This window comes from Nicotiana tabacum, chromosome 21 (assembly GCF_000715075.1).
Source record: "Nicotiana tabacum cultivar K326 chromosome 21, ASM71507v2, whole genome shotgun sequence".
NCBI lineage: Eukaryota > Viridiplantae > Streptophyta > Magnoliopsida > Solanales > Solanaceae > Nicotiana > Nicotiana tabacum.
This window is the reverse complement of record NC_134100.1, coordinates 6,634,553-6,706,641: the sequence shown is the minus strand read 5'-3', so window position 1 is coordinate 6,706,641 and position 72,089 is coordinate 6,634,553. Positions and strand designations below refer to the sequence as shown.

Below are 72,089 nucleotides of genomic sequence, written 5' to 3'. Positions count from 1 at the left end.
AAAGTGAAAAGTTAGTGGCTATTATTTAAAGTGATAATGGGAAACAAAGGGTAATGGGGCTGCTTAAAATCAGGTTAGGATCATATAAAGTATTCAAAAGTAGTTTTAATGGAACTTTTCTGATTTTTTTAAAAAAAGAGAAAGGGTCCAGGCAGCACTAAAAGAAAGGGGGCATACCTGTATAAATACAGGGACAGATTTAAAAGGAAGGGATCAGTTTCAGAAAAAGGGAGTTTGGAGAGATTTTGAAAGAAAAAATCTGAGTTTTCAGGAAGAGAGAAAACAGAATTTAAGAGAGTTTTTTTTTCAGAGAGGGAATTGGGACTGATTTAGGGCATTTTTCAGAAAAGAAAAAATCAGTTTTCAGAGAGAGAGAAATCAGTTTTCAGACAGAAATTTTAGAGTTCAGTTTTCAGAGAGATTAGAACAAGGAAAATTGAGATCTTGGGTAGATTTTAAGAGGAGAAACAATCTGATTTAGAAAGGCAGTTTTTGTTTTTCTTCAGGTTGTCTGTTTAAGAGAGGCTGATTTCTAAAACATTAGGAAATACATACACATTTGTGAAAAACAGAAAGAAAGAAATGTGAAATAGGAATCTGAAACAGGAAGAGGAAAGAAACTGAAATCTGAAATGTTATCTTTCTAGAATCTGTCCGTTGTTTGCTTGTGAATATTGTTCGGTTCAAATCTGAAATTTTTCTCAAGTCTCTGTCACTGTTCATCTGGGTTAACGGGTCTTGTTCAGACTTGCTGTGTTATTGGTATATTCTGCTGATTTTGTTACTGCTGCAACTGCTGAAATTTACTCCTTCTACCTTCATTTTCAGGTACATGTCTTTTAAATTTTAAGTTGGAAAGAGATTGAACATGACTCATCAATGAAGCTTGAATTGAAATTCTGTTTTCCATTTGTCCAAGTTCATCAGTTTAAATTTCATTTTTTGTTTCATGTTAGTTAATTAGTAGTGAATTCAATTTGATAGCTATGATCTAATTGTCTTACTTTGAAAGTTCGTATAAAGCTTTGTAATAATGTTAGCCCTTCATCTCATTAGTTTAATCATATTTGAACTGTCAAGGTAGGAAACATGACATAAAGATTGGCCATTTACTAGGCCTTGTGGCGTTGTTAGAATAGAGTGAAAATATCAAAACCATATTGCTAGTTTATTCTTATACTTGATTTAGTTATGGATGGAATGATATAAGTTGTACGTTCTTATGTGGTATGATAACAGGTATTTATAGAACCATTAGTGGATGGTGAGTTGAGTTGTTATGGCTCATTATGATGTTAAAGTGCTACGAATGTTTCAAGACATACAAATAGGTGGCATGTAAGGCAATGTTGTTAATTAATTTGTACAATAATTCCCTTTATTATCAATTTGATGCCTATTTACCATCCTAAATAAATAATTAGGCCTATTAGATTAAAAGCAAGTATATGAGAATAAGATGAGATATACAAATTGCAACACTTTTTATCAACGACAATTAGAAATAGGACTTGTACTAAATAGAAATAATAAAAGTTCTTGAAAAAAAAAATATTCTTCCCTTTATAAATCATTTTTAGTTTCATATACAATTCATTATTTGGCATGTAGATATATATGTTGTATTTGTGAAGAATAGTATTAATCATGTTCTTATTCTTTATTTTGAATTTGAATAGTCTTGGATGAACATGTTATATGCGGAAATTATAATCAACGGGCAACATTCAATAAATTGTGAATTCTTCTTCAAGAATTAAAGGGTATCTTAAATGAAGATTTCTCATAATATAATAAACAATTTGGGGAAAAATCCCTAATATCATTACAAATATTTTGCGCAATTAGGGATACGTTCGCGTACCCTGATTATATTTTTAAAAGCAAAAAATTCGGATTATGCGTACGCGCAATTTCGAGCGAATATTTAATAAAAGGATTTTTCCAAAGGCGTTAAATCAATTTCATAAAAACCCGAGATGTACGGTTCACTATTTAAGAAAAACAAATATTCTTGATTCGACACAATTTCGAAAAATGATTGTTTAATAAATATATTACCAAAAGTTATCGTGTACACGTACGCGTGACACAATTCCGCATTTTTAAATTTATAACACGAATATACGTACGCGTAATTCGATTCAAAGAAGGGTCCTCAATCACAATAAGTATAAGCGGTAGTAAAATCATGTAACATCAATATATTTAATAAAATCAAGATAATTAAGCCAATAATAAAAACAGTTAAGCGACCGTGCTAGAACCACGGAATTCGGAAATGCCTAACACCTTCTTCCGGATTAACAGAATTCCTTACTCAGGATTTCTGGTTCGCAGAATAATAAACAGAGTCATATTCTCCTCGATTCAGGGATTGAAATTGGTGACTTGGGACGCCTTAAAATTCCCAGGTGGCGACTCTTAAATAATTAAATAAATCCCGTTTCGACTGTCCTTTAATTGGAGAAAACTCCCCACGCGCCCCCGCGGGCGCGGTAAAAAGGAGGTGCGACAGCTCTGGCGACTCTGCTGGGGATAAAAGTGTTATTGTAACCCAGAACCATTGGTTCAGGGTTTAAAGAATTCGAGCTTAAAATATCTGTTTTTATTGGCTTTACTTACTATATAATTTTCAACTGTTTATATGCTAATATGCTAAATATTTTTTTTACCGCTTTAATATTATTTGAATTGTGAATATATACAACTGCTACGAAACCCCCTTCTTTCTGAGTCTTCTGAATTTATGGTGTACACGTGCGCGTGACCCACCTTTCTGTTAAAGTCATACCAAATAAGACGGAGTTGGGACAAGTGACTAGGCTGGGCAGACTTTCGTGCTCCTGGTACGTTGCCCCCGCTTCAGCTCAAACTATCCGTTTGGGTAAGCCAGGTTTAGAACAATCAACCTAAGGTTTTACACTTAGAATAACTCAGCCATGTACCGGATCCCTAGTAGGAACGAATATTTGCATCATATGCATTTGGCCTTGGAGACTCAACACAGGGGTTGGGTCTGTCTAGGACAGGTGAACCCGAAATAAAAAGACCATCATGATGCATCCTATTTGCTACTTGTGCATTCATTTACCTCGAACATGCTTGTTGACCAGCTTAAATAAAATCATGGTGAGAAGAAAGGAATAAAATGGGTTGTTTTAAAAATTTCGGAAAAAAAATAGTTTTAAATTTTGAAATAAAGGTATTTAATAAATAAATAAAAAATCGAAAATAATTTTTTTTTAGTATAAATTTTCAAAATGAATTTTGACTTTATCAAAATTAAATTTCAGATACAAAATGAGCACCACACAAAGCCCCTCGTCCACAAGTACAGAAGAATTTCTTTTTCAACTTCAAATGTGGTGGTATGATTTAGGCGAAGACGGTCAAAAATGGGTCGTCAAGCATTTGGGAAATCTCACGGACATTATGAAAGTTAAACCCCGTGATGATCTGATTGCGGTGTTAGTAACTTTCTGGGATCCTGTTCACAATGTTTTTCGTTTCTCTGACTTCGAGCTTACTCCTACATTAGAGGAGATAGCTGGATATGCTGGTTTTGACAGAAGTTTAAGAAATCAAAGCTTGATATTCACAAAGGCTCCTTCGGTACATCGATTCTTCGGTCTTCTGAACATCAGCAGTCAAATCAGGAAAAACAACGTCATCAATGGATGTTGTTCCTTCAACTTTTTGTATTCAAGGTTCGGAAAGTCAGATGGGTTCGAAATTCATGAGAAAGGCCTTACTAATAAGCAAAACAAAGTCACTTGGCAGATTCACCGTCGATTTGCTTTCATGGTGGCTTTTCTAGGAGTCATGGTCTTCCCAAATAAAGAGCGAACAATTGATATTCGCACCGCAAAAATTGTGCAAATCCTCACCACCAAAGAAAATCACACCTTTGTCCCCATCATTCTATCAGACATTTATCGGGCTTTGACTTTATGTAAATCAGGAGCAAAGGTCTTCGAAGGATGCAAAATTTTGTTGCAAATGTGGGTGATGGAGCATCTCCAACAACAGCCCAAGATCATACAGTATGGGTCAAACAATGCTAATTGCATCGAGAGCTATGAGGAAAGAACAAAAAATTATCAAGCTCCAGAAGGGATAGAAGTATGGGTATCTCATCTAAAGGCTTTAACGGCAAATCAAATTGAATGGACTCTGGGATGGCTCCCGATGAGGGAAGTAATACACATGTCAGCCTCAAATAGTTATCTACTACTATTGGGATTGAGAAGCATTCAGCCGTATGCACCACTGAGAGTCCTAAGGCAATTAGAGAGATATCAAATAGTTCCTGATGATGAAGATTTGAGTGTGCAAGTAATCGAATTACACCTAGAAGCCACTATTCCCGAGGCTCTACTTCAGCAGATGTGGAATGGGTGCCGATACTTGAAAAGTGATACTCAAGTCCCAGACGCTACAAAGGGTGAGATAAATCCTGGATATGCAAGGTGGTTTGAAAAACGGTCTCGCGTGGATGATGTACCAGAGCCTGAGCTAAGAAGGCCAACAAAAAGACCCCATGTTCAAAACTTCAATGATAAAATCCAAGAACGGTTGATCTGGGGAGAAAAGGAAAAAGGGTACAAAGCAACTATCCATGCCCTAAAAGAAAATCTAAGAAGCCTCAATTTGGAGAAAGATTTGCAAGAACAAGAAGCCGAAGGCGAGAAAAAGAGTCTAGCTTGTGAGAATGAAAATCTTCATGCTCGATTCCAAAAAATGAAAAGAGTTTCTGAAACGCCAAAGAGGAGCTGGAAGGATCAAAAAACCATCGCCAATCTCTTTGAAAGAATACAAGATTATGATTCCATTCTTGCGGAAAACGAAAGGGCATTGAGCAAAGCAAAAGAAAGGATCCAACAATTAAACGAAGAAGCCAGATCTAACAAGGAACGCCAAGATAGGCAATCCGAAAAAGACAAGGCATAATTCAAGAAGGAAAAAGACTATTGGATGCGATCAGAAGACCAGCTTCGTGTACAACTAGAAGAGGCAAGAAGATGCAACAGAGAACATCAACAAGCAGACCTCGACAGGGAAAGATCGCAAGCAAGATTAGAGCAGGCCAGACTCCGAGCTCTGTTAGAATCAGCTCTAGATCGTGAAAACAGTGTCAGAGATATAGCCACCACTCGTCAGCAGCAATTGCAAGACCAAGACCAACGTCTCCAAGGTTTCAGGGCACAAATCCACGACCTGGCAGTCTTCACATCTCAAAGTTATGTAAACTGCCAAGGAATGGATTATGAAAGATTTACTGAGCATGCGCCCACTTTTGCTCGTCATCTAGCAATGGAGTTGGAAAGGATGTATCGTACGCTGGGAGGCCATCCAGGTCAAGCCCCACATTGAGCAGATAATCTAATATTTGACAACAAAAGTGGAAAGTGGGGCACGTTGTGAGATGTTAAGAATTGTATCTTTTATTTTGATTTAAGTGTGTGTTTTCAAGCCATTTTCTTAAAGTTTTCAAATGTAATTCCATCTTTGTGTAATAAATAAAAGTGATTGCCTTTGGTCCGAACTACGCAAGGTCTGATTCATGTGAGGCATGATACGTAGGCAATCTCTAAGATTCGACCACCACGATAAAAGATATATAATAAATAAAAGTGTATAACAATAAAAATTTCAAGAAAGCTGGGACGACACAAGCAGACGAGCAAATGCATAATAGAAAGGGATTATTTGTCTAGGAGCATTGCATCTCAACGTGTGATTATATATGTGTTAAACTCTCAAAACTAACAAATTTGTCCATTTCCAGAATTCAAGCAGTTAGTTTCTCTAAAGAGTATACTGGCATATTATCACTATCACACAAGATCAAAAGGACCAATACCCGAAAGTATGTCTATCCCAGATGTTGACACAGGTATGGAAATAGAGGAGATGGATGTCGGGAAAATGAAAGAAGAGATGTTTAAGCTCAAGCAGCAAATGGCTGAGATGTACCAAGCCTGGTCTACAGGACAGTTACCCCCATCTTACCCAAATAACCCTGTTCCATCAATGACCCAAACTCAGGATAATATCACCACTGAATTATCCCCAAACTTCCCCATTTACCAGCACTACCGAGGCACCACCTCTCAGACACCACAGTCTCCACCTCCGAAACCCGTTCCATATTTTCCTCCACCTATGACTCCTATTTTCGTAGCACCTCCCCCTGCTACATTCCACAAATCTCCTAGTGAGCCTACATTCCAGGCCCAGGACAACCAATATTACCCCCCGGAGCCCACCCTCAAAGCCTCCGAAATTCATTCAACCACTCCTCGTTTTGATCTCCCAACCGAAATTGACAAGCCAGCCAAAAATGCTGAGCAAGAAGAGATGTTCAGGAAGGTCAAGAGTCTAGAACAATCGTTCAGAGACATGCGAGGATTAGGTGGGCAAGTCAGTGTAGCCTACAAAGATTTGTGCTTGTTCCCAAACGTACAATTACCAGTTGGCTTCAAGATGCCCAAATTTGACTTATACAACGGGCACGGTGACCCAGTAGCCCACTTAAGAAGTTTCTGTAGCAAGATGCAAGGAGCTGGGGGAAAAGATGAATTATTAATGGCTTACTTCAGTCAAAGTCTAAGCGGATCAGCTTTGGAGTGGTATACACGCCAGGACCATGGGAGATGGTACACCTGGGATGACCTGGCACAGGCATTCGCATACCATTTCCAATACAATCTGGAAATCATCCCAGATCGATTATCTTTGACAAAATTCGAGAAGAAACACAATGAAAATTTCAGAGAGTATGGCTTTCGGTGGAGAGAACAGGCAGCAAGAGTGGATCCTCCTATGAAGGAGAGCGAAATGGTAGACTACTTCCTCCAAGCCTTGGAACCAACTTACTATGCCCACTTGGTTTCAGCGGTTGGGAAATCATTCAACGAAGTAGTGAAGATGGGAGGTATGGTGGAAGAAGGCCTCAAGACAAATAAAATCATGAGCTATTCAGCAATTAAGGCAACTACTCAAGCTATTCAAGGCGGGGTAGGAGGAATCGGAAGAAAGAAGAGGGAGGAAGCAACAATAGTTGATTCAGGAATTTGGTCGGGACCCAGAGGTTCACCGCTTTACTATAATCAGCAACGACCTCGCCAATCAGCTTACCACCATGATTCATCCCAACACTACTATCACCCTTCAGAGACTCATTTTTCCATTAACCATGCTCAAGCATACAATCAGCCACCTGTTCACACCTATTGGCGTGCTCCTGTCACACCAAATACTTACCCACGAGCCTATCCCGGACCAGGTTTCAGGCCTAGGCCAGCATTCAGGGGAGAAAGGGAACAGAAAAAGAAAACTTACACTCCATTGGGAGAGTCTTACACTAGTCTGTTCCACAGGCTGAGATAGCTAGACATGCTGAGACCAATACAATCCAAGCTACCCAATCCTCCTCCAAAGAATTTGGATTACACCATTAGCTGTGAATATTGCTCCGGTGCACCAGGCCATGATACGGAGAAATGCTGGCATTTGAAAAATGCAATACAAGAGCTGATTGATACTAATAAAATCGAGGTTTAAACCCCCGAAGCCCCAAATATCAATAGAAATCCAATGCTAGCCCATCAAGAGGCTAATATGATAGAAATCATACAAACTGATGGGGAGACAAAGAAGCCGTCACAAACTGTCATGATGATCAAGTCTCATGAAACCAAGCCAGATAAGCAGTTAATGGAGGAGAAGTCGGTGTCTAAGCAGAACAAAAATGGTGATGAACCGTCTATGATAGTCGATGAGGGATCATCGAGCAAAGTTGCCGCAAACAAGAAAGGCCGAAAGTGATAGTACCAGGGGTTGCTAACAAACCCATTGTATTCGTGGAAGGAGCCCGTACAGATCGGGTTATTATTGCACCTGTAATCCAGCTGCCGGTCATCAACAACAAAGCCATCCCATGGAACTCCGAACGAGTGACTGTAATGTACAAGGGAAAAGAAATCAAGGAAGAAGTGTGTGAGGTGCAAGGCTTGACTCGTTCGGGAAGATGTTTTACTCCCGAAGAGCTGAGAAAAACTAAAAACAATCCAATGCCAACAAAGAGAGCTGTGACGGAAGAAGAGGCGGAGGAGTTTTTAAGAAAAATGAAACTCCATGATTATTCTGTTGTGGATCAATTAAAGAAGACCCCCGCTCAAATTTCATTGTTGTCATTACTGATCCATTTAGAGGAACACCATCTGGCGTTGATGAAAATCCTTAATGAAGCTCATGTTCCTGAAAAGATCTCTGTAAATCATTTGGGAAAAATAGCCAACAGAATCTTTGAGACAAACAGAATTACATTTGCTGATGATGAATTACCTGTGGAAGGTACCGAGCACAACAGAGCTCTTTACCTCACCGTGAAATGTGAAAACTCCGTAGTAACCCGGGTATTGGTTGACAATGGGTCAAGTGCAAACATATGCCCTCTCTCCACTTTAAACAAATTAAAAATTAAAGAGGAGAGGATCCAGAAAAATAGTATCTGCGTACGGGGGTTTGACGGTGGAAGCAGAGATTCATTTGGCGACATAGTGTTGGAGTTAACTATAGGGCCAGTTGAATTCACAATGGAATTCCAAGTGTTGGACATAACTGTTTCTTACAACTTGTTGTTGGGTCGACCATGGATCCATGCTGCTAAAGCAGTCTCGTCAACACTACATCAGGCTGTCAAGTTTGAATGGGATCATCAAGAAGTAGTCGTGTATGGAGAAGAAAGTTTAAATGCTCACAGCAGTACCATTGTACCGGTCGAGGGAACAGAAAATGACCAGGGACCATGGGTATACCAAGTGACCGACACAGTATCGATAGAGAAAATTCCAGAGGGGAAATATCTTCCAAATCCAAAGATATCCTCTGCATCAGTCATGGTAGCTTATGAAATGTTAAAAAATGGCTTTATACCCGACAAAGGTCTGGGTTTATCTTTGCAAGGAATTATACAACCAGTATCTCTCCCCGAAAACTGGGGAACATTCGGTTTGGGGTTCATACCCACTGCCAATGACGTAATAAGGGCTAGGAAGCTGAAACATCAAGCATGGGTTCTTCAAAAACCAGTCCCACATATATCAAAATCTTTTGTCAAGATCGGTGCTAAAAATCGCCCGATAACAACAATTCCTAAATCCCGGGTCAATCCTGAGAAGAAATTAATTGAAAGGTTCGAGAAATTGTTTAGTGATGTGAACATGTTGGAAAGCAGAGAAGGGTGTAGCAACGCAGAAGTTCAATTCGTTGGGCCAGAAACAAAGCTCAATAATTGGAAAGCCACTCCTCTCCCAATTCGAAAAGAGTCTTGGTAGTTTTATTTTGATTTTCTTTCAGTTTGTTTGGGTTACTTCGGGGTTGTAATCCCAAAGCTTATCTTACAGTTTGTTTGAAGTGTGCAAACCTTGTTATCTTTCATCATCCAATAAAAAGCAGTTTCCTTTTTATTATCATTCCTAATAGCTTTCTTTTCTTTTTCTTCTTTCCTGTACAGTTCCTTTTACGCTGGCTCTAGTAATATGGCATGCATGAGGAATCCTCAGCCCAGTCTTAAAAATCAATCTGGTTCCGAAATATTAATTCAAGAAATATATTGTGATTATGAATCAGAATATGATGAAGATGAGGTTTTTGAAGAGATTAGTAAAGAGTTAATTCACTTTGAGGAAAAAATCAAACCTAACTTGAGTGATACCGAGGACATCAATATAGGGGACACGAGTAATATCCGAGAAACTAAAATAAGTGTCCATCTGGAACCAAAGATCCGAGAGGAGTTAATTAAAGCACTCATAGAATTCAAAGATGTTTTTGCATGGTCGTATGACGACATGCCGGGCCTAAGCACTGATTTAGTGGTTCACAAATTGCCCACCGATCCAACGGTGCCTCCTGTCAAGCAGAGGCTGAGAAAATTCAAGCCTGACATGAGTGTGAGAATTAAGGAAGAAATCACCAAACAATTGGAAGCAAAGGTCATTCGAGTCACTCGATATCCTGTTTGGTAGGCTAATATCGTTCCTGTACCAAAGAAAGACGGCAAAATTAGAGTATGCGTCGACTATCGCAATCTCAACAAAGCAAGTCCAAAGGATAATTTCCCATTACCCAATATCCATATTTTGATCGACAATTGTGCCAAGCATGATATAGGGTCTTTCGTGGATTGTTATGCCGGGTATCATCAAATTCTAATAGATGAAGAAGATGAAGAAAAGACGACATTCATCACACCATGGGGAACTTATTGCTACCGGGTAATGCCATTCGGTTTAAAGAACGCCGGAGCAACCTATATGAGAGCAATGACCACAGTGTTTCATGATATGATACACAAGGAAATTGAGGTATACGTGGACGATGTGATCATAAAATCAAAGCATCAGGCCGACCACGTTGGGGATTTGAGGAAGTTCTTCTTAAGACTTCGCAGGTACAACCTCAAGCTTAACCCTGCCAAATGCGCATTTGGAGTTCCATCCGGAAAGTTGCTGGGATTCATAGTCAGTCGACGAGGCATCGAGCTAGACCCATCAAAAATTAAAGCCATCCAAGAATTGCCACCTCCCAGGAACAAAACTGAAGTAATGAGTTTGTTGGGAAGGTTAAATTACATCAGCAGGTTTATTGCTCAGCTCACAACAACCTGTGAGCCAATTTTCAAATTGTTAAAAAAGGATGCTGCGATCAAATGGACCGATGAGTGTCAAGAAGCGTTCGATAAAATAAAAGGGTACTTGTCAAACCCACCCGTGTTGGTCCCGCCAGAGCCAGGAAGACCTTTGATTCTTTACTTAACGGTTTTGGAAAATTCATTTGGTTGCGTATTGGGGCAACATGACCTCACTGGCAGAAAAGAACAGGCCATCTACTACCTTAGCAAGAAGTTCACAGCTTATGAGGTTAAGTATACTCATCTGGAAAAGACATGTTGCGCCCTAACATGGGTAGCTCAAAAATTGAAACACTATTTGTCATCCTACACTACTTACCTCATTTCTCGGTTGGATCCATTGAAATACATTTTTCAAAAGCCTATGCCAACGGGAAGACTTGCAAAGTGGCAGATATTGCTCACAGAATTCGACATCATCTATGTGACTCGAACTGCAATGAAGGCTCAAGCACTGGCCGATCATTTAGCCGAAAACCCGGTCGATGAGGAATATGAGCCGTTGAAAACTTATTTTCCTGATGAAGAAACAATGCATATCGACGAGGTGAAGCAAATTGAAAAGCCTGGCTGGAAACTTTTCTTTGATGGAGCCGCCAATATGAAAGGAGTCGGAATAGGAGCTGTAATCATTTCTGAAACAGGGCATCACTATCCTGTTACGGCTCAATTACGATTTTATTGCACCAATAATATGGCTGAATATGAAGCTTGCATTTTGGGGTTAAGGCTAGCCGCCGATATGGGTATCCGAGAAATCTTAGTCATGGGAGATTCAGATCTTTTGGTACATCAAATTCAAGGAGAATGGGAAACCCGCGACTTGAAGCTCATACCATACCGACAATGTCTACATGATCTTTGTCAGTGGTTTCAATCAGTGGAATTCCAACATATTCCAAGAATCCATAATGAGGTTGCTGATGCATTGGCTACCCTGGCATCAATGTTGCACCATCCGGACAAAGCTTATGTAGATCCAATACATATTCAAGTCCACAATCAGCACGTTTATTGCAATATGGTTGAAGAAGAATTTGATGGAGAACCATGGTTCCACAACATCAAGGAGTATATCAGGATGGGGATATATCCCGCACAAGCCACAGGAGATCAAAAGAGGACCATTAGGCGATTGGCAAATGGATTCTTCTTAAGCGGAGGAGTTTTGTATAAAAGAACACCAGATCTTGGATTATTAAGATGCATAGATGCCAGACAAGCTGCAGCTGTCATGTCTGAAGTACATTCAGGAGTTTGCGGACCTCACATGAGTGGATATGTATTGGCAAAGAAAATCCTCCGAGCCGGTTACTATTGGCTTACCATGGAGCGAGATTGTATCAGTTTTGTGCGCAAGTGTCATCAATGCCAAATACACAGAGATTTGATTCATTCTCCACCATCCGAGTTGCACACAATGTCGGCACCATGGCCCTTCGTTGCCTGGGGCATGGATGTGATTGGACCAATTGAGCCGGCAGCATCCAATGGGCACAGGTTCATTCTGGTAGCTATCGATTATTTTACCAAATGGGTTGAGGCCAAGACATTCAAATCAGTGACCAAGAAAGTTGTGGTCGATTTTATCCACTCAAATATCATATGTCGATTCGGAATCCCGAAGGTGATCATCACAGATAACGGTGCTAATCTTAACAGCAACTTAATGAAGGAAGTATGTCAACAGTTTAAGATTACACATCGTAACTCTACCCCATATCGGCCCAAGGCGAATGGAGCAGTAGAAGCAGCCAACAAAAACATAAAGAAAATACTTCGGAAAATGATAGAAGGTTCAAAACAATGGCATGAAAAATTACCATTTGCATTATTGGGATACCGCACTACTGTTCGCACTTCAGTAGGAGCAACTCCTTATTTGTTGGTATATGGCACTGAAGCAGTAATTCCTGCAGAAGTTGAGATTCCTTCCCTTCGGATCATCGCCGAAGCAAAGATTGATGATGATGAATGGGTCAAAAACCGTTTGGAACAGTTAAACTTGATTGATGAAAAACGATTGGCCGCGGTATGTCATGGTCAATTATATCAAAGAAGAATAGCAAGAGCATACAACAAAAAGGTGCGTCCCCAGAAGTTTGAAGTAGGTCAGCATGTGCTGAAACGTATTCTTCCACATCAGGTTGAAGCAAAAGGCAAATTTGCCCTGAATTGGCAAGGACCATTCATTGTGACCAGAGTATTATCGAATGGTGCACTATGTTTAACAGATATTGAAGGCAAATGCATAGATATGGCGATCAATTCTGACGCGGTAAAGAGATATTATGCATAACTTTTTGAATGTTTGTATTTAGCACTATTTTGAAGATTGGAATGACAAAGGCAATTTATTCTGCTATCCAAACACTATACCATTTGCTTTCCCTTTGAGCCATACTTGTTTCTTTCTTACCCCCCCTCTTGGAAGCAATGAAATTCAAAAAAAAACATCACTATTATTAGGTGAACTACGTTTGACCTGATTCCTCAAAGAAGGATACGTAGGCGCTTCACGGGTCGGTCATAGGGTGCACAATATACATAATGTGCACAAAAAGTTATGTCAAGCAACCCCAATCAAAAACTGGGGCAGAGAAACTGTATTGCAAATAAGAGAAAGATTCCAAGAGTTGTAATTTTTAACCCATACCAAAGCTATTTAACTTTTAATACTTTTTTCCATTTTTAACCCCATACCAAAAAGACCTTTCGATCAATCTTAGAAAAATGCTGAGTCAAGCAAATGAAGATGGCTCATAACACTCGGGTACAAACAAGAAAAGAAAGTAAAAATGAGAGAGTCTTATAGGTGAAAACCCACACGGGCACCATAAGGCGACGGAAGTTGAGAGAAAAGTAAAATGAGCTTATTGGTGAAAACCTTCGTGGGCACCATAAGGCGAAAAGGAAGTGAGAAGTGAACAAATGAGGAAAGTTTATCGGTGAAAACTCTTTAAGACGTTACAAGTCCAACAGGTCTGTGAAATGAAAAATGAAGTTGGGTTATGGAAATTTTGGCAAAAACAAAAATGAGACAATTGAAAGGAGATTGATTAAAAGACTGGGTTGATTAATCCGAAATGCATACCCTGATCATTGGTGCCAGTAACTCCAATCAGATAAGTTTTTATTCTTTCTCCAACAGTCATCCAAAATTGGATTTTTCTTTTCATTCTATAATTGTCGAAATCAACGTGTTTCGTCACTAATAATCTTACTTTTCTAAAAGCTTTGAGATAAGTTTTATTCCAAACAAATAAGAAGGAATGTCAAGGTATACTACCGAGATTCAAGGTTACAAAATACAGCCACGAAAGGTGGGAGATAAAAGATATGGGTATAAGAAAGGTGAAATTAAAAATGGATCAGCAAAGTCAGAAGGGACATATGAGTACAGTTAAAAGGGTTTGAAGGAAAACATACATAGGGGAATCCTATAGTCAAGGATCAATTACAAGGACAAAACAGTCTTTTCAACCATTCCAAGGCAACAAAGAGAAACGAAGAGAAGCCTCACCATCGGCAAGAATGCCCCAATTAACCACCCTGCTTTAAACTAACAAAGTTTTCTTTGATTTAAAATAGGGGCAAATACAATATCTGCGTCAGGAAATACCTGGTAAAGAAGAAGTCAGGCGTCCACCTAGAGAATGAGGACAAAGAAAAGAAGAAGTCAGGCGTCCACCTGGAGAATGAGGATGAGAATAAAAAAAGTCAGGCGTCCACCTGGAGAATGAGGATGAAGAATTGAAGAAGTCAGGCGTCCACCTGGAGAATGAGGATGAGAATTGAAGAAGTCAGGCGTCCACCTGGAGAATGAGGACAAAGAAAAGAAGAAGTCAGGCGTCCACCTGGAGAATGAGGATAAGAAAAAGAAGTCAGGCGTCCACCTGGAGAATGAGGATGAAGAATTAAAGAAGTCAGGCGTCCACCTGGATAATGAGGATGAGAAAAGAAGAAGTCAGGCGTCCACCTGGAGAATGAGGATGAGAAAAAGAAGAAGTCAGGCGTCCACCTGAATAATGAGGATGAGAATTGAAGAAGTCAGGCGTCCACCTGGAGAATGAGGATGAGAATTAAAGAAGTCAGGCGTCCACCTGGAGAATGAGGATGAAGAATTGAAGAAGTCAGGCGTCCACCTGGAGAATGAGGATGAGAATTAAAAGAAGTCAGGCGTCCACCTGGAGAATGAGGATGAGAAAAAGAAGTCAGGCGTCCACCTGGAGAATGAGGACGAAGAAAAGAAGAAATCAGGCGTCCACCTGGAGAATTAGGATGAAGAAAAGAAGAAGTCAGGCGTCCACCTGGAGAATGAGGATAAGAATTAAAGTAGTCAGGCGTCCACCTGGAGAATGAGGATGAGAATTAAAGAAGTCAGGCGTCCACCTGGAGAATGAGGATGAGAAAAGAAGAAGTCAGGCGTCCACCTGGAGAATGAGGATGAGAAAAAAGAAGTCAGGCGTCCACCTGGAGAATGAGGATGAAAAAAGAAGAGAAGTCAGGCGTCCACCTGGAGAATGAGGATGAAGAAGAGAAGAAATCAGGCGTCCACCTGGAGAATGAGGATGAAGAATTAAAGAAGTCAGGCGTCTACCTGGAGAATAAGGATGAAGAATTAAAGAAGTCAGGCGTCCACCTGGAGAATGAGGATGAGAAAAGAAGAAGTCAGGCGTCCACCTGGAGAATGAGGATGAGAATTGAAGAAGTCAGGCGTCCACCTGGAGAATGAGGATAAGAAAAGAAGAAGTCAGGCGTCCACCTGGAGAATGAGGATAAGAATCAAAGAAGTCAGGCGTCCACCTGGAGAATGAGGATGAGAATTAAAGAAGTCAGGCGTCCACCTGGAGAATGAGGATGAGAAAAGAAGAAGTCAGGCGTCCACCTGGAGAATGAGGATGAGAAAAAGAAGTCAGGCGTCCACCTGAAGAATGAGGATGAAGAAAAGAAGAAATCAGGCGTCCACCTGGAGAATGAGGATGAAGAACTAAAGAAGTCAGGCGTCCACCTGGAGAATGAGGATGAAGAAAAAGAAGTCGGGCGTCCAGCTGGAGAATGAGGATGAAGAAAAGAAGAAATCAGGCGTCCACCTGGAGAATGAGGATGAAGAATTAAAGAAGTCAGGCGTCCACCTGGAGAATGAGGATGAGAATTAAAGAAGAAGTCAGGCGTCCACCTGGAGAATGAGGATGAGAAAAGAAGAAGTCAGGCGTCCACCTGGAGAATGAGGATGAGAATTGAAGAAGTTAGGCGTCCACCTGGATAATGAGGATGAGAATTGAAGAAGTCAGGCGTCCACCTGGATAATGAGGATGAAGAAAAAAAAAGAAGTCAGGCGTCCACCTGGAGAATGAGGATGAAGAAAGAAAAGAAACAGTCAAGGCACCCACCTGAAGAACGAGGGAATGAAATTGAAGTGTTGAAATCAAAAGCCCGCTCATATGAAAAAGGAGCACACTTAGAATCAATAAAGCAGAGGAGTCCAACAGAATCCCTAGCAAGAAACAACAAGAGTTCCAAAAGGAATACGGAATAAGCCAAATGCCCAAGAGTCACCAAGATATCAAGACAACAAGAAACGCAAGGGCATGATCTAGATAAGATTTTTATAATTCATGTACCATAGTCTAGTTTAGCTTTTTGTATTTCCTTTAAAGTAAGGTGTAATAAGGAGGTCAGCAAGCAGTAAAAACAGCACGAAGCAGCAGTAACATCACAGTCCCACGGTAGTCCCAGCTACCCCAAAATTCCTGAACTACATTGACCTGATTCCTTTATAGCCAAGGATATGTATGAAACCTTTGAAGCAGAGGTTCGGTCAAATCTTTCTAAAAATGCTTCCCACGGAGTATTCGAACGGGAAAAAAATCGCTCGTATCCGCTCACTTTATCTTTGCACGAAAACTCTTCGAGTTTCCGCACAAAGAGGGGCAGCTGTGAGCACGTGATTTTTGTCTTACGAAAAACTACTCCAAAATAAATCCAAAGATAAAATAAATTTCTTTTACTGTGTAATTTTTTTGAATTTGCGTGGTGATTAAATACTTATGTTATGTTCGTAAGTGTTTACATTGTCAAAAAAAATAAAATAAAATACATATTGCATGCATATAGGATTTAATTATGCATTTAAAAGATAATTTAAATAAAATCACAAAAAATATGCAATCGTTCTATTTTAAATATTCCACTGTGTGATTGATGTTTTGTCTATGTGTTAAATAATTGTTATAGAGTAATTAATATATTTTTGTGAAGTTAAAATTATTTTATAGTTAATATTAAAAATTTAAATTAGAAAAAAATGAAATATATATATATATATATATATATATATATACAAAATCGGACCTGGATTAAAATCCAGGCCCAAAACATTTTAACCCCCACAGCCCAATCCTTTAGCCCAGGTCCGGTCCAAACCAGACGAACCAAAACGACAGCGTTTGGTCGTGGCTTCTCAGAAACCGTTGGATCAAATCCAACCAACGGTCAAGATCTCACCCCCTTTACCCGTAACCCGTAACCCGATCCAGTGACCCGACTCAGCCGACCCTGGCATTAAACCAAACGACATCGTTTGGTTTAATGAATTGATCCTGGCCCTTCATCTTACTTGATCGGACGGACAATATCAATCCACCCCACCCCTATATAAGTCCCAAGCCCTTACCCCGGCCCCTAAACTAAGCACCCCCCCCCTCCTACACTGTTCATCATCGTCCCCCAAACCCCCACTCCTAACCCTAGCCGCCCTAGGATCCCACCGCCTGAAACCCGGCGGCATCAACGTCGCCGGTCACCAAAATAACACCCTAGAACCCCCTGAACATCCTCTACATGAATCTGACCTTAGTTTCCTTCGAATCAGACCCCAATTCTTCGAATCTTAAATCGAAGGTTGGCCTGAAAACCTGATCTTCTTCGATGGCTTCCAAAATAACACCACAACTTCCCCTAGATACCCTCATCACGGATCTGTTAGTTGCATGGTTCGAATCATACTGGAACTACTCGAATCTTCATTTGAAGATTCGAGTACATTCTGACCTTATCCCAACCTACTTCAAACTTACATCAGTTACCCCCCTGACCTCCCTCGTGCCTAGAACATCTTTGGTTTCCCTCGAATCTAACCAGAAATGAGCAAATCCCAAATCGAACTTTCAAGAACCCTAAAAATACCAGACTTTTGGATTCTGTCCAGATTGAATAAAGATTGAGGTTTAATCGACCTTAGTCGAAGTATTTTCAGTGGAAAATACTTCGACTAAGGTCTGTTTGATTTCAAACAAATCCAAAGCCAAGTTGAGTTCGAGTCTGATTAAAATTCAGAGGTACTTTTCTGTTTTTGTTTGTGTATTCTGTATGTATTTTCGTTTGTTTAATAACTTGTTAATTTTTCATATTTTGTTTTGATTAATTCTGTCATTTCTGTCTCCTACCTATCTACTTGATCCGAATGTGAATTGTTTCTGTTGGTTGTGACTAATTACAATGTGTGTAATCGACTCGATTAAGTTCGTTGATTAGTTATATTACGAATTTTCATTTCTGAAAATGCTGACTGAAACAGTCTGCTCCTATTGTTTTAGACTGATTATGGACAAATGTTGTAAATAGTCAACTGATTAATACTCGTCAATTAAATCATGTTTGTTTGTGAATCAGTGAATTCAAATGTATGCTGTATATGTTGTTTTCTGAACATTAAGTTCAGGACATTGTCAATATATTGACAATGCTCCTGTTTGTTTGATCTTAGTTCAAAAGCTGAGTTCAGTTGAATTATTAGGCTGAATTCAGTATAATGTTGTTATGATGTTAGTTCTGAATTCAAGTTCACAAAGGTTGGATAAATACAATTGTATTAAGAGGTTAATCATTAGGAATTGGTTGATAGCTGCTAGACAAGTTTTAATTCAGATAACTTGTTAAAATCTAAGACAGTAATACCAGTAGAAAACAGTAGGTCAGGGACATTTCTGGGATAGAACAATGAGGATAACATGATAGCATAATGGGCTGAAAGTGAAAAGTTAGTGGCTATTATTTAAAGTGATAATGGGAAACAAAGGGTAATGGGGCTGCTTAAAATCAGGTTAGGATCATATAAAGTATTCAAAAGTAGTTTTAATGGAACTTTTCTGATTTTTAAAAAAAAAGAGAAAGGGTCCAGGCAGCACTAAAAGAAAGGGGGCATACCTGTATAAATACAGGGACAGATTTAAAAGGAAGGGATCAGTTTCAGAAAAAGGGAGTTTGGAGAGATTTTGAAAGAAAAAATCTGAGTTTTCAGGAAGAGAGAAAACGGAATTTAAGAGAGTTTTTTTTTCAGAGAGGGAATTGGGACTGATTTAAGGCATTTTTCAGAAAAGAAAAAATCAGTTTTCAGAGAGAGAGAAATCAGTTTTCAGACAGAAATTTTAGAGTTCAGTTTTCAGAGAGATTAGAACAAGGAAAATTGAGATCTTGGGTAGATTTTAAGAGGAGAAACAATCTGATTTAGAAAGGCAGTTTTTGTTTTTCTTCAGGTTGTCTGTTTAAGAGAGGCTGATTTCTAAAACATTAGGAAATACACACAGAAATACATACACATTTGTGAAAAACAGAAAGAAAGAAATGTGAAATAGGAATCTGAAACAGGAAGAGGAAAGAAACTGAAATCTGAAATGTTATCTTTCTAGAATCTGTCCGTTGTTTGCTTGTGAATATTGTTCGGTTCAAATCTGAAATTTTTCTCAAGTCTCTGTCACTGTTCATCTGGGTTAACGGGTCTTGTTCAGACTTGCTATGTTATTGGTATATTCTGCTGATTTTGTTACTGTTGCAACTGCTGAAATTTACTCCTTCTACCTTCATTTTCAGGTACATGTCTTTTAAATTTTAAGTTGGAAAGAGATTCAACATGACTCATCAATGAAGCTTGAATTGAAATTCTGCTTTCCATTTGTCCAAGTTCATCAGTTTAAATTTCATTTTTTGTTTCATGTTAGTTAATTAGTAGTGAATTCAATTTGATAGCTATGAGCTAATTGTCTTACTTTGAAAGTTCGTATAAAGCTTTGTAATAATGTTAGCCCTTCATCTCATTAGTTTAATCATATTTGAACTGTCAAGGTAGGAAACATGACATAAAGATTGGCCATTTACTAGGTCTTGTGGCGTTGTTAGAATAGAGTGAAAATATCAAAACCATATTGCTAGTTTATTCTTATACTTGATTTAGTTATGGATGGAATGATATAAGTTGTACGTTCTTATGTGGTATGATAACAGGTATTTATTGAACCATTAGTGGATGGTGAGTTGAGTTGTTATGGTTCATTATGATGTTAAAGTGCTACGAATGTTTCAAGACATACAAATAGGTGGCATGTAAGGCAATGTTGTTAATTAATTTGTACAATAATTCCCTTTATTATCAATTTGATGCCTATTTACCATCCTAAATAAATAATTAGGCCTATTAGATTAAAAGCAAGTATATGAGAATAAGATGAGTTATACAAATTGCAACACTTTTTATCAACGACAATTAAAAATAGGACTTGCACTAAATAGAAATAATAAAAGTTCTTGAAAAAAAAAATATTCTTCCCTTTATAAATCATTTTTAGTTTCATATACAATTCATTATTTGGCATGTAGATATATATATGTTGTATTTGTGAAGAATAGTATTAATCATGTTCTTATTCTTTATTTTGAATTTGAATAGTCTTGGATGAACATGTTATATGCGGAAATTATAATCAACGGGCAACATTCAATAAATTGTGAATTCTTTTTCAAGAATTAAAGGGTATCTTAAATGAAGATTTCTCATAATATAATAAACAATTTGGGGAAAAATCCCTAATATCATTACAAATATTTTGCGCAATTAGGGATACGTTCGCGTACCCTGATTATATTTTTAAAAGCAAAAAATTCGGATTATGCGTACGCGCAATTTCGAGCGAATATTTAATAAAAGGATTTTTCCAAAGGCGTTAAATCAATTTCATAAAAACCCGAAATGTACGGTTCACTATTTAAGAAAAACAAATATTCTTGATTCGACACAATTTCGAAAAATGATTGTTTAATAAATATATTACCAAAAGTTATCGTGTACACGTACGCGTGACACAATTCCGCATTTTTAAATTTATAACACGAATATACGTACGCGTAATTCGATTCAAAGAAGGGTCCTCAATCACAATAAGTATAAGCGGTAGTAAAATCATGTAACATCAATATATTTAATAAAATCAAGATAATTAAGCCAATAATAAAAACAGTTAAGCGACCGTGCTAGAACCACGGAATTCGGAAATGCCTAACACCTTCTTCCGGATTAACAGAATTCCTTACTCAGGATTTCTGGTTCGCAGAATAATAAACAGAGTCATATTCTCCTCGATTCAGGGATTGAAATTGGTGACTTGGGACGCCTTAAAATTCCCAGGTGGCGACTCTTAAATAATTAAATAAATCCCGTTTCGACTGTCCTTTAATTGGAGAAAACTCCCCACGCGCCCCCGCGGGCGCGGTAAAAAGGAGGTGCGACATTGACTTGAGTGGTTTCCTCGTGAGCAATTTGGAAAGCCTCCCAGATCTCCTTGGCAGATTGACAGGCTGAGATGCGGTTGTACTCGTCTGGTCCAATGCCACAAATGAGGATCTTCTTTGCCCTGAAATTTTTCTCAATGGCTTTACGATCAGCATCATTATGTTCCTTCCTTGTCTTTGGAACTGTAATTATTCCCTCGCCAATGGTCTTCATAGAACAAAGGGTCCATCACAGATAACATCCCAAAGCTCTGAATCTTCTGCCATGATAAAATAATGTATTCCTGTCTTCCACCATCCATAGTATTGTCCATTGAATCTTAGCGGTCTGTAGGTTGATTGTCCTTCTTCAAAATTCGGTGGAGCAGCCATGTAGATCCTTTCTAGGTGTTAGCCTTATAAAAATAACATGCTCTGATACCAATTGATGTAAACTAAGTGTCCACCAAACTGTATAGAGAACCTGGTTCTTCATCAGTTCCTATAGAATACAGCATTAAGTAAATAACACAACGAAATTTACATGGAAAACTCCCAGCTCACGAGATTAAAAACTACGACCTACATTCGTAGGATTTCAACTTCACTAACTGAGCAACTTTAGATTACAACCTATTGTAATCTATGAATTAAACTCTTACTTCGTCACCTGCTTACAATAACTATATTGCAAGCCTCTTTGTAATAACTCTATTACAAAGCTAACCACTTGATTAACTCTAGTCAAAACAACCACACAGTTTATGGTTTACAAAATGCCCTACGTTATGCTTCTAATTAAGCTAAGTATGAGTTACAAGTGAATAACATGGACAAAGATACAACAATACTAAAGGACACACGATGTAATCAATGTCGGTATCTGGTCCTTCATTATATTGTTGTTTTGTTCTTCAATGCCTTTGGGAAAATGAAGGCGGCTGCACACTTGAGAGTAAACGATATTTAGGTTTTGCAAGTGTGTGCAATCCCTTGTCTCATGTTTGTAATATATAAGTGAGGTCATCAAAGATGATGCAAGGGACTGCCCGGTACACAACATGCTTCAACAGTGTTGTTGTACTGTTGTGTGTGCAGTGCAGCTGCTTTAACAGCTATAAAAGTTTACTTGTACTGTGAATAGAAGAACTAATATTTATCTGTTTCCTCTTATGTTCCCTCATCTGATTTTATTGACACTTGTAGACATTTGACCTGTTGTTCTGAGCGCGGAGGAACTAATTGTATCATGTTCCCTATCTGATTCTCACATAAAGTCTATTAAATCATCAAAATAAAAGACACATAACTTATTAAATGTACACCAAGTTGCTGTCATCTTTAAACAAAGGTGATACGATACAGGTTTGCATTAAGCTTCCAAAAGGCTAGCCAACTGTTTATATTAGTTGGTTCCTCTTTTAATGTGTTAAAAGCTTTTTTTCTTTTAATGCATTCAAACTACTAATCTTGTTTTTGTATGTGTATGACGATATGCGAAACAAATGCTCTACTGGATTAGATAATGTGATTTGTGTATAACTCAATCTACCAAAGTAAATAATACTTTTATGCATGTCTATTTTTCTTTAAATTATGAGGAAAAAACACATAAGTCAACCCTTAAATTTTCCGAAAAAATTTATTTACACACTTTTAACTTTACGAACGATTTATTATCCTCCATCTTTATTTAAAGTCTAACTAATAACACTTCAAACCATATATAACCCATTTTCCACTTGTATTTTCAAGCTTTTTCCACCTTTGTCATCACCGCGTCCACCTTCCAACCTTCCCTCCTCCTCTTCAGGCAGTGACAGACCTGAACTTACCGAGAAGAGTTCCCTAAATACTTTAACTAAAACTTCAATTTATATGTAATAGTTCGAACTTCGAAAGTCAAACTTCTCATTTTTTATTGTGATTTGAAATGTACAATAAAACACAATAAGTAAAAGTCAAAATATTTAAAGGCATATAAAAAAATTATGGTTAAAAAAAAATTTGTTTGACTTTCAAAATCCAAACATCGCCATATAAATTAAAATGGAGAAAGTAATAATCTGAACGAGACGATGAAAAGTTGATCTTGACCCCCCAAATGAACTCCAGTTTACTATTCCCTCCGGTCCAAAATAAGTGATTTTTTAGTTGTTTTCACATATATTAAGAAATTCACCTTTTAACATTAATTATCAGTGAAATTGACCATATTAACCTTTATTGTCTCTTCACATAAACACTCCTCACACATACTCCAACATTAATTACTCCAAGGGCAATGTTGGAAAAAAATAATTAATTCATTCTTGAAATATGAAAAAATTATTTATTTTGGACCACAAGAAAAAAGTCAAAAACACTTATTTTGGATCGGAGGGAGTAGAAATTAAAGCTCTAGAGTACCAGTAGATAAAAATTTTCCCCAATAGGCCTCACTTACTATTACACCAAACTCTAGAAAAAATCAAACACCAAATACAATAAAGACATGTAGACCGGGGAAACTAACCATTTAGCAAATCAAATAATTAAGAGCTCCGGTAGATACAATATTATTCTCTCAATAGATAATTTAGGGTTTAGAGCAATAGTAAAGTTGTCTCTGTGTGACCTATAAATCACGAATTTCAGTCATGAAAGTAGTTACTAATGTTTGCATTAGGTAGGTTGTCAATATCATATATATTCCTAAGGATGCGGTCCTTTCTCTGACCCTGCGTTGATACAAGATATGTTTTGTGCACCAGACTGCTGTTTCTTTTTAGGTATTTTATAGTAATATTTCATGTGTATTTGTCTTTTCCTCTATTACATTATTACTATATTGTTTTTTTTTTCTTTCTATAGACCGTGCTTTGAACTTCGACGTTTGACATTTTGGTGGCATCACGTGCCCGTCTACCTCTTAACCTGATGATCTTAGTGATATAAAACGATGCATCCAAATATTTAGACAGCAGACTTTCATTAATCTGATACTAGAGTATTAACATTTGAGTGTTCTCAGTAATTTGTTTCTATAAGGTTTTAAAGTCTGACTTTAAAAACATTAAGAATCCATGGCAGCTTGTGTAATTGGTGGCACTGGTTTTATGGCATCTTTGCTTGTCAAGCTTTTGCTTGAGAAAGGGTACATTGTTAATACAACAGTCCGGGACTCCGGTTAGTTTTTAAATTTAACTTATAAACACTGATAGCGTAAAGAATATTTACTCTAACAATATATTTATCTTGTTCTAACATGTTGTCTGCTTTATTTTTTAGAAAACTAGTTCACCTTATGTTCAGAGTTACACATTATTTTTTCCAATGATCTAGTAGTCTAAAAATTCTTTAATATTGTTTAATTTCTTATAGGAAATCAAAAGAAGATCTCTCACCTCTTAGCATTACATAGTTTGGGAAAATTGAGAATTTTCCAAGCTGATTTAACTGATGAAACAAGCTTTGATGCACCTATTGCTGGCTGTGACATTGTCTTCCATGTTGCAACACCAATTAATTTTGCTTCTCAAGATCCAAAGGTATACAATTATACCAAGAACTCTTAGCCTTTCAATAACATCTAATCGGCATAGGTAGATTGAGGGCCGGGTTCTATGAGTTATATTGAACCAGTTGCTTTAGACTCGAACTATAAAAAAGGTAGCCTGGTGTACAAAGCATCTCATGTTCATGCAGGCCTCCGAGGAAGGGCCGCACCCTAAGGGGTATGATGTAGACTGTCTACCCTAATGGAATCATTAGTGGTTGCTTTCATAGCTCGAATCTGTGACCTATATACACAACAACATATACTCAATTTAATCTCACATAGTGGGGTCTGGAGAGGATAGTGTGTAACCAGACCTTACCCCGACCTTGGAGATAGAGAAGTTATTTCCAATAGACAACTACTGACCTATATATAGATATATTAAAAAAAAATTCAAAATGCATACATATAATAAGATCACCCTTATGGTGAACTCTATACTCTAAAATGTGGATTCAGACTATGCTAATCGTCGTTCCTTTTTGTTGACAGAATGATATGATCAAACCAGCAATACAAGGAGTTCTAAATGTTCTAAAAGCATGTGCTAAATCAAACACAATTAAGCGTGTCGTTTTGACCTCATCAGCTGCAGCTGTGACTATCAACCAGCTTAATGGCACAGGCCTCGTCGTGGATGAGTCTAATTGGACCGACGTCGAGTTTTTGACTTCCACAAAGCCACCAACTTGGGTAATTTCACAATATTATTATTAAAATCATATGTGATTAACTGATAAACTAACTTATATGAAAGTTATAACATGAATTGTGTAACCACTTCATTTAAGAGGTTAAATTTGTTACTTAAGTATGTCCTTAACATGTAACCTTACATGCGAGCCTGATTCTTTCTGTTACTGGTCAAACATGGAAATTGCTCTTTGAATCTAGAACCTCCATACACTCTGCGACCATATTGAATTATGTGGCGACCACATCCAAAAGTTAAACTGTCCGGGAAGAAGCACTAGTAAAGGTCATTACTCGTTGGATCAACTACTTCAATTGAAGCATTCTGGTAAGCTTGATCCTCGAATTAAGGTAGCTGCCAAGGAATGAATCAAAGACCTAAGGACGTTTCCAATACTGAGTGTAGACTTTTATGTACTTAATTATGTCCTTTAACATTATGGGTTACGGAAGATCTACATGAATTGGAAGATGATTAAAAGTTCTTTTTCTACTATGCAGGGATACCCTGTCTCTAAAACATTAGCTGAGAAAGAAGCTTGGAAATTTGCTGAGGAGAACAATATTAAACTAATCACAGTAATTCCATCTCTCATGGCTGGTCCTTATCTTACTCCAGAAACTCCAAGCAGTGTTAATCTTTCCATGTCCTTGATCACAGGTCTCAATAAAATATGAGCAATATATATAATTTAACTAATGTTCATTCTGAATTTAATTTTTCTTAGTAAAATTGCAAATGAATATAGCTCAGAGAATCTGACCTTAAATTTGCAATTTTTTGACAGGGAATGAATTCCTTATAAGTAACTTGAAGGGCATGCAGATGTTATCAGGTTCAATATCTATTACACATGCGGAGGATGTTTGTCGCGCCCATATTTTTGTTGCTGAGAAAGAATCAGCTTCCGGACGATACATTTGTTCTGCCATCAACACCAGTGTTCCGGAGCTAGCAAATTTCTTGAAGAAAAGATATCCAACTTCGGATGTTCCTACAGAGTAAGTAATGTTACCAATATTAAGCAACAATTGTTCACACTTGGGATGATATAAAAGTAGCTTTTCAAGAACAAATGCAAATGTTTCCTTGTAAAATTACGCTTCCTATTCACTTTTTGTTAGAATTGCCACTAACAGCGTATAGGTGCATCAAAGATCAGGGTCTAGAGACAACGACATGCAACTATTTAGCAAACCATAGGAGTAAAAGAGCAGGATTTAGGTATGGATAGGTCGAACTATTGGAAGAAAATAGAAAAGGAAGACTGAGTGGGAGCAAAGAAACTAGCGGACTGATCACTAAATAGATACAAATAAGTGCAAATTCTGACATCACCACAGAATACTTGGTTCTTTCGCTCCTTGGAGGCGACATTTTCCTTTTTTACTCTATTCCATTTTATATTCATAGACAGCATTATCTTTATGGCTTAAAAGTTTGGATACTGACATATATCTGATTGATCTATTGCAGTTTCGGGGATTTCCCCTCCAAGGCCAAGTTGATCATCTCGTCAGAAAAGCTCATCAAAGAGGGATTCAATTTTAAGTATGGGATTGAAGAGATTTATGATCAATGTCTTGCTTGTTTTAAAGATAAGGGGTTACTAAAGAACTGAATAGTTCAGTTAATATTGTGCATTTGTGCCAAAGAGCGGCAAGCCGGCACTCTTCTGTTAGCATTTGCTTTGAAGAAACAAGATTGCATGTAATACTTAAAGAAGAAATATTTTAAAAATAAAATAACTCTAGTTGCTGTTCTGTCATCTCAAACAATCATTCAAGAATTACTGTTTTAAGTGGAGAACCTTCTCTTCAACGAATTTTCAGGGACTACACATGATTTATTACATAACAGGAAACTAATTTTGAAATGTTCTCTTCTTTTGGTCGTGTCAAATGTACATTTAGTACTAATTCTTTCAAAAAAATATGAAAAGAAAAAAATAATTGAAATAACGTTCATTAAGATTAATCAAAAAATCTTCCTTGCTTAATGATTGATAAATGAATAAGAACCCTTTGTAACTTAACAGAGGAGGTGATCTTGTATAGCCACACATAATAATGAGTCACACTATAAATACGGCTATACTATAGAGTATAGATTATTGCATTTCGATGTCCACAAGTCTGCATTTGTCTGATAATTAGAGACTTAGTTGATATCTGAATTGACCCTAAATTGACTCATTAATCTGGTATAATCCTAAATGGCAATAAAATCACTTGTAAAATATGATATTGAAAGATTTAATTCAAACCTAATATAAAAAGACTTTGTTCCAATTCAAAATGTGCATACAGCTTTCAAGTTAAGGAAGAACTATTTAGCACCAATCACTTGATGTTTTCTACCCTTTTATATTTTTAAATTCCATTGGCAGTGTAAACCAGATCCAATTCATCAGAACTTCCCCAGGGAGCAATAGATTCAGTTGAAGAGCAAAACAACCTAATATTTTGATACTGGCACTTTTTTCAAAACCGAGTAATCCTCGAGGGTCAGTGTCGCACAGTTCGGAACCCGGTGAACAATGGGCGCACCTTCTCTACCCTTCTCCACTTAAACACTAGGCATTTGTCTGCGACAGGATTTGAACCCATGACGTGCACCTACCACATATCACATGTTGCGCTCTTACCACTATACTAAAGTCTGGGAACATTTTGATACTGACACAGTGACACTGATCAAATTAGGATTAACTAATCAGAAACAGAAGCAACATATTTCCTGCTAATGACTATCTGAGTGCACTCATACTCAGGTACAGTTATTCTTGCACTTTCTTGTTGGAAATCGACTTCCTTTGTTTGTTGTTTAGTATCATGTTATACTTAAAGAATAACACAGTGAGCAACGCTTCCTAGTGCATAGTTCCGGGAAGAGTTTAGATATTGACAACTTCTTCCCTGTATCCTTAGATAAGTTTTGAGGCCTTGACATGACTCTTGCACATAATATAGCAAACTTGCGCCTAAATTTCATGACACTTTTATTAGTTATTAATACTTATCCCAAAAACAAAACCATTATATCTTGTTAAGCAGTTGACAGTAAGTAGGCCACGAAATGTTCCACTAACTAAAGAGTATTCTTCTTCAAGTATTTGAAATGGCACAAGAGGCAAAGAGATTAGATCTTTGGTGAGGCTAAACTCGAAATAGCTGATAGCACGTTAAAGGAAATTGAAAGGAATTTCAATCACAAAGATGCAAACACCATTTTCTTTTGTCGTTGATACTTGTGTGCGAAAGTATATGACTATATTCTGTTAAGGGTCTTAATAGATCACCTATACCCTTAGTGACAGCTCTCTCTGACCATTTTCTTACATGTATTTTTTTTTTGTGAAGCAACATATTTTATATATAAGATACATTTTCTTGCATGTACATAAGAACTTTTATATATATGTTTATCATCCTTATGAGATTACACCAAAAGTAGCCTGTATAATTTACGTCTATATCTGAGAAATAGTTCTAGTTGCCAGATCGTTATAGGCATGGAATATCCTTGCTATAGAGTAAAATGTACCCATCTTAGGATATTAATGACAACAAATATATAATCAGTTTAAGCATCTTTGAATCATTAACCACACCAATATGTAACCATCTCCAAGCTGATTACGAAATCTATGGGTTAATATTTCCAGGGTTCCCACAGTACAGGAGAAATGCATCTATATTGTGTCATAGTCATTTATCTTGCTATTGGAGGAAGGTTATAGAAACTTATTGCTCTAAATGTTATCGCATCTGATCAGTGAGTCAATGCAACTCCGAAGAAGCTCAACTTGGAACAATGAGGTGCAATGCAATCCAAGTGATATCAGTTGCTTCTACAAATCTAACATTAAAAGATGACACGTTGACAAAAAGGAGGAGAAAAAATAGCCTTTTGTTGTCTGAGAACAGTTACTTTGCAACAACTTTTCTACTATTCATTTGATTTATATTTTCTTCTTTTTTCTATATCCATGATGACATTTTCTCCTTCTTGTGGGTCCTCTTTTCTGCTACTTATACGTCTCTTCTTCTCGGTTACAAATTCTTTTACTCATTTTCTAGTATGCTCTTCATTGTGTATTCTATTCCCTAAATTATGATTTATAGGCTGAATCCTTTGGAAAATGAAGAATGACTCTCGCAATAGCTGATTGTTGAGATATGACTCTTGGAGAAAGGCTTATAATTAGCACAATTGAAAAAGCTATAAAATATGATACTGGATGCTGTAACGCAGTTTTTTTTATTGTTGATTCAGTGTACTTGTTGAAATAAGTTTTAATGAGAATTAATTGAATATAATGCAAACTATGATATTAGCATGTAACAACACTATCAGAATTTCTCTAGCAATTACGAAAGGCGTGTCCAGAATGGAGTACAAAAAGCTACTAAAGAGTAAGCTACTAATTTCTTAACTGAGAAGTATATCTTCTCAGTTAAGAAATTAGTAGCTTACTCTTTAGTAGCTTTTTGTACTCCATTCTGGACACGCCTTTCGTAATTGCTAGAGAAATTCTGATAGTGTTGTTACATGCTAATATCATAGTTTGCATTATATTCAATTAATTCTCATTAAAACTTATTTCAACAAGTACACTGAATCAACAATAAAAAAAACTGCGTTACAGCATCCAGTATCATATTTTCTAGTATGCTCTTCATTGTGTATTCTATTCCCTAAATTATGATTTATAGGCTGAATCCTTTGGAAAATGAAGAATGACTCTCGCAATAGCTGATTGTTGAGATATGACTCTTGGAGAAAGGCTTATAATTAGCACAATTGAAAAAGCTATAAAATATGATACTGGATGCTGTAACGCAGTTTTTTTTATTGTTGATTCAGTGTACTTGTTGAAATAAGTTTTAATGAGAATTAATTGAATATAATGCAAACTATGATATTAGCATGTAACAACACTATCAGAATTTCTCTAGCAATTACGAAAGGCGTGTCCAGAATGGAGTACAAAAAGCTACTAAAGAGTAAGCTACTAATTTCTTAACTGAGAAGATATACAACCAAGATATCTATACAAAAGCCTAAAAGGTACTAGAGAGGGTCATTTTTAACTGGAAGCCTTCTACCATTAAACCACCATGAAGTGAAGCCGTTAAGACTGGAAAACTCGTGCATAAAAGGCCGAGCAAATTATAAATTCATTTGACATCCAAAATAACAATGTATCTCATAACTAACAGATATGAAACAACCATCAAATCAAGTTCTTACACGAGGTTAACGTACCAAAATCAGCATCCAAAATGCTAAGCAACCAGCTGCTGGTTCCTTAGTCATCTGAAGGCAGTTTGAGCTTATAAAGATGGTAGTCATTTGACTTTCCCAAACGCACAACCTCCTTAGCTTCCCAAATCCTTGACGATTTCACCATTCCATCGACCACTCCTTGCAACAACTCCGCATCAACATGACACTTCTTTTTAAAAACGTCTTTGCACAACTCAAAAGCCCAATCAAAATCACCCTTTTCACAAGCAGCCGTAATGACACTTCCAAATATCACCTTGTTTGGAGAAGATCCACTCTTCACCAATTCTAAGTACCACTTTTTAGCCTCCTCCAAATTACCCATATCACAATATCCTCTAATCAAAGTGCCATAAGTAAACACATCAGGCTTTAACTCAAAACTTCCCAGTTCACCAACAAGCTTGGCCGCCTCCGAGACTTTGCTATTATTAATCAATCCAACCAACTTAGCATTGTAACTTCTAATATCCGGAGTAACATTCTTGCTAACCATTAATTTCCACACTTTCTCACCGGCGTCAAACTTACCAGTTGAATAAAATGCACCAAGTATGGTATTAAATGTAACCAAATCAGGATTTAACCCGTTCTTTTCAATCTCATCAATCAAAGCAGCTGCTTTATCCAATGCCCCTTTATCACACAACCCCTTTATCATAATATTATACGTGACTACATCGGGCTTCACCTTAAGTTTTTCAGGCAATTCCTTGAACAAAGTCTCAAGTTTGTCATATTTCTTCGAATTGACAGAAGCCCCTAAAAGGGCATTAACGGATTTCAAAGTTTGCTTACAATTTCTGTCAGGCATTTCATCAAACACTTTCTGGGCATTCTCAAACAACCCACATTTTCCGTACAAACTAACAAGCCTTGCAGCGAAACTCTCTTTGGAAATGTCGGATTTGTATTGCTTTTGGTGTTCGAGGATTTCTTCGATCCATTTGAACTTTTTGGCTGAGGCTAATCGCTGAACTGTAGACTCGTAAATGCCGTTTTTGGTGCGGAAACGGTTGACATCTGAATACTGTTTGAATTTTTCGACGAGTCTTTTGAGGTTGCGCTCTTTGTATAAGTCATCGGAGATGGCTCTGATTGGAGATAATGAGGTTGTTGTAGCAGCAGTGGAGAAAGTACGGCGGATCGATCTGGTAAGAGTGGCCATTTGGGAAATGCAAAAGTAAGGTATTGAGAAAAGACTTTTGGACTGTAGGGTTTATGGTATAGCTATCAGGGTTTTTATGCAAATGGTTCTTTTTTCTTTTTTCCTTTGGTTCTTACTTCTTACTCACATAACTAGTCATATTTCCGGTTTACTTTTTTTTAATCGTTATACCGTTATAAATATAATTCTGTTTAACGTGAATGTCAATATTTTAGAAAGATCTTAGGGCTTGTTACTTGGTTGCTAAGTTAATTTTTCCCTATAAATAGAGGGGTTCTATTCCAGTGTAATTGATCCCAAAATTCAATAAGAATTCTCTATCCATATTTTTCTCTGTAATACTCTTCTTCTTTTATTGTTTATTACATGTTATCAGCACGAAACTCTAACCAATTGAGTAAAAGCTTTGGGATTGGGCATAATAATTGTCAATTGTTCCATGAACTTCCTTCGTGATTAAATTCTGGATTTAAGGTATGTATTTTACGCTATTTTTCTCTTTTATTCTATAATTTGATTTTAAATACAAACAAAGAAAATAAATTTTTATTATAACAATTATGTAGTTAGTAAGAAATTATAACCACTCGAAGTGGTAAAATTTCTATGTCTTGCCATGATTAAAGTCATGTATGATCGTGAGCACAAGAAGTGAAAACTCGTCCCATTGAATTTGCTTCATTCTCATTCCCTTAAGAGAAGGTGGTAGCAATATGTGATAAGTCTGAAAGAAGACAAAATTATTACTATGAAGGTATCAATGGATGTGGACGTGGTAATAGACGAAATTATAATCGTCATCATTGTGATAATGAGAATAATAAGGATTCTCAAAATAATCCTTCACTCTGTAAAAGTCATGTTTGTCATCGATTTGACATGAAATTTTGTAAAGCACATATAGATGATTATGGTCCATTCATGATGTGATTGTGACAACATGAGATTTATTAATACATATTTATTTTTGAAAGAATATGAACATGCTAGTGGTAGTGAATACACAGTGCAGAGTATAGTATCAGCACAACTGACCCTATGAGCTGGTAAGTGTCGAGCTTAACCTCGGCGAAATAGTGACGAGACTAGGACAAGACTACTAAATAAACCTGCACAGTTTAAAGCATAAATGACAAGTAATAATAACGGAAACTAGTAATTAAAGATGGGAGGAGGAAACATGTTGCGGGGAAATATCCAGTACTAACAGTAACTCAGGAAAAAACATAAAGAACATTTTAAAGTCAGCATCAGTAAGAATAAGAAAAAAGTAACAATCAATATCCACTTTCATTATTTATTGTTGCGGCGCGCAACCTGATCCAAATAATATAAATCTGTTGCGGCGCGCAATCCGATCCAAATCATATATCACTATTGCGGCGTGCAACCCGACCCCTCTTATCCTCCCTTATTACTCCATGTTGCGGCGTGCAACCCGATCCCATATAATATTGTTGCAGCGTGTAACCCGATCCCAATATACAATTCAACACCAATCACAAAAGAATTCCGGCAAGGGAACAATAAGGAAACAATACTATCCCGGCAAGGGAACCAACAATAAGAATAAACACATCTCGACAAGAGACCAACAGTATGAATTAAATACGTCCCGGCAAGGGAATCAGCTATAACCAAACTTGTACCAACATTTAACTTCACAAACGAAACCTCAACTAGAACCAATACTCAACAATAAGCAAATACCACGAGAACAAATCATGATTCTTGCCCAACACGGGGAATAAACAACTTAGGCATTTGTTGTACTTATTAAGATCACAACGATTACAATTTAGGACTCACGGACATGTTTGACAATGACGTATAGATACTCGTCACCACACCTATACATCGTACACTACATTAGCACATAGCAAATAAAGCACAATACTTATTTCCTCAAGCTAAGGTTAGACCAAACACTTACCTCAATGCCACGAACACAATTCAAGCCTCAACTACGGCTTTACCTCTTGATTCTACCACCAATTCGCTTGTATCTAGCCACAATTTACTTAATGATATCAATAAATGCTAAATGAATCAATTCTTATGCATGGAAATAGGTTTTCTAAAGATTTCCCCAAAAAGTCAAAAATCGACCCCTACCCATATGGTCAAAACCCGATTACCCATTCACCCACGAATTCAAATATATAATTTGTTTTGAAATCAGACCTCGATTCCCCAAAATTTGAAAATTCTAGGTTCTACCCAAAATACTCAATTTCCCCCATGAAAACCCTTGATTTTGAGTTGAAATCAAGTGGAAAGATGCTATATATTAAAGAAAATAAGTTAGAAATGACTTAAAATTGATTTGGAGAAGAACTTTTCTTTAGAAAATCACCCAAGAAAGCTTAGGGTTTGAGGGAGTTTGAAAAATAAAAAATTTTCGGCTAAGTTATGATTTACAGAGGTGTAGATATCGCATTTGCGGTGAAATGTTCGCAAATGCAAAATCGCAATTGTGGCCAAGGCTTCGCAATTACGAAGGAAGGCCTGCCCTGTTAACCTCGCAAATGCGAACACTATTGGAGTCGCTTTTGCGACTGGAGCTTCGCAAATGCAAAGGTCACCCCCTGCCCAGTCATTGCAAACGCGATGGTTAGTCGCAATTGCGAAGCTTGCAGACCCGCAACACACCAACAGTTTTCTTAAGTCCAATTTCACTTTGTGGCCTATCCAAAACTCACCCGAGCCCTCGGGAAACATGCACGTAAGTCTAAAAACATCATACGAACTTGCTCGTGCAATCAAATCATCAAAATAACATCAACAACTATGAATTAAACCTCAAATTCATGAAATCACTCAAGAACATCAAAATTACTATTTTCTCAACTATAGGTCCATTTTGTACCAAACTAATTCCAATCTTTACCAAATTTTACAGTTTTAACTTAATTATTATTTCAAACTTGTATCGAGCTCCGAACCAAGATACGGGGTCGATACCATCAAGAAAATGCATCAATTCACTTCTAAAAACCTTTATATTTTCCAGAAAATAATTTTTTAAAAAAAATTATTTCTCGGGCTTGGGACCTTGGAATTCGATTTCGGGCATACGCCCAAGTCCCATATTTTACTACGGACCCTATGAGACCGTCAGACCACAGGTCTGGGTCCGTTTACCAAGAATGTTGAACAAAGTCAACTTTATTCAATTTTAAAAGCCAATTTCCTTATTTTACATTGTTTTCACATAAAAGCTTTTCGGAAACGTGCCCGGACTATGCATGCATATCGAGGTGAGACAAAGAGAGGTTTTTAAGGCCTTGGAATATAGAATTTTATTTGCAACACAAGTGATGACCTTTTGGGTCATCATATTCACCTCTAAAACAATCGTTCGTGAACATAGAAAAGAAGTACCTGAGTCAGAGAAAAGATAGGGATATCGGCTATGCAAATCGGACTCGAACTCCCAGGTCGCTGCCTCAACAGGGTGACCTCTCCACTGAACACGTACAAAAGGGAAACTCTTCGATCTTAACTGACGAACCTGCCGGTCTAGAATAGCTACCGGCTCCTCCTCATAGGACAAGTCCTTGTCCAACTAGACAGTGATGAAGTCTAACACGTGGGATGGATCGTCGTGATACTTCCGAAGCATGGACACATGAAAAGCTGGATGCATGGCTGATAAACTCAGCGACAATGCAAGTTTGTAAACCACCTCTCCCACTCGATCAAGAATCTCAAACGGGACAATGAATCTAGGGCTAAGCTTTCCCCTCTTCCCGAATCTCATCACGCCCTTCATAGGCGATACCCAAAGCAACACTCACTTGCCGACCAAGAATGCTACATCACGAACCTTACGGTCGGCATAACTCTTTTGCCTGGACTGAGTTGTACGAAGCCTATCCTGAATAATCTTAACCTTGTCCAAGGCATCCTGTACTAGATCCGTACCCAACAATCGAGCCTCTCCCGGCTCAAACCATCCAACCGGCGACCGACACCGCCTACCATATAAAGCCTTATAAGGAGCCATCAGGATGCTCGACTGGTAGTTGTTGTTGTAGGCAAACTCAGCTAAAGGCAAGAACTAATCCCACGAGCCTTCAAAGTCAATAACACAAACTCGGAGCATATCCTCTAAAATATGAATAGTACGCTTGGATTGCCCGTCCATCTAAGGATTAAATGTTGTGCTCAACTCGACCCTGTATGCCCAACTCACGCTGAACTGCCCTCCAGAAATGTGAAGTAAACTGTGTACCTCGATCCGAAATGAAAGACACGGGCACACCCTGAAGACAAACAATCTCCCGGATATAGATCTCGACTAACCTCTCAGAAGAATAGGAAACTACCACAGGAATGAAATGTGCTGACTTGGTTAGCCTATCAACAATAACCCACACTGCATCGAACTTCCTCTGAGTCTGTGGGAGTCCAACAACAAATTCCATAATGATACGCTCCCACTTCCACTCAAGAATCTCAATCTTCTGGAATGAACCACCAGGTCTCTGATGCTCGTACTTTACCTGCTGACAATTCAAACACCGATCCACATATGCAACAATATCCTTCTTCATCCTCCTCCACCAAGAATGCTGCCGCAAATCCTGATACATCTTAGCGGCACCTAAATGAATAGAGTACCGGAAACTATGAGCCTTCTCTAAAATCAACTCTCGAAGTCCATCCACATTAAGCATACAAATATGACTCTGCATCCTCAAAACTCCATCATCTCTAATTGTAACCTGCTTGGCACTTTTGTGCTGCACTATGTCTCCAAGGACAAGCAAATGAGAATCATCATACTGCCAATCTCGGATACGCTCAAATAATGAAGAACGAGTGACTGTGCAAGCCAACACATGGCTGGGCTCAGAAACATCCAACCTCATAAACTGATTAGCCAAAGCTTGAACACCCAAAGCAAACGATCTCTCACCGACTGGAATATACGCAAGACTACCCATACTGGCTGACTTTCTACTCAAAGCATCGGCCACCACATTGGCCTTTCCCGAATGATATAAGATGGTGATATCATAGTCTATCAATAGCTCCAACCATCTTCTCTGCCTCAAATTTAGCTCCTTCTACTTGAACAAATACTGTAGACTCTTGTGATCCATGAACACCTCACATGATACGCCATACAGATAATGCCTCCAAATCTTCAACGCGTGAACAATGACTACTAACTCCAAATCATGAACTGGATAATTCTTCTCATGAATCTTCAACTGTCGTGAAGCATAAACAATGACCTTACCATCCTACATCAACATCGCACCAAGTCCAATACGAGATGCGTCACAATAAACTGTATATGGCCCTGAACCTGTGGGCAAAACCAACACTGGCGCCACAGTCAAAGCTGTCTTGAGCTTCTGAAAGCTCGCCTTACACTCGTCCGACCACCTGAACTGGGCACCCTTCTGGGTCAACATGGTCATCGGGGCTACAATAGATGAAAACCCCTCCACAAACCGATGGTAATAGCTTGCCAAACCCAAGAAACTCTAGATCTTTGTAGCTGATGCAGGTGTAGGCCAGTTCTTGACTGCCTCTATCTTCTTCGAATCTACCTGAATACCCTCTGCTGATACAACGTGACCCAAGAATGCAACCAAACTCAACCAGAACTCACACTTTGAAAACTTAGCATACAACTGACTATCTCTTAAAGTTTGAAGAACAACTCTCAGATGTTGCTCATGCTCCTCCCGACTGCGGGAATAGATCAAAATATCATCAATGAAGACTATCACGAACGAATCCAAGTAAGGCTTGAACACTCTGTTCATCAAATCCATAAAAGCTTCTGGGATTTGTCAACCCAAATGACATCACCAAGAACTCATAATGCCCGTACCGAGTGCAGAAAGCTATCTTAGGGACATCGGATGCCCCAATCCTTAACTGATGGTAGCCAGATCTCAAGTCAATCTTCGCAAATACCTTGGCACCCTGAAGCTGATCAAAAAAATCATCAATCCTCGGCAATGGATACTTATTCTTGATTGTAACCTTGTTCAACTGCCGATAATCTATACACATCCTCATCAATCCATCCTTCTTCTTAACAAACAACACGGGCGCACCCCAAGGCGAGACACTAGGTCTAATAAAGCCTTTATTAAGCAAGTCTTGCAACTGCTCCTTCAATTCTTTCAACTCAGATGGGGGCATACAATACGACAAAATAGAAATGGGCTGAGTGCCCAGAGCCAAATCAATGTAGAAGTCAATATCCCTATCGGGTGGCATACCCGGCAGGTCTGAAGGAAATACCTCAAGAAACTCACGAACAACAGGCACAAAATCCATAGAAGGAACCTCAACACTAAAATTACGAACATATGCCAAATAGGCCAAACACCCCTTCTCGACCGATACCGAGCCTTCATATATGAGATAACCCTACGGGTAGAATGGCCAGGAGTCCCTCTTCACTCTAAATGAGGTAAACCCGACAAGGCTAAGGTCACATTCCTGGCATGGTAGTCCAGGATAGCGTGGTAAGGTGATAGCCAGTCCATCCCCAATATGACATCAAAATCAACCATGTCCAAAAGTAACAAATCTACTCGAGTCTCAAGACCCGCAATCACGACTATGCATGAACGATGGACATGATCTACCATTATAGAATTACCCACCAGTGTAGACACATATATAGGAGCACTCAAGGAATCAATAGGCATGACCAGATACAGTGCAAAATAAGATGACACATAGAAGTATGTAGATCTTGGATCAAATAGAACTGAAGCATCTCTACTACAAACCAGAACAGTACCTGTGATAACCGCATCTGAAACCTCAACCTCAGGGCTGGCTGGAAGAGCATAACATTAGGGATGGGGCCCACCACTCTAAACTACATCTCTGGGATGGCCTCCTGCTGGCTGGCCTCCACCTCTAGTGACCTGACATTCACCTCTAATACCTCTACCTCCACCTCTAGCACCTCTACCCCCACCCCTAGCTGGCTGAGCGGATGATGGAACACCCGGTGCCTGAACCATAGCATGGGAACCCTGCTGCTGTGATCGAACACCCACTAATCTCGGATAAGCCCTCCGGATATGACCATACTCACCGCACTCAAAGCATCCACCTGAGTGCTGCGGCTGAGGGAACTGAGATGGGCCCTGGCGGACCAGCTGACCATGAGAATAACTCTGAATAGGAGGTGCTCTGATAGGAGCTGATGGTGCACGGTAGGACTGCTGATCAGAATACTTCATATGAGAACCACGGCCACCTAAAGCACCATGAGAGGTCTGAAGTGCTAAATGAAATAGCCTGGGAGGATGGCCCTTACCAAAAGAATCCCTGCCTCCAAATGAGGCACCACTGAACCTGCCTGAATGATGGGGCCTCTTGTTAGACCCCTGACCACTCCCCTGCGATAGAACCATCTCAACTCTCATGTCCACATTGTCCGCATCCTGGAAAGAAATCTCGCTCCCAGTCTCCTTAGCCATCTACAATCGAATCGGCTGAGCGAGTCCCTCAATGAATCTCCTCACCCCCTCTCTCTCGGTAGGAAGTATGATAAGAGCATGACAGTCCAAAGCAATGAATCTAGTCTCGTACTGAGTGATGATCATAGAACCATGCTGGAGACGCTCAAACTGCCTCCGATAGTCCTCCCTCTGAGTGATAGGAAGAAAATTCTCCATAAATAGTTGAGAGAACTGATCCCAAGTCAAGGTAGGCGACCCAGCTGGCCTAGACAAACAATAATCCCTCCACCAAGTCTTAGCGAAACCTGACAGACAAAAAGCAACAAAGTTGACCCTATTGGTCTCCACTATCCCCATGTTCTGAAGAACCTCATGGCAGTTGTCTAAGTAATCCTGGGGATCCTCTAAAGGTGTACCACCATAAGTAGTAGTGAACAACTTGGTGAACCTGTCTAACCTCTACAAAGCATCGGCAGACATAGCTGCTCCATCACCGGTCTGAGCTACCACACCCGGCTGAACTGCTCAAACTGGTTGAGTTGTTGGTGTCTGAAACTGGGGAGTCATCTGCTTCAGAGTGTGGGTAGCGGGAGTCTGTGCTCCTTCCCCAGCCTTAGAGATAAGTGGTGTTACAGGAAGTAAGCCTGCCCGGGTGAAACTCTCCATAAGGCCCACTAGATGAACCAGAGCATCCTGGAGTACTGAGGTAGCATTGAACCACTCTAGGACCTGAGCTGGGCCTACCGAAATTGTCTGGGCCGGAACCTCATCTTCAAACTCTACCTGAGGCTCCGCCACTAGTACTGTTGCTCTAGGCTGAGCATTGCCCCTGCCTCAGCCCCTAGCATAGCCTCGTCCTCGTCCTCTAACCCTTGTGGGAACTGCTGTTGGGGGCTCGAGATGCTGGTTAGTAGATGAAGAAGCGCGTGTTCTTGCCATCTGCGAAAAAACAGAGTAGAAAATCAATTAACATTGAGATACCAAACTGCACGATAGAGATGAATATAAGTGAAACTGTTCCTAACTTTGCAGCCTCTGGGGGGATAAGCACAGACGTCTCTGTACCGATCCCTCAGACTCTACCAAGCTTGTCCATGAATTGTGAGACCTAAGCAACCTAGAGCATTGATACCAATTTGTCACGACCCGGATTTCCCACCCTTGAGAGTCGTGATGGCGCCTACTCGTGAAAGCTAGGCAAGCTGAGTATTATAGATTCATTAGCCCCTTTTACTTAACCTTTTTAACAATTTTAAACAACATGAAATCAACAGTGGAATAATAATAATTAAAGACATACGGAAGAAGAAATCTGATAACTTAGCCAAATACAAATACGAAAAATACAAAGTACATCTCTACCAAGAACTGGTGTTACAATATCATGAACCATCTACGAATACTACAAATAGTTGTCTGGAAAGAAAGATACAATCTGTCTCTGATGTAAATGAAAACAGAATATAAAGATAGAAGGGGATTCTAGGGCCTGCAGACGTCTGCAGGACTACCTCGGGTCTCCTGATGGACTAAAGGCAGCAACCTCTCTCTACGGTCCAAATGCTCTAGCACCGGGATCTGCACACAATGCAGAGTGTAATATCAGCACAACCGACCCCATGTGCTGGTAAGTGTCGTGCCTAACCTTGGCGAAGTAGTGACAAGGCTAAGACAAGACTACCAAATAAACCTGCACAGTTTAAAGCATAAATGACAAGTAATAATAACAGAAACTAGCAATTAAAGATGGGAGGGAGAAACATGTTGCGGGGAAATATCCAGTACCAATAGTAACTTAGGAGAAAACATAAAGAACATCTTAAAGTCAGCATTAGTAAGAATAAGGAAATAGTAACAATTAATATCCACTTTCATTCTTTATTGTTGCGGCGCGCAGCCCGAACCAAATAATATAAATCTGTTGCGGCATGCAACCCGATCCAAATCATATATCACTGTTGCGACGTGCAACCCGACCCCTCCTATCCTCCCTTATTACTCCATGTTGAGGCGTGAAACCCGATCCCATATAATGTTGTTGCAGCGTGCAACCCGATCCCAATATAAAATTCAACACCAATTACAAAAGAATCCTGACAAGGGAACAATTAGCAAACAACACTATCCCGGCAAGGGAACCAACAATAAGAATAAACACATCCCGGCAAGGGAGCCAAAAGTAAGAATTAAATACGTCCCGACAAGAGAATCAGCTATAACCAAACTTGTACCAACATTTAACTTGACAAATGAAACCTCAACTAGAACCAATACTCAACAATAAGCAAATACCACGAGAACAGTCATGATTCTTGCCCAACACGGGGAGTTAACAACTTAGGCATTTGTTGTACTTATTAAGATCACAACGATTATAATTTAGGACTCACGGGCATGTTTGACAATGACGTATAGATACTCGTCACCACACCTATACATCGTACACTACACTAGCACATAGCAAATAAAGCACAATACTTATTTCCTCAAGCTAAGGTTAGACCAAACACTTATCTCAATGTCACGAACACAATTCAAGCCTCAACTACGGCTTTACCTCTTGATTCCACCACCAATTCGCTTGTATCTAGCCATAATTTACTTAACGATATCAATAAATGCTAAATAAATCAATTCTAATGCATGGAAATAGGTTTTCTAAAGATTTTCCCAAAAAGTCAAAAATCGACCATGAGCCCACATGGTCAAAACCTGATGTTCGAACCAAAAACCGATTACTCATTCACCCAAGAACTCAAATATATAATTTGTTTTGAAATTGGACCCCAAATTGAGGTCCAAATCCCCAAAATTTAAAAATCCTAGTTCTACGCAAAACACCCAATTTCCCCCATGAAAACCCTTGTTTTTGATTTGAAATCAGGTGGAAAGATGCTATATATTAAAGAAAATGAGTTAGAAATGACTTACAATCGATTTGGAGAAGAACTTTTCTTTAGAAAATCGCCCAAGAGAGCTTAGGGTTTGAGGGAGTTTGAAAAATGAAGAATTTTCGGCAAAGTTATTGTAGACATGTGATTTTTGACCATCCCCAAGATTTTTTATATTTTAGCATGTAAATATTTAATTTAGGCCTAATATCGCTATTTCAACTAACTTTGACTCTTTTACTTTATTTTTATTACAAGAAAATGAAAATTATAAAAAATAGTTTCATTAATGTTTTATAGTCATTTTTAATCTTGAAAAATACCAAAAATAATTTTGTTTTAACGGTCAGTCTTATTTTAATAGTTATTTTACTTAAGTAGGATTAATTAATAAATGAGATCATATTTTTAGTCTCGTTCGTGGGAAAAAATTAAAATTTGGGCTCAAACGACCCATTTTTAGGCCTAATTTTCGGATCTAGCTCATAATTCCTAGGCCCATACCCCTTAACCTAAAAAAACCCTACAAAAACCTAGACCTAGACACTCTACAATCAGTCATTTGGACTGAAGACCTAATGAGTAACGCCTAAAACCTTCACAAAAAAGATACATCAGCTGTTTTTTCATAGAATAGGACCCTCCCCCCACAGATATGTCTCCTTCTGAAAACAAAGCAACCATTTTCATGGCTTTTGGCTAAACAAAAACAAAGCAGCCATCTCACAAACAACCACCCTCAACTTTCCATTTTCTACCCAAAAACCATCCCCGAGCTTCGTCTTCTCAGCGCCTAAAGACACAACTAACCTCTTTTATCTTCTCCACACCCAAGAACACCAAACGACTCACCCCTCCACATAGATGTAGATAGAGAACGGGCAGAGAGAGTGACGATCAGGGAGGAGGACAGATGAGAAACAGAGGCTTACTGACGGTCTTTCATCAAACGAAAATCAATCGCACCTCCTTCTTCTTCAAGAGAAATTTTCTCTTTAGATTTCTGTCACACCTCCTTTTTTACTACACCCCCGGAAGGGTATATAAGGGAGTTTTTTCCAACTTAAAGTGACAATCGAAACGGGATTATTTTATTAAAAAAAAAATCAGAGTCGCCACTTGGGATAATTTATGGTGTCCCAAGTCATCGGTTCAAATCTAGAATCGAGGAAAGATTGACTCTGTATTACAGTCCGCGAACACAGAAATTCGGGTAAGGCATTCTGTTAACCCGGGAGAAGGTGTTAGGCATTCCCGAGTTCTGTGGTTCTAGCACGGTCGCTCAACTGTTATTATTGGCCAAATTATCTGATTTTAAAATACTTTTAAACCTATGTGCATTTTAGCTTTAAATCGTTTTTAATTATTTTCAGAAAGATTTCAACGTCATCTAAAACATGTCTTTGGACCACGCCACATGAAATGCACCCGAAATCCGAGACACATTTTATTTAACGTTGTTAAGATTTAGATTTGGGTCACATGAAATGCACACCCGAGTTTAAAAAGGTAATTTTTAAGATAGCTCGCCTAAAGCAACTACGCTCTTTCAAGTTTGCGAGGGCCATAGAAAATTCAAATAATGGCACACCTCGATTTCTAGAGGATTAAAATTAGTTGAGTGAGGGCCATACATTATGGGATTCATATGTGAATGGCATGCCTCACTTTATTTTAAAAAGATTCGTACTCAACTAAAGCGAATTACGGATGTTCATAAGTGACCATCCAACTTGTTTAGAATCGATTCACACATGTAGAAATTTATAGATCTAATTTTGAAAGCATCAATAACAAACGGGAGGCTGCCAAGGATATTATGGCCGATCATATAGAGACAAATAGCCAAACCTTTTAATGCAATTACGCAGTAGCACCAGACAAAAAAAAGCTGCAACATATATAAAGTAAAATCTTTATCTAAAGGTAATTGGGCATTGTATTAAAGTGAAATTTATACATATGGCTAATTATTTAGGATCAATCAACATATGCTAGCAGTAGTCATCTCTATTGCAAAGGAAGAAGATTCAAAAGGAAGCAATTGTAGGAGACCGTATCACAGTAATAGCAAAATAGAAACATGTGCTCTTAACCAACGCACCATCAAGGGCGGAGCTTTATATTTTCGAAAACTTGACTTCACAACACGACCGGAATAAGAACCTCAAACGAAGACCGGAAACAACAAATTGAGAACAAATTTCAGCTCAATACTTCAGAAATCAAGCTAAGCACGCTAATCAAATTCATTAAAATCAATTAACTCAAATGATCTAGTCCAAGTTCATCTATAACTCAAACTTTTCAAAATTTTCAGCACATATGCACCTTCAGCACATCACATCCACTCTATTGAACACAACCAAACATGCTTCGCAAATTCGAAACATCTGTAATTCCCCACCAGAATTTGACGACAGTGATATAAGTTAAACAGGTTTGAATCTTCTAACTTACAAATTACTTAGAAAAGGATTCAATCATATAAAGATAACAAATGTATCGAAATTTCATGGAGAGGAACAAAAGACACGTTTCGTATTATGTCCAAGTAAAACTTGAATTCATAGTTGAATACCTGGTTGGGCAAGAAACGATTGAAAGAGCCAAAAAAAAAACACAACAAATAGGGCTGAAGTTCGGCAAATACGAGCAGAAATTAGAATGGAACCTCGAGCAACAGCTGGGAACTCGACTCGGCACCACGAATGTTGAATCGAACATGAACTCAAACCCAAATATCAGTCAAATTCCATTTTTTGCGACAAATAAACCCAGCCAAAAATCCTCTACCTCCGTCTTGATTTTCTATCTGTTCTCTCTGCTGTGTGTGTGTGCTTAGCGACTGAAATCCATGAAAAAGATGAAGTTTCTCTGGGGGCGGGGGGGACGGTTTTGGCTGACGAAGGTGATGAAGAAGAAGACGGCTTAGGGGTGCTGTATGGGGTGCCAGCGTTCAGGGGTTTTCACTTCAGAGGAAGCCATGAAATTTTTTGCTGTTTCTTCTATGAAGACCGTCGATCAGGGGGTGGGTATCCTGTGTATTTTTGTTGAGAAGATGAAGTTACAGGGGAATAGGGTCTTATTTTGTCCTTTGCGGCAGATTTCTAAAGAGGTCCCTCTTATTTTAGTGTATTTCCGTCTCTTTAAATAGGTAGCAGAAATGAATTACCTATTCACAAATACCCCTTCCCCAATTTTTTATTTAACTCCACTCAAATACTTTTCTTTGCTCTATTCAGTAATGCACTCCCAACCTCACCACTCTAGAAGCTTTCTAATTAGTTAGGTAAGACTCCCCAATTTAAACAATCCCTAGACTACCCTTAAAACCTCATGTTAATTACTTCAAAAACCAAATGGGTCAAATTGACCCAAGATTCAACCTAGAAAATTAGATTAATTACTCAAAATAATAATTATCCCAACTAATTAAATACCAAATTAAAAGAAAATTGTCAAAATTCAAAAATTAAAGAGTAAAATGCAACATGACTATTTTTTATGATGTTTTTCTATTTTGTCAAACAACAACTTACTTAATTAATCTAAAAATGTAAAATAAAATCCTAAATGCAGATACAATATATTATTTTATATTTTTATGATTTGAAATAAATGCCAAAGATAATCCTAATTAATTAAACTAAATATGAAACTATTTTTGTGTTTTCAAAATTATATAAAGATAAAAATAAGGTACTATTTTTTGTATTATTTTTTTAAAAAAGAATTTATGAAAAATACATAAACTAAAATATTTTTTATAATTTTTCTTTTTCTTGTAATAAAATAAAGTAAAAGAGTCAAAATGCGTTGAAATATCTATATTAGGCCTAAATTAAATATTTACATGCTAAAATATAAAAATATTGGGGAGGGAGGGTCAAAAATCACATGTCTACAATTTTCATTAAAACTCAAGTCTCAACATTAAACTACAAGACAACTCTTTAAACACCTCAAAACAAGCCCTAAAACAACCATGAGAATCCATGGCACGAACCCCTTTCCCTTCGAGTTCCGGTTGCAATCGAGCAGCGAGGTTCAATCCGTCGAGGTCGCCGGTTCAAAGTTCAGTCAATAGCTCGCTGTGGTCGATTCGATTTGGATTTTTACATTTGGAGAATGCTGAGCAAAGGTCCATTCTAATATTTATCATCTTTTTGTGTACTTGCGTGAATAAACCCACACTATCCTTAATAAATATTGTTCAGTTTAAATTGTGGTTTCCAAGTTATATTATCATGTGAATATTTTCATGTTATCCTTGTTAGTAATATTTTTCTCTTTCTTTTGTCTAGCTTGATTCATTTATTATGGCCATGTTCACAATTTTGTGCTAATCTGGTGGGTACATATTTGTGGCGAGGTTATTAGTTTATTTGTGCTTCAAATTTTACATGATTCATTAAGCTTGTTTTTATTTGTATTATTGCTTGTGTTTCATATTTTTGTTATCTTAAATTTATAATGTTAGATTTATCAAAGGACAGAAAGATTTAGGGGTTGGATATAAAAGAAAAATCAGAATGTTAAACTAGTCAAATAATTCCATAACTTCAATCACCTTTCTTGAGTAACGAACTGTGTGGTTATTCCAACAAATGATTTCCATAATTTTGGACCTTCACATGTAATCTTAAATTGTAGTAAGTAATTTAAGTCATGGACATTCGTCGTTTACTTTAGGCACGTTTAATATACTATCGTAATTGCGTACACGTTCGCGTGACATAATTATGATTTTAAAACCAAATCGGAGTATGCGTGCGCGCAACTTCGACCGAAATTTCTTAATAATAATAAGCCGTTATTAATTGTGGACACGTTCGCGTGACATGATTTTTGACACGCCAAACGGAATGGGTACACGTACGCGTGACCTGTTTTAAGATAACTTTTCTTAATTAAAAGGGCAAATGCACATAGGTTCTAAAATCGGTGATCAAACAATTTGATTAAGCCAAGTATGATCAAAACGACCGTGCTAGAACCACGGAACTCGCGAATGCCTAACACCTTCTCCCGGGTTAACATAATTTCTTATCTGGATTTCTTTGTTCGCCGACCGTAAATAGAGTCAACTTCCTCGATTCGGGATTTTAAACCGGTGAATCTGAATTATCCCAAGTGGTGACTCTGAATTTTGAATAAATAATCTCGTTTCGATTGTCACTTAAATTGAAAAAAACTCACTTATATACCCTTTCGGGGTAGTAAAAAGGAGGTGTGACAGCTCTGGCGACTCTACTGGGGAGAAAAACCCAAAACTTCTGGTTCAGGGTTCAAGAATCCGAGCTTGTTTTTACAATTTTTTACTTGGCTTTCTTTATTGTTTCTATTATCGTATTTGTGGACCTAATGTGCTAAATGTTGTTTATTTACCGCTTTGTATTATTTGAATTGTATTAAACTGTCTTCTTACACCACCCCTCTGAGTCTTCTGAAAATGGTGCACACGTTCGTGTGGCCTTCTTTTTCTGTAGAAGTTATACCGAATAAGAACAGGGTTGGGCCAGTAACAAGGCCGGGTAGACTTCAGTGCTCCCAGTACGTTGCCCCATCTTCGGTTCGAGTTGTCCGCTCGGGTAAGCCAGGTCAAGAACACAACCCCAGGCTTTAAACTTAGAACAACATAACCTCATGTCGGATCACTAGTAGGAACATTTGCTTGCATCACGTGGATTTGACTTAGGGGACTCAACGCAGGGGTTGGGTACGTCTAGGATAGGTGTACCCAAAAATAAAAGACCATCATGATGCATCCTATGTGCTACATGTTACATTTCTTCAAGGGTAAAAGGATCATTTGACGGACCAATGATGACTAAGGGTAAATGAGAAAAAAAAAGGTGAAGTGTGAAAATAAAGCAAGTAGGGCCCAGTTATGTTTTCTTTCACATTTTTGTTAAGAAAAATACAAAAAACAAATATGACAAATTCAAAAAAGATTTTGCACTTTTTCATCATTTTTCGAAAATCAAAAAATCAAAAAAAAAGAGGAAAAGAAAATCCAAAAAGAGTTTACAGTTTCATCATTTTTCAAAAAAAATTTTTTCTCTAAATTAGTTTATTTATTTATTCTCACCCGTATCCAATCTGCCCAAACTACGCATACCTGATTCTCGTCTTTCGGGGCGTAATATGTAGACAACCCACATATGGTCTTGTCTTCCTAGTGAGTGTTTTTGGCTTCGCGGGGTCTTAGCTAAATCTTGCATTTTTAGTCACTTTTAGCCACATAGGTTAATTTTAGAAAAGTAGTCACAATCATGTCTTGCATGCGTCCAACAGGAAGAGTTATTGTCTCATATAGCGTTCTAGGTCTTTAACTTTATTTGGTCTTAATTTTCTCATACAGGTGTGGACTTACTTACCGGAGTTTGAGCAAGACAGACCCCCAGGACCATCTGGTCAGGACCGTTGCACCCGGGAGTTGCTTAAGGAAATTTTTATTTTTATTTTTTTATGTTTTGAGTCTGTTTTTCTTTTTATGTCGTCTTTTACCTTCTAGTTTTGTACAGTAATGTCGATTTTTTTATTATTGTACTTTCTGTTTTGTATTTGAAAAAGTGTGTAATAAATCAAAAATCCAAAAAAAAGAAATTTTGCGTTTTTATATTTCTGTTAGATGTTTTCTTTAGAATACTAATTCTAGGAATAAAAAAAATCATTTGAGGTGGTTTTCCTTAGGAAATTAATATCTAGACGTCAAAATAAAAATTGCTTTTATATTTTCTTTTAGTACATTAAGACTAAAAATACAAAAAAAAGAGAATTTTCTTTTAGCACCGGTTTAAAAGTTTTCTTTTAAGATATTAATTTCAAAAATCCAAAAAGATTTTCTTTTGAGGTTCTTCTTTGGGAAATTAATGAAAAAATAAATTAAAAAAATATTTTGTTTTATTTTCACTAGAACTTTAGGATATTGTACATAGAATAAGAAAAAAACATACTTTATATGTTGTTTATCTTTAAAGTTTCTTCCTTAGGTAATCAAAAACTGAAATTAAAAAATATTTTTTTTATCTTGTTCATTTCTCGTTTCGAAATCTTTTTCAGGGATATCGAATAAAAATTCAAAATATTTTCTTTGGTTTATTCCTTAGATTTCCTTCCTAAAAAAACAATCAAAAAAAGATTTTTCTCTTCTAGGGTTTTTTCCTTAATTATTTTCCATAGAATGTTTGTTTAAAAAAGAAAAAAAGAGAAAAAATATATGCTCGTTAAGCTTGAGTTTAAAATATGTTATAGAACATTAAGTCTAGAATACTCAAAAAAAAAAGGATTTGCTTCTTTTATTTCTCTTTTCTCATTAAGAAAAGAGAACGTTAGTTTGTTTACTTTATTCCCGATCTTCTCAAACTACGCAAAGATCTTATTTATGCGGCGACATGATACGTAAGCAACCTAAATAGGGTTTGATCGAATCATTTTTTTCAAAAAAGGTGAAATTATGGGATGTGAAAAATGAGAGAAAAGAAAAGAGTGATAATTATCAAAAAAAAAAAAAGAGGAAGGAAAATGAGCCAATAAGTGCTAGAAAAGAAAGAAAAGAGAAGATTGAAATGAACAAAATTGGGATGATGCCAAGTGACCTTGTGACCCTAAAAGTCATTCTAGAACCGTTAATTGTTGCTAGGTACATTGCACGCAATGTTATATTTTTAGCTGTTAAATGCCCTAATGCTAATAAGATGTCCCCATTTTGTTCCTTTATTGTCTTCATTGAGCAGAAGGGTGGTTGGTTTATGGTTTTTAAGTAACTCGTCCATACAACACAAGGTCAAAAAGCAAGGTAGTCATGGCTAGCAAAGACTTGGACGCAAAGGTTATTGATCCGTCTAAGGGAATTGTTGAATAAGAATCTAAGTTGAAAGAAGAGGTCTTGAGGTTGAAAGGACAGATGGCCGAAATATATCAAGCCTGGATTAGTGGGCATCGTCCACCATCAGTTCCCACTAACTACACTGAAAGCCTTGTCACCATTCCGCCACTATCACAAATCCAGGATATCTCGCCGCAACCTTTTCATACTCTACCCCTAGAACCACCTTACATCCCGCTCCTTTGACCACTCATGTTTTTGTAACCCCTCCACCTGCTACCTTTCCTCGATCCTCTAGCGAGACTGTGTTCAAAATCCCCGATGCCCAATGTCACACCTCCTTTTTATCGGGAAGATAGGAAAGAAAGGAGTTTTTCCAATTTAAGTGACATTATTCGAAATGAGATTATTTTATTTATTAGAGTCGCCACTTGGAATAGTTTATTTGGTATCCCAAGTCACCGGTTTATTTTAAAATCCCAAATCGAGGAAAATTTTATTTTTTAAAGTCTGCGAACCAGAAATTTTAGATAAGGAATTCTGTTAACCCGGGAGAAGGTGTTAGGCATTCCCGGGTTCCGTGGCTCTAGCATGGTCGCTTAGTGATTATTACTTGGCTTAAATTGTTTAACAACTCATCTTTAGGACCTATGTGAAATTATCTTTTTAATGCTTTTAATCACTTGATTCGTTCGTAATTAAAGAATTGAGTTATGCGTACATACACTCTTTTCCTTTGGCGCGTTAAAATCATGTCACGCGAATGTGTCCACAATTAATAATGCTTTGTTTATTTTTAAGAAAAGTTTGGTTGAAGTTGCGCGAACGCATCCCTCGAGTTACTTTTAGAATTAAATTCGCAATTAAGTTACACGAACGTATACATAATCACAATACTAGTCTAAATCGAGCCTAAAGCAAACTACGATAATTCAATTTTTAAAAGCAACATTTGTGAGGGCCATGGATAATTTAATTTATTTATGGAACACCTCAAACCTTTTCAATAAGTGTTAGTTCTTAATCTAATCTTACGAGGGCCATGAATTATAAATTTTGTTTGGCATGACACACCTCACTTATTTTAACAAAAGGGAGTTGCTTTTTATTTTAACAATTCATCACGCTTTATTAAATATTAAGAAAGTTTGGTCGAAGTTGCGCGAACGCATACCTCGATTTTGTTATTAGGATCGTAATCATGTCAAGCGAACGTGTGCACAATTACGATGATAGATTAAGTCGCATCTAAAGCAAGCTACGACTGCTCATGGTTATTAAGTCTAATTTGAGATTATTCCCATGAAACGTTCATATAGGCACCTCAATATAAAAGGAGTCACGCAATTTTACTACATGTTAATGTCATAGGCAAAAGCAAAACAGTGCAAGTGTCGACACACTGCAAACTGAAGCACACATTTAAGTAAAGAAACACATGAATGAAGAAAACATTAAAAATACATGGAAACTGAAATTGAAATAACTATAACATGCAAATAGTAACATTTGATTTTTTTTTTTTTTTTTTTTTTTAGTTTTCATGGCCAAGGGGTTAACAATTGAAAACGTATACTAAATAACTATAGCTTAGCCTCAAACACCCAATTTATTTGCAAAGAAAAATATATATATTTTTTATAACTTACTACACTTATATAAAAAAATAATTATTATAGTTTATGGCCTACTTAATACTACCCTTATCTAGTCCCACTCTAAACAGTTATAAAAATTATCAAAAAGGCATAATAGAAGCACAAATAAATAAATAAATAAATAAATAAATAAATAAAATTAAAATGAACAAACACCCTATGGAAAAGAACTGTACTCAACAAAGTTATTTGCACCCCTAAATAAATATGAACTATTAACGTAAAATTGACTTACCTTTTAACAAGTGGCCATTCATTAGAAGATCATTACACACACAAGACAAAAGTTTATATATACTACTGGATTCACATAGAAGGAATATGACAACTTTTTTTTTTTAAAACGTAAATGAATTCGTAAAACTAGAAACATGATTTAATTAAACCTTCAAAACAAAATTTAGTTAGTAACAGAATTCTTATCAGATTTGAACTTAATTGTGATTGACTATCATTTACCATTTGAAATGAAAAGTTTTTTTTTTTTACTGAACAAACTAAACCCAACTCACACGAAGATTAGAACATAGTACTTCCTGCTTCTTTCCACTAGAGAACATTTTCATAATTATTAACATATTCCTAAGACTAGACAATTAACAAAAAACGAATTATTCAATGTCTCAATTTTATGAAAACAGAAGCGTCATCCTTGATTCTTAGTCAATTAATGATCTTTTGAAGAAAAAAGTCACAAACGAATAGAAACATAATAAAATATGGTGATAAAAGGTACCGTCGATTTAAGCGGACTAACTGAGATAAAATAATTACATATCCAAAATATTATATCCAAAGTCTTGACCAAAGACATGATATCAAGGTATTGACATTTCAAGTATAACTTAAGACAACCAACATAAAATTAAAACATCTTTAACATACTATTCAAACTTTAATTAAAAAGATCAAAGTAGGACTTAAAGTACATAAACGAACCTTAAATTTCCTTGTGAATATCCGCAGAAAACGTACTATACCAACTCCGAACAACGAACGAAACTTCAAAACTCAACCAAATAATTCTTTTGAATCTTGCCTTGGTTACTGCCTTTTCTTTTTCTTTCTTCTTCTTTCAACGTTAACTTTTTTTTTTGTTTCCAAAAATCCCCCCTTTCTTTGCTGAAGAGAGTGATATTTAAATAGCGAAGTTTGCTGGATGGTTTCCCCATCTCCCCATGAAAATCGATAGCAGAAGAGGGGATCGTGGGATTTGTTCTGAGTTGTTTCAATTTTGAAAATAAACAAGTGAGTGTGTGCAAATTGTGAAGAGTGGGTAACATGGGGTAATTGTGAGAGGAGACGTGGGGGGTGGGGGAAGTTAGAGTTGGGGTTGTTAGCAAGTCACGTTATCTCAAATCAGATATTTGAGATAAAGTTTGTGATACCAAACATTATCTCTTTTAACATGACTTTATTATTATTATATTATATATATATATATATTTTAAAAGCTAAATTGAATTATAAATATAAGAAGATTAACCAACATTTTCTTATAATATAGGGAAACTATATATATTTACATGTACTTTAAATAATACTAAGAAAAAATACTATATCTTACTTATTAAAATTCTAATTAAAAGAAACTAAATACCTTTTTTTTAAATTTTCTTTTCTCGTGTAAATAGAAATAAAATTTATACTCTAAGAATGTGAATATTATTTTTGTAGTTTTTTATTTAATTAATATTTTTTTTAAACCTATTAAGAGTAAGATAAAAATTTACAATATCAAAATTATGCCTAAAGGAAATATTTACACTAAATAGTATAAAATTTGGATGTGGTCAAAAATTAGTTGTTCACACCCAACACTATGCTCTAGAACCAATTTTCAAGGTCTCGGGTCCATATTCTTACGCTCCTCATTTTGGCCTCCTGGTGAGACTGCAAAGCCTGCTAAGACAGTGGAGCAAGATGAGATATCTAGAAAGCTGAAAGGGTTTAAGGTGCCAAAGTTTAATTTGTATGATGGGCATGGAGATCCAGTAGCCCATCTGAAGGGTTATTGCAGCGCACTGAGTTGGTAACCATCAACGTGCTTTGGGATTCATGTGAAATACAAAGGTTCGGTATATGTCAAGTCATGAGCACAATGCAACAGATAAAAGGTATTGGGTTTGAATGAATCAGAGGTATTTTCCGTGATAAGGGTGACAGAGAAAGTGGTCAGTCAATAAACAAGCAAGGTTTTTCGAGTTGAAATCATAGTTATCATGGGAAGTGAAGGATCAATCTCCCTCAAAGTCAAGGCCGTAAACCAACTACCATGTTTGAACTCACAAGTTTTCTTTAATTGAAACAGGGGCGGGAAATTTTGTTTGTTCCAGAGAAACCCTCCGTGAGGAAAGCAGGTGCCAGACAAGCTTGGTAGTAAGTTCTAGTACCCTCCTGGATAACGGGATTTAGTAAGTTTTGAGACCCTCGCAAGTGACAAGGTCTGACGAGAGTCAGGCGCCCACCTGGAGAACAAGGGAAAACAGCTCAAGTCTCAAGAGAAATCAATTCAAGTTCAGCAATCAGGTGCCCACCTGGAGAATAAGGGAAAACAGTTCGAGTTTCAAAGAACAATAGTTCAAGTTCAGCAATTAGGCGCCTACCTGGAGAACAAAGGAATACAGTTCAAGTTTCAAGGGAAGACAGTTCAAGTTTCAAGGGAAAGTAGTTTCAAAAGAAAGCGGGTCAAGTTCAGCAATCAGGCGCCCACTTGGAGAACAAGGGAAGACAGTTCAAGAACAAGGGAAAGCAATTTAAGTTTCAAAGAAAAGCAGTTCGAGTTCAGCAATCAGGCGCCTACCTGGAGAATAAGGGAAAGCAGTTCAAGTTCCAGGGAAAGACATGTCAAGTTCAACAAATCAGGCGCCCACCTGGAGAACAAGGGGAGACAGCTCAAGTTTCAGGGAAAAGCAGTTCGAGTTTCAGCAATCAGGAGCCCATCTGGAGAACAATGGAAAATAGCTCAAGTTTCAAGAAAAGCAGTTCGAGTTTCAGCAATCGGGCACCCACTTGGAGAACAAGGGAAGACAGTTCAAGTTTCGAAGGAAGACAGTTCAAGTTTTGGCAATCAGGCACCCACCTGGAAAATAAGGGAATTCACTTCAGAATGCAATTCAAGTCAGCAACAAAAGAAGCTCGCGGCAAGAATGCGGGTCAGCAGTCCGAGATGACCAACAAAAGTAGTCTCATTCCAGAATAAAAAAGAGGGGAAAATGAAAAAAGAGAAGTGAATCCAAAATACAGAAGCAGAGAAATATGTGAACTGCTCAAGACGTGGTTGAAGTCACAAGCACCACATGTCCGATTTTGATCCGAAAGGATGAAGAAAAGCGAGCTAGCACTTGCAGCTAACAAGCGCCAAGGTTCAAATCTAGAGTCTGCATGAAGAACCATTGAAGACTCAAGATCAAGCTTCAGAAGACTTATAGATAGGAATCTTGTAACTCATAGTTGACAGGCTTAGCTAGTCTTTTTCATTTTTGATTTTTGATATAATAACAGAGCCGCAGACCGGAACATCAACGGAATGGCACTTCGACCGGCTCTCCACCTCGGAATACTCTATCATCTCATTCACTTCTGAAATACATGTGGCCTGATTCCTTTATATCCAAGGATATGTAGGCAGATCAGATACCAGGGCTTGGTCACATTCCCCTTTTCTCTTAGTTTAGTCTCTCCAAATAAGGGTCGAGTCAAAAAACCTGTCTAGTTGTTCTTTGTCTGAAAACTCTTCGCGTTCCCAGTCAAAAAGGGGCAGCTGTAGACATGTGATTTTTGACCCTCCCCAAGATTTTTTATATTTTTGCATGTAAATATTTAATTTAGGCCTAATATCGCTATTTCAACTAATTTTGACTCTTTTACTTTATTTTTATTACAAGAAAATGAAAATTACAAAAAATAGTTTCATTAATATTTTGTAGTCATTTTTAATCTTGAAAAATACCAAAAATAGTTTTGTTTTAACGGTCAATCTTATTTTAATAGTTATTTTACTTAAGTAGGATTAATAATAAATGAGATCGTATTTTTAGTCTTGTTCGCGGGGAAAGAATAAAATTTGGGCTCAAACGATCTATTTTTAGGCCTAATTTTCGGATCAAGCCCATAATTCCTAGGCTCATACCCCTTAACCTAAAAAACCTTACAAAAACCAAGACCTAGACACTCTACAATTAGCCGTTTGGACTGAATACCTAATGAGTAACACCTAAAACCTTGACAAAAAAAGATACATCTGCCATTTTTTTCATAGAATAGGACCCTCCACCCTACCGATATGTATCCTTCTAAAAACAAAGCAGCCATTTTCATGGCTTTTGACTTAACAAAAACAAAGCAGCCATCTCACAAACAACCACCCTCAACTTTCTGTTTTCCACCCAAAGACCATCCCCGAACTTCGTCTTCTCAGCGCCTAAAGACACAACCGACCTCTTTAATCTTCTCTACACCCAAGAACACCAAACGACTCACCCTTCCACACAGATGTACATAGAGAACGGCAGAGAGAGTGACGATTAGGGAGGAGGACGGACGAGAAACAAAGGCTCACTGACGGCCTTTCATCAAACGAAAATTAATCGCACCTCCTTCTTCTTCAAGAGAAATTTTCTCTTTAGATTTCCATTAAAACTCAAGTCTCAATATTAAACCACAAGATAGCTCTTTAAACACCTCAAAACCAGCCCTAAAACAACCATGAGAATCCATGGAACAAACCCCTTTCCCTTCTAGTTTTGGTTGCAATCGAGTAGCGAGGTTCAATCCGTCGAATTCGTTGGTCCAGAGTTCAGTCAATAGCTCATTGTGGTCGATTCGATTTGGATTTTTACGTTTGGAGAATACTGAGCAAAGGTCCATTCTAACCTTTGTCTTCTTTTTGTGTACTTGCGTGAATAAACCCACACTATCCTTAATAAATATTGTTCAGTTTAAATTGTGGTTTCCAAGTTATTTGTTAAGTTATATTATCCTGTGAATATTTTCATGTTATCCTTGTTAGTAATATTTTTCTCTTTCTTTTGTCTAGCTTGATTCATTTATTATGGCCATGTTTACAATTTTGTGCTAATCTAGTGGGTACAAATTTGTGGCGAGGTTATGAGTTTATTTGTGCTTCAAATTTTACATGATTCATTAAGCTTGTTTTTATTTGTATTATTGCTTGTGTTTCATATATTTATTATCTTAAATTTATAATGTTAGATTTATCAAAGGACAAAAAGATTTAGGGGTTGGATATAAAAGAAAAATCAGAATGTTAAACTAGTCAAATAATTCCATAATTTCAATCACCTTTCTCGAGTAACGAAATGTGTGGTTATTCCAACAAATAATTTCCATAATTTTGGACCTTCACATGTAATCGTAAACTGTAGATAAGTAATTTAACTCATGCACATTCGTAGTTTGCTTTAGGTACGTTTAATATACCATTGTAATTGCGTACACGTTCGCTTGACATAATTATGATTTTAAAAACAATTTGGAGTATGCGTGCGCGCAACTTCGACCGAAATTTCTTAATAATAATAAGGTTGTGATGACCCAAAAGGTCATCACTTGTTTTAAAAGTAAATTCTGCATTCAGAAGCCTCAAAAACCTCTTTCGACATCACCTCAATTTGCGTACGTAGTTCGGGCACGTAGCCGAAAAGCCATTATGTGAAAATCTATGAAAAACAATGAGTTTTGACTTTAAAATGGATTTAAGTTGACTTCGGTCTGTAGGAAAATATGGGATTTGGGTGTATGCCCGAAATCAAATTTCGAGATCCCAAGCCCGAGAAATGTTTTTTTAAAGAAAATTGTTTTCTCGAATTATTTATGAGTTTTAAAAATAAAATGTGTTTAAAACTTTATGGTATCGAGCCCATATTTTGGTTCCGGCACCCGGTACATATCTTATATATGATTTAAGATAGGTCTGTGAAATTTGGTAATAAACAGACTTGAGATGACGTGAATCAGATCGTATTTGAGAACATTGGAAAATTTAAAGTTCTTAAAAAATTTTATGATTTTGATGCTAAATTCATAGTTGTTGATGTTATTTGAGAGATTTGAATGCACGAGTAAGTCCATATGATATTTTTAGGTTGGTGTACATGTTTGGTTTGGAGCCCCGAGGGCTCGGGTGAGTTTTGGATAGGCCATAGAGTGAAAATTTCACTTAGGAATTTGCTGGTATATTACAGGCATGCAGGCTTTGCATTTGTGTAGCCTAGCTCGCAAATGCGAGCATTGTATCGCAAATGCGAGAAGTGGACTGGGCTGCCTTATTCGCAAATATGAAGAACCGGTCGCAAACGCGACATCGCAAATGCGAAGGCACAGTCGTAAATGCGAAGAGGCCTGGTTTTCCTCAGGGTTCACAAATGCGAACCCATGTTTGCAAATGCGAAAGTAACAGAAGTCTGGGTTCACAATTGCAAACCCTGGTCGCAATTGCGACAACTGCAACCTCCAATTCTATAACTTAGCCGAAAATCTTTCATTTTTTACACTCTTTCAAAATCAAAACACTCTTGGGTGAATTTTCAAAGACAACTCTTCTTCCAAATCAATTGTAAGTCAATTTTAACTCGTTTTCTTCAATTATTAACATCTTTTCACATGATTTCAACTCAAAGGAAATTGGGTGTTTTGGGTAGAACTTAGGTTTTTCAGATATTGGGGATTTGGACCTCGATTTGAGGTCCGATTTCAAAATAAATTATATATTTGAGTTCGTGGGGGAGCGGGTAATCGGGTTATGGTTCGAACCTCGGGTTTTGACCATGTGGGCGCAGGGGCGAGTTTTGACGTTTTGGGTAAAACTTTAGAAAACTTATTTTCATGCATTAGAATTGATTCATTTAGCGTTTATTGATGTAATTACGTAACTTGTGGCTAGATACGAGCGAATTGGTGGTAGAATCAAGAGTTAAAGCGATAGTAGAGACTCGAATTGTGTTCGTGGCATCGAGGTAAGTGTTTGGTCTAATCATAGCTTGAGGGATTAGGAGTCGTGTCTTATTTTCTATGTGTTAATCGTGGAGTACGATGTATAGGCATGGTGACGAGTATCTATACGTCAGTGTCAAGCATGCCCATGAGTCTTGTATTGTAATTGTTATGACTCCGTTGTGGTTTATTGAGCTTCATATGAGGATTATCATTATTGTTCCCTTCCCGGGATGTTATTATCATTATTATTCCCTTGCAGGGATGTTATTGTCATATTATTGTTCCCTTGCCAGGATGTTTGTCTTGATATTATTGTTCGCTTGCCGGGATGTTGTTGAAATATTATTGTTCCCTTGTCGAGATTCTTTTGTGATTGTTGTTGATTTGTAAATGGGATCGGGTGGCACGCCGCAACGAAAATATATAAAATGGGAGCGGGTTGCACGTCTGCAACGAGATATATGAAATGGGAGAGGGTTGCACGCCTGCAACGAGATATATGAAATGGGAGCGGGTTGCACGCCTGTAACGAGATATATGAAATAGGAGCGGGTTGCATGCCTGCAACGAGATATATGAAATGGGAGCGGGTTGCACGCCTGCAACGAGATATATGAAATGGGATCAGGTTGTATGCCTATAACGAGATACATGAAATGGGATCGGGTTGCCCGCCTGCAACAAGATGTGAAATGAAAGTGAATTCTGCATTTGTTTTCCTTATCCTTGTTAGTAATTGGATTTTGGTTTCTTTATATTCCTCTTGATATTCTGTTGTTATCTGTTATTCCCCGAAACATGTTTTTCCCCTCCCATCTTTAACTGTAACTATCTGCTTTTATTTTTCCGCTGTATATGATTTAATTGCAATGGTTTATTTGGTAGTCTTGTCTTAGCCTCGTCACTACTTCGCTGAGGTTAGGCTAGTCACTTACCAGCACATGGGGTAGGTTGTACTAATACTACACTTTGCACTGTGTGCAGATACTGATATCGGAGCACTTGGACTGCAGTGAGGGTTGCTGCCTTCAGTCCTGTAGGCGTCCGTGGGCCTTGGCGTCACTTCCTATCTTCCCTTTATCCTATTTCCTTTACTTATTTTAGAAACAATGTATCTTTTATCTTTCAGACTTTGTATGTAGTATTCTTAGACCGTCTGTGAAACTGTGACACCAAATTCTGGGTAGAGTTGTATTTAGACTTCCGCAGTTTGTATTAAGATAAATTATTAGATTTTGTCTTCTGCTTAATTATTTCCGCTATTTGCATGATATCTACTCATCATTGTTAATGGTTTAAAACTAGAAAAGGTTAAGTAATTAGAATAATTTGGCTTGTCTAGCTTTCACCAGTAGGCGCCATCACAACTCCCGATGGTGGGAAATCCGGGTCGTGACAAGTTGGTATCAGAGCTCTAGGTTACATGGATCTCACAGTTCACAGACAAGCTTAGTAGAGTCTGAGGTATTGGTACAGAGACATTTGTACTTATCCCCCATAGGCTATAGAGTTGGGAAAAACTTCACATTTATTCCTTCCTGTCGTGCGGTTTGGTTTCTCAATGCTAATTGAATTTCTACTCTGTTCTTTCGCAGATGTCGAGAACACGCGCTTCCTTATCCGCTGACCAGCAGCCCAAGCCCCTAGCAGAAGCTCCCACGAGGGGTAGAGGGGGAGGCCGAGGCCGTGCTAGAGGCCGAGGTAGGGGCACAGCTCAGCCCAGAGTAGCAGCACCAGCGACAGAGCCTCATGTTGACTTTGATGATGAGGTTCAGGCCCCGACAGTTCCGGTGGGCCCAGCTCAGGTACCAGAGGGGTTTATTGCTACCCCAGTACTCTAGGACGCTCTGGTCCATCTAGTGGGCCTTATGGAGAATGTCACCCGGGCAGGCTTGCTTCCTATATCTCCAACCATCTCTCAGGCTGGAGGAGGAGCTCAGGCTCCTGCTACTCGCACTCTGGATCAGGTAGCTCCCCAATTCTAGACTCTAGCAGTTCATCCTGTTGGAGTAGTTCAGCCGGGTGTGGTAGCTCAGACTGGTGACGGAGCAGCTATGTCTGCCGATACTTTGTGGAGGTTGGACAGGTTCACCAAGCTCTTCACTACTACTTTCAACTGTGCATCTTCTGAGGATCCCCCAGGATTATCTAGATAGTTGTCATGAGGTTCTCAGGAACATGGGGATAGTGGAGACTAATGAGGTCGATTTTGCTACTTTTCGCTTGTCTGGATCTGCCAAGACTTGGTGGAGAGATTATTGCTTGGCTAGACCAGTCGGATCACCAGCTTTGACTTGGGAGCAGTTTACTCAGCTATTTCTGGAGAAGTTTCTCCCTATCACTCAGAGAGAGGCCTATCAGAGGTAGTTTGAGCATCTCCACCAGGGTTCTGTGACCGTTACTCAGTATGAGACCAGATTTATCGACTTGGCTGGTCATGCTCTTATCATACTTCCCACCGAGAGAGAGAGAGGGTAAAAAGGTTCATTGAGGGACTTATTCAGCCGATTCGACTTTAGATGGCCAAGGAGACTGGGAGTAAGATTTCTTTCCAGAAGGCGGCCAATGTGGCTAGGAGAGTTGAGATGGTTCTATCACAGGGTGGTGGTCAGGGGTTTGACAAGAGGCCTCGTCATTCAGGCCGATTCAGTGGTACCTCATGTGGAGGCAGGGAATCGTATGGGAGCGGGTTGCACGCCCGCAACGAGATATATGAAATGGGATTGGGTTGCATGCCTGCAACGAGATATATGAAATGGGATCGGGTTGCACGCCTGCAACGAGATATATGAAATGCGATCGGGTACACCCCCGCAATGAGATACATGAAATGGGATCGGGTTGCACGCCTGCAACAAGATGTGAAATGAAAGTGAATTCTGTATTTGTTTTCCTTATCCTTGTTAGTAATTGGATTTTGGTTTCTTTATATTCCTCTTGATATTCTGTTGTTATTTGTTATTCCCCGAAGCATGTTTTCCCCTCCCATCTTTAACTGTAATTATCTGCTTTTATTTTTACGCTGTATATAATTTAACTGCACAGGTTTATTTGGTAGTCTGGTCCTAGCCTCGTCACTACTTCGCCGAGGTTAGGCTAGGCACTTACCAGCACATGGGGTCAATTGTGTTGATACTACACTCTGCACTATGTGCAGATACTGATATCGGAGCGCTTGGACCACAGTAAGGTTGCTGCCTTCAGTCCAGCAGGCAACCCGATGTATTCCTGCAGGCGTCCGTAGGCCTTGGCATCACTTCCTATCTTCCCTTTATCCCGTTTCCTTTACTTATTTCAGAAATAGTGTATCTTTTATCTTTCAGACTTTGTATGTAGTATTCTTAGACCGTTGGTGAAACTGTGATACCAAATTTTGGGTAGAGTTGTATTTAGACTTCCACAGTTTGTATTAAGATAAATTATCTGATTTTGTCTTTCGCTTTAATTATTTCCGCTATTTGCATGATATCTACTCATCACTGTTAATGGTTTAAAATTGGGAAAGGTTAAGTAATTATAATAATTTGGTTTTAACGTTTTCATTTAAGTAGGCGCCATCACGACTCCTGAGAGTGGGAAATCTGGGTCATGACAAAGGCGTTATTAATTGTGGACACGTTCGCGTGACATGATTTTTGACGCTCCAAGCGGAATGGATACACGTATGTGTGACCTGTTTTAAGATAACTTTTCTTAATTAAAAGGGCAAATGTACATAGGTTCTAAAATCGGTGATCAAACAATTTGATTAAGCCAAGTATGATCAAAGAAACCGTGCTAGATCACGGAACTCGGGAATGCCTAACACCTTCTCCCGGGTTAACAAAATTCCTTACCCGGATTTCTGTATTCGCAGACTGTAAATAGAGCCAACATCCTCGATTCAGGATTTTAAACCGGTGATTTGGGACACCATAAATTATCCCAAGTGGCGACTCTGAATTTTAAATTAATAATCCCGTCTCGATTGTCACTTAAATTGAAAAATATCCCTTATATACCCTTCTGGGGTAGTAAAAAGGAGGTGTGAAAGTTATGATTACACAGGTGTAGCTATCGCATTTGTGATGATATGTTCGCAAATGCGAACTCGCAATTGCGAAGGAAGGCCTGCCCTGTTAACCTCGCAAATGCGAACACTGTTGGAGTTGCTTTTGCGACTGGAGCTTCGCAAATGTAAAGGTCACCCCCCTGCCCAGTCATCACAAATGCAATGGTTAGTCACAAATGCGAGCTCGCAATTGCGAAGCCTGCAGACCTGCAACACACCAGGAGTTTTCTTAAGTCCAATTTCACTCCGTGGCCTATCCAAACTCACCCGAGCCCTCGGGGCTCCAAACCAAACATGCACGCAAGTCCAAAAATATCATACGGACTTGCTTATGCAATCAAATCATCAAAATAATATCAAAAACTATGAATTAAACCTCAAATTCATGAAATCACTCAAGAACATCAAATTTACTATTTTCTCAACTATAAGTCCGTTTTGTACCAAATCAATTCCGATCTTAAATAAATTTTACAGATTCAACTTAATTATTATTTCAAACTTGTATCGGGCTCCAGAACCAAGAGACGGGCCCGATACCATCAAGAAAATGCATCAATTCACTTCTAAAAATCATTATATTTTTGAGAAAATAATTTTCTTTAAAAATTCATTTCTCGGGCTTGGGACCTCGGAATTCGATTCCGGGCATACGCCCAAGTCCCAAATTTTACTACGGACCCCACGAGACCACCGAACCACGAGTCCGAGTCCATTTACCAAGAATATTGACCAAATTCAATTTTATTCAATTTTAAAAGCCAATTTCCTTATTTTACTTAGTTTTCACATAAAAGCTTTCCGAAAACATCCCCGGACTGTGCAAATTGAGGTGACACAAAGAGAGGTTTTTAAGGCCTCGGAACATAGAAATTTACTTGCAACACTAGTGATGACCTTTTGGGTCATTACATAATAGCTAAACTATTGCTTATGAAAACAAAGTTATCAATATTAGTTTGATATAGGTTATATACGAAAGTGTATTATATTCTCCCCTCACAAATGGTTTAGGATCAGGAACCAAATAATTTTATCTTATTATTATTGATGTGAGGTGTATACTTTAATTAACACCATAACGCACAAAGATAGGTTCTCAAAGTTGAGGAAACAAGTTAGTTTTCTAACATGAGGGGGAGACACGATAAACAGTTGAGAAAAGGTTACGTGAAATGAATTATTATGTGTGCATCTAGATCCTCGAATAAAATAATATGAACTTGAAGTTCATAAAAGGATAATTCATTTGCAATATATTGCAAAGCATGCCAGACGCATTTGCTGACCCAAAGAAAGTAACTATATTCTCGTTGCAAATGCTCTTATTAAGTTCTAGAAGGACAAAGTCTATGGTACTCTTAAAACGTATAGACAAAACGGTTTCAAATAAAACTTCTTGATAAAGAAGATGAGCAAATGATAATAATAAGGAGGCAAGTGATCCAGAAGATCACATGACATAACACTTCATAAAATCTCAGGAGAGATTTAGGTACTTGAAAATATGAACGAAGAGATCTCTATGTTATGTCTTTATGAGAAAATATTGTAACCGATATAAAATGCTTGTAGACAACATCTATCATAGTGCTAAGTATAGATGAGGATCTTAAGTCTATCGAATATAGACACAAAAATATTGGCCAAATGGATGAGACACAATTCAAGTAGAATTGGTTTCATACGAAAGACATATAGTTTTGGACCTGTAGTTCAAACACTTGAAAGTATAAAGTCAAATGGTATGTGCAATCAGTTTTCAATATCTTATATGTCTAGCATGACATGAAAACTTGATATGCATCTAAAGTCTATTATATGGCTTATATGACTTAACTTATATGACTATCTATGAAGGATTTAAGTTGATTGAAGCATATGCAATTCTTGATCTTGAGGTACTACTTCCTTAGTGCAATTTGTGCACAAATGTATCTTGCTATAACTATAAGCATGATAATATGATAGCAAGAGTTTTCACCTCTACGTGTGTTGATATCCAATTTTTCCCTAAATATTTTTTACACTCAAAATACTTTCAAAATAGCATATATATGCATATATCAGCACACCCAAGAGTTTGGTAATTTTTAATGTTTTTAAACCAATTTATTGTCTATTTTAACGGTACAAAATCCAATAATTATTTCCAAAATTATCATTTTGGTGAATAATTTATTTTCATCCTCATATTTACACCAAAATATAATTAAGTTAATTTTTGCATATTTTTTACAAATTTATTTGATATTTTAAAGCTAAATTGCATAAAATTGCAATTATAGCCTATATTACGATTAATAGCGTTTCACAATTACAAAATCATTCCCAATATTTTTAGATTAATGTTTATATATTATTAATTATTTTAGTGCTTTTAATTTGTTTTTAAAATCATTTTAACTATTCTATATAAATTAAAAAGGGGAGAAATTGGTTATTTAACACATAGCCATTGTCATTTCAATTTTATCCCAAAATTAAACCCCAATACCACCCAATTAAACGACCCAATTTCATTTTTTACCCGACCCCTTGACCCAATTGCTAAACCCGTCCGGGTTTTCTTTTAAATCCTGGCCGTTGATCATTTTGATCAACGGCCATAACCTATCATTTCCTTTTTTAATCCCTAACCCCCTAACCCTAGTTCATTTATCCAAAGACAGCCGCCTCCAAGCTCCCTTCGTCTCCCAAAACCTCTCTAGCCCTCCAAAACCCTAACCCTATTCCACCGATCTCCGTCTCATTCCCACCGGAATCCATGGCAGCCCATGCCATAGGTGGCATGTGCTCACTCTCCATCACCACTAGCTTAAGCTATTCGAAGATTGGAGGCCTGACTTCCATGGTCTCCTTTATATCTATCTCAGATCTGCAAGATCCATGGCCTCTCCGGCTATTTTCCGGCATGTTCGAAGCAATATGAGTCTCTCCAACTAAAGATCCGACTTTCCTCAAGACTTTCTCATCCTGGGGTCTTCTTTGCCATTTTTAAGCCTTCTAAGGTTCTGTACTCGTCTATCTCTCTCAGACCTGTGACATGTTGGGTCTTTAATAGACGTTTTAGGGCTTTTCCCCAAATTTTCTTTTCAAAATTTGTTCGAACCCAATTTTAGGGTTTCTGGAAAAACTTCTTTAAAGGTTTTCTGACTCTTTTGCTCTCTCCTATGTGTGTTTATGCTCGCCTATTTATTTCTTATTATGTTCAAGATTGTTCTCTTATTTCCTTACTGATTTTGCAAGATTCTTTTCTGTTCTTTGTTCACGTGCTAACTTAGGTCATTGCTTCTCACTCTTTGCTATGTATGTTTAAGTTCGTACTTTGATTTTGTTTCACTTTACTAAGTTTTGTTGATATTCCTGCTCATCATGTTCTTGCCTACCTTTTGTCTTAAAACTCGTAGTTTCTCTTGCTTCTGTTTGTGTATGTCTGCCTCTCTCAATGACTTTGAACGATTTCTCACCTCTGTTTCTATTTGAAACCTTAAAATTTGGGGGTTTCCCTTCGAGTAGATAGCACTAGGGTTTCACTTTGGAACCTTAGGTTTCAGACTCGCCGTGAGCCTGGAACTGAATTCAGAATCCTACTTGCTTGTGATTCTGAAATTTTCATTGTTAAGCTTTTCTTTTGTTTGGACTGTATGCTTTATATATGAGGAAAAATTTCCCTTTCAAAGATTTCAGCCAGAATTGATTTTGAAATCCCTTTAATCATGCTAGTGATTCATCCCTGATTTCTTTCGACTAAATCCCTTTTACCCTACTAGCTGTATATTTTGATCATGTTGCGTGTAAAATCCTAGGCTTGAGATGATTTCCTTAAATACTTGGTCTTGTGTATCTCTTCTATGATTCTATACCAACGTTTGAATTATTCTTTCCTTATTTACCTGAGGTTCTTTATGATTACAATTGGATCCGGGATCCTTTTGACTGATTTTCAAACTGATACCTTATTTTTACTTTATAAAGGACACCACTATTCCATCTTTTCTTAATTACCAACTATGTACTTGACCTTATTTGTGCACTATATGGTTTCCTTACCTTAATCAAGCCTTAGTAAATTGATTTTTTTCCCTCCTTATTCCATCTTGATTAGCCGTTTGACCTAGACCCCTTAATTAAAGGAGTCTAGTTGTCTTAATTGATACTAATTGATTTGGTTTCTATGTTTGTGCACTCTTTGCCTACCTTATTTTCTTTCAAAAAACTATATAAGGACCTAGTCCTCCCTCTTTCTATCAAGAATCAATTCTTAGAAACCAGAAACACACAGACACACACTGAAATACACACGAACAAAAACACTTTCTTGCAATACTGTTTTAAATTCGGCTTTGCTTGAGATCTTTTGGAACTGTTGTTTACAACTTGGTTCTCTCAAGGCTACTTTTGCTTACTTATTTTCTTTGAAACTGGTATGTCCTTTATTTAATCTTCTGCCTCACCCTTATGTGCTTCAGACTATTGTTTACTCTATTGCCTATATTCCGTAATTTATGTTAAATATTTTCCTTCCTTACTTCTATTTCTATTATGAATCCTCTACCCCTATCCCCTTCTATGTGCTGAGTTAAGTTCTTGGCCTGACAGTATCCTAATTACTGTCGAGTCCTTGGCTTGATCCACAATGGATCCTAACTCTCAATGCTTGACTAGCAGGATGGTCAGGGGTGTGCTAGCATCCCAATTGCTGGGCATGACTACTAGCTTGCCCTGTCTCTCTTTGATTCCCTTTCCCCCCTTGTGCACTTACACCTATTCCTAGAATCTTAAGTTCTGCCCCTCTCTCTTGAGCCTTGCTTTGGGACCTTGAGTTCCCTCTAAACTTGGATATCTAAGAGCTGACATTTCCACACTGCACTATAATCTAAATCTGCAATATATTTGGGGTGTAAGCACTGCCTGGAGTTCCTGAAACTCCTTGTATCTCTGAAACACCCCAGATAAGAGAGGGCTTTGGAAATCTGGATTTCGGAAATGGTTCAATTTCATATTAGACACTAAGTCTGAATTAGGCTGCTCAGATGTAGCTGATGATTTCTGATGTACTTTTAATTTCTGTCTTGTTTTTATTGGCCTGTAATAATTTCTATAAACTCATGGGGATTTAGTGAAAAGGGAGGGGGTTACTTTATGCACAAAGGGTAGAGATCATGCCTATATGATTTAATTTTTGATTTATGCAATCTCACAAGTAGAAACCATGCTTATAGGATCTAACTTTCTGATTTCTGCAACTATGCATATAGATACCATGCCTATAGGGATTTGCATTTATAATGACGTTAGGCAAACCGTTAGGTTTAATGATAAGCCAACATATAGATATCATGTTTGTAAGGCTGTTAACATTTGAAAGGTATTAAAATCAGTAACTTGTAGAGATCATGCTTCAAATCGGAATTGTTTCGCTCGTCTAAAACAGTACTGCCCCTTTTGCTAAAACAAGCGACTTTCTGCACGTTTTCTGAACCCCTTAAAACTTTTCTTGCAACCAAACCAGTGCATCTTTTTACTTCTTGATAAATATTCTCAAATCAGTGCATATTTTCTGAAAACTTACTGCTTTCCGGATAATTTGACAAACATTTTCTTAAATAAATCTGAATTCACTTCTTTATACTTATCTGATAAACCTTTTGAATCAGTCTGCAATTCAGTTCTTTTGTTAAACTCGACAATTCTTTTTCTTAAACAAGTATGTTTTTCTGAAACTCGTTTTAAACCATTTTCTTTGTATTAAGTCTGCAATCTTTTCTGAAACTTATCTTATTCTGCAACTCCTTTACAATCAGTAGTTCTGTCCCGCATTTAAGGTAAAGTTGACTAATCAAAGTGATTCAGTCTTTGACAACTGCATTCGAGTGATCCTAATGCGGACTTCCTGTCTAAAAGTATGCATTGAATCAGTCCGCTTATCACTTTAATTTTAAAGATCAAACCAGTACATGCGAGACATGCTAAACTCTATGGCTTATCTGATTTAAGGAGGTTTAGTTGAGCCTTACTTGCTTATCTGCCTCCACGTTTACTTGTATTATGTGTTTTGATTGACGCCTTAGTATTTTGTCTTTTGAAACTCTCCAAAGGCCCCAAATCCCTTCCCTTTTAGGATTAGTAGTCCTAAATGCCTCCGGGACTGATAGGATTGGGGGCGGGTAGTAGCATGCAATAAGTAACGATACCAAACGCGCTTTAATACCTTAACGGGGTGGGAAGGGTAGAATATGGATATGATGACCTGTGCGCTAATATCACGTGTGACCCCTCTTCTGAGGAGTGATTGCTGGATATTGCATTGATGTGATCCATATTAATTATAAACTTAGGACCCCCTCCCTTTATGTGCTTTCATCTCTTCTTGTAAAACTATTCAAATCTTTTTTTTTCATAAATTTTTGCCCTCTCTACTTACCTTCGAAAGTTTTTAACCTAATTGCAATGTTATATGCGAGTCCTTATTTGAGCCTTGATTGTTTACTTGTAAAGTCACAATTGCAACATGGGCGGGACCACACTAGTGGATCTTGAGGGGTGCCTAACACCTTTCCCTCGAGATAATTTCTAGCCCTTACCCAAACTCTGGTTTTCCAACTCAAACTCTTCTAAAAAGTGTCCTAATGCACTATAATCATTAGGTGGCGACTCTTCAAATTCCGAAACCCAATTCTCGAAAGGGAATAGAGTTGTCCTTCCCAATGTCGTATACCCGATTTCTGACCCCACAATTAGAGAAAAAGGGGGCGTCGACAAAGTGAAGATATTGAACTGATGATTCCAACAAGATCATATGAAGACAATACATCTATCAGGGATGATGATTTCAAGGTGATACACATTCATTCAAGTTCATATGGCCGATTTGTTTATCAAATCTCTACCAAAGATCTTTTGAAGATGGTGCACAAGATTGGAATGCAAATGCTTAAAGATGTGAATTAATGCTCTTATCAGGGGGAGTTAATGCGCGTTGCACTCTTTTTCCCTTACAAGGTTTTTTCCACTGGGTCTTCCTTGCAAGGTTTTTAATGAGGCAACCAAAAGGCGTATTGTTAGATATGTGTACTCTTTTTCCTTCTCTAGAATTTTTTTCCCACTGGGTTTTATTTTAGTTAAGGTTTTAACGAGGCACATTATCTGTTGAATAGACATTCAAGGAGGAGTGTTATAAATAGAATTCTATTTAAGGTGAATATCTATATTTTAGAGAGATCTTAGGGTTTGTTACTTGGTGGCTAAGTCACTTTTTTCCTATAAATAGAGGGGTTCTACTCCAGTGTAATTGATCCCAAAATTCAACAAGAATTCTCTCTCCCTACTTTTCTTTGCAATACTCTTCTTCTTCTTTTAGTTTTTATTACATATACATAAATTACTCATTAATTATATATAATTATATACATATAACATATGAATTACACATATATGTTTAATTTAAATGATTGGTTTGACATATATTTCAGTAAATTCTTCTTTTTGGAAATGGTTCTTGAAAAGTAAAATGGGATAATACATAATTACCTCATTAGTGTTGTCTCACTTTTTTATATACACCCTTATACTGACTTTGTTTGAACTGTAATAAATATCACCTTTTGAGATAAGCACCAGTTTCAAGGAAATTAGTGGATGGCAGCACCAACCAAATTTAGACACGTGTTTTTCTTTTTTAGTACTATAAAATTCTCTTTTTATGCATTATTTCTTTATTTTACCTTTTATTTTTCCTTTTTTCTTCTCCCCAATCCCACCCCCTCTCAAGTCTCATTCCCAGATCGTCGATTCCCTCAATTAATTCATTCTTCTTAATTATTTTTTTAATTTCAAATTTCCTCCATTTCTTTCTTCTTCGTATGTTTTCATTGCGTCCCTTACGGTCTAATTAGGCGGTGGAAGATGGTGAAAAAATGAGTGAGAGACTAAAGAAAAGAGATGGTGGCCGTCGGAGGAGCAGTAGTGGTGTGGTGGCACACTCTGATTTTTTCATCACAAGACTTAGGGTTTAAAATTAAAGAACCCACTAAGCATATTTAACAGAGAGACTTATGATTTAGAAAAATCAGACATGAGATATCAATCAACAAGGGATGAGTGAATTTTAAAGGCTTAAATGGTGTTGGGACAAGGACGATGTGGACGGTGGCATTCCAAGTAGTACTCCTCCATGCTTTGATTCTTCTTTTCATATGGAATTGTGAGTGAAGCATTGATAGATCAACTGTATCAATTCTATTGTCGAAGAAATCACTAGCGTTGTGTTTACCATTATCGCCGTCAAAGAGAATGTCTACGGGTACCTACTGGTTGTTTGATGACCCTAAAGGTCATCTCTTGTTTAAGAAGTCAAAACTGTATTCTGAGGTCTTAGAACTCTCTTTTTATCTCACCTCGATTTGCATGCGCAGTCCGGATGCAATTTCGGAAAGCTTTTATGTGAAATATAAGAAAATTTATGAATTTGGCCTTTAAAATTGGTTAAAGTTAACTTTGGTCATCATTCTTAATAAACGGATCGGACCCATGATTCGACGGTCCCACAGGGTCCGTAGTAAAATATAGGACTTGGGCGTATGCCGGGAATCGAATTTCGAGGTCCCAAGCCCGAGAAAATAATTTCTAAAGAAAATTATTTGCTGGAAAATATAAAAGCTTTTAGAAGTGAAATGATGTATTTTCTTGATAGTATCGGGCCCGTATATTGGTTTCGGAGCCCGGTACAAGTTTAAAATAATAATTAAGTTGAATCTGTGAAGTTTGATGAGAATCGAAATTGGTTTGATATAAAACGGACTTATAGTTGAGAAAGTAGAAATTTCAATGTTCTTGAGTGATTTCACGAATTTGAGGTTTAATTCGTAGTTATTGATGTTATTTTGATAATTTGATCACACGAGCAAGTCCATATGATATTTTTAGACTTGCGTGCATGATTAGTTTGGAGCCCCGAGGGTTCGGGTGAGTTTTGGATAGGTCATAGAGTGAATTTGAACTTAGGAAAATTGCTGGTATGTTGCAACTGTGTATCAAGCCTTTGATCTCGCAATTGTGAGGTGCTCAGGGTTGGGAAATGCAACCCCAGTGTCGCAAATGCGAACCAAGCCTAGGCAGCCCTCTTTGCAAATGCGAACACTGGGTGGAATTGCGAAGCCTACCCATCACAAATGCGACGCTATCCTTCGCAATTGCGAGGATGACAGGATTCCAAAGGGTTTGCAATTACGAACCCTAGTCGCAATCACGACATCTGAGACCTACTAAATGAGATTTTTGACAGGGATTTCATCCATTTTTCA

The 72,089-nt window shown here is 37.7% G+C and overlaps 2 protein-coding genes and 1 long non-coding RNA gene across 4 annotated transcripts; 1 reads left to right on the top strand and 2 right to left on the bottom strand.

The window, feature by feature from the left end:
• Nucleotides 1-24,198: 24,198 nt before the first annotated feature.
• LOC107770662 (anthocyanidin reductase ((2S)-flavan-3-ol-forming)-like) lies at nucleotides 24,199-27,247 on the top strand. The gene is made up of 6 exons (XM_016589997.2): nucleotides 24,199-24,412; nucleotides 24,608-24,774; nucleotides 25,278-25,478; nucleotides 25,980-26,139; nucleotides 26,267-26,480; nucleotides 26,956-27,247. Exons 1-6 carry the CDS (start codon nucleotides 24,310-24,312, stop codon nucleotides 27,098-27,100), a joined length of 990 nt encoding a protein of 329 aa, XP_016445483.1. The 5' UTR covers nucleotides 24,199-24,309; the 3' UTR covers nucleotides 27,101-27,247.
• On the bottom strand, nucleotides 25,551-32,025 carry LOC107770670 (uncharacterized). 2 transcript variants are annotated; one of them, XR_012704501.1, is made up of 3 exons: nucleotides 30,751-32,025; nucleotides 26,243-26,473; nucleotides 25,551-25,833 (listed from the first exon to the last, which is right to left on the bottom strand). XR_012704501.1 is itself a non-coding variant. In XM_075242236.1 (2 exons), the coding sequence occupies exon 1, from the start codon at nucleotides 31,937-31,939 to the stop codon at nucleotides 30,794-30,796; it is 1,146 nt and encodes a 381-aa protein (XP_075098337.1). In that variant the 5' UTR covers nucleotides 31,940-32,025; the 3' UTR covers nucleotides 26,031-26,473; nucleotides 30,751-30,793. The 2 variants fall into 2 exon arrangements, 1 of the variants encoding a protein (XP_075098337.1); XM_075242236.1 differs by lacking the exon at nucleotides 25,551-25,833 and having other exon boundaries at nucleotides 26,031-26,473.
• Nucleotides 32,026-40,690: 8,665 nt separating this feature from the next.
• LOC107829463 (uncharacterized) lies at nucleotides 40,691-45,816 on the bottom strand. Its single transcript, XR_012704435.1, has 2 exons — nucleotides 44,866-45,816; nucleotides 40,691-41,083 (listed from the first exon to the last, which is right to left on the bottom strand). It is a non-coding gene; the product is annotated as an uncharacterized LOC107829463 (long non-coding RNA).
• Between the last annotated feature and the right edge of the window lie 26,273 nt (nucleotides 45,817-72,089).

Bases quoted from the DNA above. Each gene is read 5' to 3' on its own strand.
- LOC107770670 (XM_075242236.1), bottom strand. From the start codon at position 31,939: ATGGCCACTCTTACCAGATCGATCCGCCGTACTTTCTCCACTGCTGCT.
- LOC107770662 (XM_016589997.2), top strand. From the start codon at position 24,310: ATGGCAGCTTGTGTAATTGGTGGCACTGGTTTTATGGCATCTTTGCTT. The intron at 24,775-25,277 runs GTATACAATTAT...TTTTGTTGACAG, and splicing joins TTGCTTCTCAAGATCCAAAG to AATGATATGATCAAACCAGC. The intron at 25,479-25,979 runs GTAATTTCACAA...TCTACTATGCAG, and splicing joins CCACAAAGCCACCAACTTGG to GGATACCCTGTCTCTAAAAC.